Below are 72,089 nucleotides of genomic sequence, written 5' to 3' on the forward strand. Positions count from 1 at the left end.
GCGTGTAGATGAATTAACCTATTACGCTGCTGGTCAAAATTTGCATCACATATTTCATGCCCAATGGGGAAAAGTATAAGGTGGCCTCGCGAAGTACAACATTTTCCTAAAAGCAAAAACGGAGATTCACTACATGCTCATGTCAGCAGGAGTGCAGCTTAAGCACAAGCAGGCAGACACAGACAGTGCCTATTTGATTTTACGTTATTTTTCCGAATACAAATAAATGGCAAAAAATTTCTACAAAATAAATATTTGTAAAAATACACTATTTGTGCTTATCTGAATACCGTGTTGAGATTCGGCTCCACCCCTACATTACAGGGTAAGGCAAAATGTTTAATCTGGACCTAAACCAGATCCAGAATGTCACATAAAACTGAACTAGCTCACATTCAAGTTCTTCACTTGCAAATACGTTACGTTAAGTTCACCGTCCTTGAAAAATGAGCTTGTTCAATGAATGTGCTCTTTTGAACTTTTTGAACATGCACAACACTGTGTACAGGAGAGATCACATTTAAGAGGCAGATAGGGAAAACTCACCTCCAGAATGAAGGGGAATCTCTCCTGTCCCTAAAGTGGATAGTCTCAAAGCCTTGATAGTGTCTTGATACTCTTTAAATTAAAACTCGGAATAGAAAAGGAGATGCCTAGACTGGAAGCCCATGCCCTTTCAACAACCTTCACTGGATACCATAAAGTACAAAACCATTAGCCTTTTTCAAGTTATAGACAGCATCTGAAAACTCCTATGATTCTATCAACTATAGGAAGCTGCAGAGACAACAACTAATTGACCTCTTCTTTAATGCATAAAATTCAGTTTAAATAAATTTTTAAACCCCCATATGACTGTAACTCCTAGATATATGCATTACTGTGAGAAAATCAATGGAAAATGTTCTAATTTATCATGACAGGTAGGACTGTTACATGGAGAAAGTATGCTCTTATTGAAATGAATGTATAACCCAAACATCCGTTAAAATTCCATCAAGAAGATTAAGTACAAATAGTAATAAAAGGTTTTAAGTCACTAATGAACAGTTTGTATTACTAGGATTGACATATATTCCTTGCTCAATACTTACTCTTATGGTACTTTTTATTTCTGACTGTTTCTGAAGGCTGATAGCTGTGGGGATCAATAGTAGTTATAAAGAGCAATGGTGGTTACAGGCAGCCCTGATCCCACACTCTAATATGAAATAGTCAGGATTTTGCTTAAATGAACAGCGACCTCTAGGTGAAGCAGAGTAATTTCACTCAAGCACACATATTGGGTCCAAATCCAGATTTGCGCATTACATTAAAAGGATTTAAATTTTTTTGTTATCAAAAGGCTTCCAAAGTTTGTATTTTTCTTTTGGAGCACCTCTTTAATAAAACCCCTGTGTGTGTCCAGTTGTCCGTGTGTGTGTGTGTCTTCTGGTGAAGTGCGCATGCGTGGGGCTGCACTGTGCCCCGTCCATTTGCACGACAGTGAATGCCGTAGCCTCGGCCACGAATGATAAGCAAATAAAGGTGGAACCAGGGCACACAGTTATTGGCGTAGCCTCGGCCGCGCATGATAAGCAACACAGTGAATGGCGTAGCCTCGGCCGCGCATGATAAGCAAATAAAGGTGGAAACCGCGCACATTAAATCCATTGCTAGGGAGACGCAACACATAGTGCCCCGCGCATTTGCTGGGGAGAGTGCTGATTGGGTACTCACGGCTGTGCACATAAAATCCATTGCTGGAGAGACGCCACACATAGTGCCCCGCGCATTTTTACTAACTATCTACTAACAACATGTCACCCAAAAAGAAGGACACGTGGGACAAAAGACACAGACACTCAAACCCTTTTTAAGCAACATCTCCTGGAAGAACGGTCAGCTCAACAAGTAAACATCAACAAAAGAAAGGCTGAAAGACAAAGTAAAATACAAGCACATAGATCGATTGAAGACAAAGAAAATGAGCGTCATAAAAACGCTACAAGAGAAAGACTCAGAAGAGCAGGAAAATGAGTGTAAAAAAAAAATTATCAACTGAGCAAGATATGCAGAACTATCCTATTGAGTTTCTTAATCAGTTAACTTCAACAGGAATGCTGAGACATAAACTGAACCTTAAAAAGGGAGCAATAATTATGCTCCTTAGGAATATAAACACTAAAGGAGTGTTTAGAAACCTCATCATTGCTCAAGTAATAACAGGTTCAGCTGAATGGGACATCGTCTTTATTCCCCGTATTGATTTGGCTCCATCCTCTACTAATTTACCCTCTATTATCATTCGGGGTCATTTTTGCTAAATCGCTTGTAATTCGACCTCTCCAAATTAGAATCATTGCTGTTATTGAACTATCTGGAGTATAAACACATGTTTGGTCTCTTTGTAAAGGTAACATTCTCTAGTTTCACCCTTAGTAGTCAGAATCACTGTAGATGTGACTGATCAAAAGTTATACACATTAGAACTCACAAAAAAAACGAATTTTTTTGTTCTCGCCTAAGTTTTTTTATGAAAATAAAGGAAAATAAAGCTGCAGTAGGTAGGTGGGGACAGAAACACACTATGTACCAACAGAATAACTTGTTGACTACTCAAATTTCAAATTTGAAAAGAATACCTGTAAAAATGACATTTTTACACCAGTTTTATGTGGGCATGCCCAGGGGCTTTTTAGAGGGACCATTATCCACATTTTGGAACATATGGAAAAAGTGTAATAACTTTTGAATGCTTCAACCCACATATATCAATAAGGGCTCTACTGAAAGCTTACACCTAAAGGAATCTATATCTACACACAGATATTACACACACTATATTAGTTATGGAAATTCATGTTCCATAATAAAAACAATCAAAAATACACATTTCTATGTAAAAATAGTCAATACAAGTTATGGGCCAAAAATATATTTATTTTTTTTATTTTTTACTTTTTTTTTTTATAAAATGCACACAAACTATATATATTTCTTTTACAAACTGTTACTTCACAGCTCAGCGTTTTTCCATGTGCCACTTGATGGCAGCAATCACTAGCAAGCAGAAAGCACAAGGGCGGCACGCCGCTCTCTCCCATTATACGCCCGTGTGCGGTTGAATACTTTTGCAACGCGTACATGCATCTATTATTTAATCGAGCGTTTATTTACGTTTAAACTTCTACTTTTATTCATATTTAAACTGCGAAAAAACTTGGCGAAATCACAATAAACAACCACGCACCAACTCTGCAGACTGGCACAAATGCCACCTTCACGCAGCTCCGATCGTTTTGTTTACAAGTTAGCATGGCAAGTTACATATCAAAATGCTCGGCTGCTCATTGGCTGTAAGTTTTGAGTGTCAGTCACAGTGTCCAATCAAACTGGTAGATTCTACCAGAGTTTGAAGCAGACGTCATCATCTAAAGCTTTCTGTGACACTGGTTGGCTATACGAGGTGCCAGTCAACCCCAGACCCGTCGTAATTGGCCAACTTAGGTGTCTTTCAAAGCTAACACTTCCGTGTTTCATGCGGTAGCATGGTTATCGCCGACAGAAACAAATTACGTCTAATATGAGCAATATAAGTGAAAAAAAATTACTTAGGTGGTCTCAAGTTATGAAACGTTTTCTGGAGTTTTTGTCCCTTTGAGAATATATCGTGTGTTTTGGACCTAATCGTTTTACAGGATTATATTCGCTGGAGCCTTATGGACACAATGGGATCAATACTGCTCGGAAATATTGATGTTTGACTTGCAGGGGGTCTTCAAAGGTAGGCACAGTCAACTCTTAAAAGTATGTACTTCTCTGTAAAAAAGGCTTTAGTGTCAGTGCTGTGGTTGTTGTGTGTCAAAAGACGAGACTTTGAAGTTTCATTTGATGGGTAGGGTGTCGAGATGCATGGCAGATGGGCATGCACACATTACTGCAATGTTTTTGAACCGCTGTTATGTCCCGGGACCGGTACGTGTGCACGTTAAGAGGTTAAAAAGGCGACAATTTTCAGTTACATTAGACTTTGCCATAACAATTAATAAAGCTCAGGGGCAAACCTTAGAAAAAGTTGCCATTTACTTGCCAGAACCAGTATTCAGCCACGGTCAGTTATATGTTGCATTATCAAGAGTTAGAAGTTTTTCAGATGTTGTTGTCAAGGTTGTAGATGGTCCTGAACAAGGCAAACTGTTGACAAACTCAGAGTATTTACAAAGAATGTTGTCTATAATGAAATTTTATAGAAATTTTATAGATTTTATAAAATCTATAATGAAATTTTATAAAATTTTATAGATTTTATAGAAAAATTTCATGAGGTAAAAAAATAAAAACTTTTTCCTAAATATCTTCTTCAGATATTGTGTATTACATATTGTTACAAAGTTTTACACTAAGGCAATATTAATTATACTTACTGTATTATCATATACTGTATGTTTCTTATTTTATTTTTTATTATTATTTTACTTTAGGCTTCTTGCAAAAATATTTTTGAAAAAAAAAAAAATTATGACAAGAAGCAGAATGAGGTCGAGGACCCTTGCCATTTAATATAGACTGTTCCTACTAATGTTTATGCAATACTGTTCTAGCACCCGTTATTGTAACGGGCTTAATGTCTAGTTCTAATATATTTTAATAAATCCCTATTTTAAAAAAATTACATTCAATTAAAAGTTCATTGAATGGAACAAGCTCATAGTAAGAAAATGATGGTACAAAGATCTAAAGCTCAGGGTGGAATGGCATAACTAACTTTCACTTTCTTTTACTTGTACTTTGAGTTCATGGAAGTAATCAGAAGTTAACAGAAATATACTGACTTGGTGGGCTTTGGAAAAAACGTCTTTCTCAAATTCCCCTCTATATGCTTTGTGTTGGACTCTAGTCATCAGCAATAATTATTATTATAACCAATTTAATGAAAATCCAGTTGTGTGCCACTGTACACCAAAAATGACAATCTTAAATTTAGCCTTCAGTTAATCTAGCAGTATGCACCTTTACAAAATGTTAGGCATAGAAAAATATGTATTTTATACAGTATATTACTTAACCCATGTAATTTGTAGTGAGGAGCAAAAAACAAAATGTAATTTTATGTTTTCATGCAGAATGGAAAAAACAAAAGTTCTAAAAGAATAGGCGTCTCTGGTGACCAATGCTCATTGGCTAACATTGCACTTCATGTTATAACAACAAAAAGTGTGCACTGAGGGACATGTAAAACTAAAAAGACTACAAGTTAAAGAGTGAGAGAAAATATTATCAAGAAGAGATATGTCTCAGACGTGAATACATCCAAAATACTTAAATAAGCAGGTCAATTTACCCATGCAGTTTCATAGCCTGCCAGTAATAATTTCAAGGTACTGCACTTTTGAATACGAATGTAAATGTAACAAAGGGAGGAAGTTCTATGATTCAAATGCTTGTCTGTGTCTGAGTGTGTTCCATTTTTGTTCACGATAGTGTCTGGACGTGGTTTATCTTCTATTTATATAATAAAACATGACATAATGTCAATGTGTGTGTGTGCGTGCGTGTGTGCGTGTGTGTGTGTGTGTGTGTCCGGTCCATCTGAGCAATCCGATTGGTTGATTTGGCTTTGGTCTGACTGATCAGTTTCTCTGCGGTTGCTCAGTCAAACACAATTCAAACATGAAGTGCTGAGTCGACTTCAAACATGGGAAGTGTTCTCAAAAGTACTCACGGTGTTTTTATAGTGGGTAGCTGGAGCTCATCTATTATTAGTGGTAGTCAAAAAGCAGAGAGGAGGTGAGCAACCGACCTTGAGATGACACAGTCTGACAGACAGGCTTCATGGAAACGCGATCAAGAGAGAAAGCACCAGTCACCACAGATTGAGACAAGACAATACTGAAGAAATGAACCCTAGGATAAATGCTGAGGGTTTACATAAGATATTAACAGATATTAAATATTTTTAAAAGTATTCTATTCTTTATGAGAAAATGTAGCTAGTTTAACAATATTTTAGTTAACTGTGTTTGGAACATTGTGAGCATACAACTGGATGGCTTAATATGTACATTATGTCATGTGAGTAATGAATTTTTGTGATCTAATTTTTTGCTGCTGTCCTTTATTTATCTGCATGAAAATACAAGATAATCCATCCATCCATCCATTTTCCAACCCGTTGAATCCGAACACAGGGTCATGGGGGTCTGCTGGAGCCAATCCCAGCCAACACAGGGTGCAAGGCAGGAACCAATCCCGGGCAGGGCGCCAACCCACCGCAGGACGCACACACTAGGGACAATTTAGAATCACCAATCCACCTAACCTGCATGTCTTTGGACCGTGGGAGGAAACAATAGAAGATAATTGTTTTGAAAAATCACTACTAACAAAAGTAATGCATAAAAATATTTTTGGTTAAAGTTTTCATTTGCCAAACACCAATCAACAATTTGTACAAAACATGGAGTAATTCCTTTTAAAGTTGTGGATTGTACACAGCCTTCAAAATTATCCAGGGTAGTATTATGTTTGAGAACGAAGTCAACAAGTGCCAGCCTCATGAGGTCATATGTTTTTTTTTGGGGGGGGGGGCTGAATATTCATTTATTTGCCGAAAGTTACTATTGGTTCTGTTTGCATTAGTATCAGATGCCATGATTATGCCACAATGATCTTCTATGCCACTTTGCTTTTGGGTTGACTTATCTTGCTCAACTGGAAAAAATCCTAATCTACACCCTATAACTTGATGGGACAATGATGTCTTATATTATCTAAAATTTGAATAAATGTAATTCTCCCTGTGAGATATGGAGCAAAGTTTTTTGAACTTGGCAAGAATTGTATATAAAAAGTCTTTTAGGCCCCTGCCTTTGTTCTGTTTTCTTTTGATTTTTTAAATACATGATTTTAAATATTGTTTCATAATGGACCCTTTGTTCTTATGCCTTCAGAACTGTAGGGTTTGTGTGCTGGTTATAAATTATGATTTTTTTTTTTTGCAATTCCCAATATTAATGGTTAGGGATGATTGTAGTGTTTTTTTTTTCATAGAAGATCTTTTTTTGTACTTTTTCTGATTTGATCCCTATGCTCAAGAAATTTCTGAATCTTAAAAACAAAACAAAAAAAAAAAATCATTCCTATGACCTCTTAAATATCTTTTCAAGGATTCAGGAACATAGCGTTGGTCTTCTACTCCACAGCCTGGCCAGACTGTTCTTCCTGGTTTCGAAGTTTGGGTGTTGGCAGGAATCTCTGTTCCAAGACCCCAGCCTATGCTTTCCCAGAGAGGCTGAGGCGTGTGATCCTTGGTAACTGGGGCACATGCTGTTAAAAAAGATCCAGTGACTCCAATCTCACGGTACTGTTCCTGCTATTCATATAGCACTGAGGAGTTATGCTATGTACATTAACAAAGACAAGGGTTTTGCATGAGAAAAGAAGTGAAACCATTTAGTGAACTCAGCCAAAACATGCACCAAATCCCAACCAATGCTTTTGGCGCTGCCTTTTTTCCAAAGGTATGTATTAATTTATTCTTTCCCCATCTTGATGATATCTCAAATCAAGGTTAGTGTTTGCCACCCTCACTGAGGGCAGCTTTTCTGACCTTTGATATACATTGAATGGTTTTCCGTCATTGAGGGCACTGGAAAGTCATTATTCATGGCCTCGCTAAACACCTGTCAACCACATGCTTTTGATTTAGCCACTGTCACAGATGGTGTCTTTTTGGTGTGCCAGTACATCTCAGTCAAATCCAGAGGCCTTTCCGATAACATTGCACGGTGGAACACTTTCTTCAACACAATAGTTTACATCACAGATGGTGTCCAGCAACAAACAGATCCTAAGGTTGCTACCATTAAAAGAGATGATCAGGCTTTTGTCACAACTATATCCCCTACTGAGTTCTTGAGGATTTTTTTATTCCAACTTCCTGACCTTCCCTGAGATGAGGGTTGAACTCATTCAGGGCAGAAGCATATTTTGGACCCTATCATTACGCCCTCTTGAAGGTGTGTCCATCAAATGCTTCCATTAAGTCAATTAAATAAAATTATCATTAGCTATGATAGTGTAGTACTTTACTCAACAGCGCCTCAGTACTAGCTCCCTTCACAATTACCACAAGTCGAATAATACAGCAAGAAAACACTAGCATTAGAAACTACTTCATGAAATCAACAGCATTTAGCAAAAGATTCAACTGCACAGGTACCCAGGATGTCCCAGTGGCATAGGCCTTTCAAATTGATCTCTTTCTCTCTATACTGAATCTTGGGTTGGCACCTTGCAGGCTCTAGGCAAGTCATTATAATGGTATCTAATGCGTCTCGGCATAGCATGCCTGTGCACAGCTCTATTAAATAGGTTTATGTAGCTATATAATATGTTAACTTTGTTTATAATTAGTTCAAATAATTGTATTTACATTAACTGATGTCAGATGAAACAAGAGCAGTCCATGCATTGTCTTTTCTTTCAACCACTGTCTTAATATTCACTCCTTTCCATATCTCTAGTTTGTCATCTTTCCATTCCAAGGATAGTACAGTCGACTCTGTCCTTATCAACTCCTTATGAAGACTGTGTTCTCCAGTCACCTCTTGGGCTCTGCAGTTTTTTACGTGCTTTTGCCTCCTCGGTTTCTCATGATTTATGCAAAACAATAATGCCTGACAGCTTTGCTCATTTCCCTGTATATAATCCCCCTGGAGCCTTTCCTTTGAGGAAACACTGGAGTGGAAGTCTTGTTCCAGAGTCAAACCTTTGCACAAGACTACCAACAACATATCATTAAGGAGCTCCGTGGCGTACATGCTATCATCGTAACATTTTAGGAGTGGATTAAGGCTTACAGAAAGAAAGAAAAGAATTAATGGATTATTTTCTTCTGTTAAGCCATTCTCAGGTACAAAATGCTTAATGAGCAAATGCAGCTACAGACAAACTGTGGTTACTTTAGGTCAGGGTCCTCAAATTCCAGTCCTGGAGGGCCGCAGTGGCAGCAGCTTTTCACTCTCACCCTTTTCTTAATTGGTGCATTGTTTTTGCCGCTAATTAACTTCTTTTGAATTAATTGTAATTGACTTGCTCTTCAAGACTCAGACCCCTTAGTTGTTTCTTTTTCCTTAATTAGCTGCCAAACAATAGTGAGATACAAAATGAGCCAGAACATGACCAGCAAACTTTGTCCATCGTCTAATATCTGAAAATAAAGAAACATGAAGGTCTCAGGAATGTTGATGTGCTCAGGTCCACAACACTTTTTAACAGTGCTCTTAGAAAAGAGAAAAATCAACAATTTCAGAAATGTATGATATTACACAATGATAGCAGAAACAAGCCATGGAGTTAAAGAACGGGTTTAATTAACAGCAAGACTTGGCGCCTAATTAAGTCAGAGTTTCAGGCCATGACTTAGTTGGTCTTCTGTTGACTTACTCACTTCACATTTCATTTCTGTTTGGGTGCTGTTTAAGGAAACAATGAAGCAATTCAGAGGAATGATGAAGAAATTCAGGGAAACAAATCTTTAAAAACAAGTCAGTTAAAATTAATTCAAAAGAAGTTCATTAGCCGCAAAAACAGGTCACTAATTAAGAAAACAGTTAGACTGAAAACCTGCAGCCACTGTGGCACTACTGGCCCAGAGTTTGAGAACCCTGCTTTAGGTGATAGGTGCTGGCTAAAAAATTATTCTAGTTTTATTTTAAAACGAACTTTAGAATAAATATTCTAAGACAGAGGGAAATGCAGATACGTTTTAATTGAACATGTCTGGTGGTATTTTTTAAAAATAGCTTTTTTATCTAGATGCGTAACATTAGTCACAAAACACAGCCACACACAGCTCAAAACAGGTAGGAGAGGTCAAAATACTTGAACATTAGAGAAAAAAAAGCTTTCAGCTTGACGTTTAATGCTTTTTTAACTTCTTAAACATACATCTGTGTAAGGAGCTCCCCAAAATCATCCAACAAGGCCCTCTGGTACAACAAAAACATGGGTTATGGCTCAGGATTTAACTCTCCAGCTGTGTCTAAATGGTTTGGTTAGAAGATAAGGTCCAAAGGCTGGAAGACTTTATGACTTCCAATGAGGCAGCACGGAGATGTTGAAAGCCTTGTGATGGACGGTCTTGGAGCAAGAGAGTGAATGAGTAGCAGCAAGCTGTGCAATGATCTTATTGAAAAGTTGTTCACAAACTTAGTCCAACAAAAATTTCCCAGATATATGAATTGTTTTCTCTCTCTGTAACCAGAATAATCCTGCAAGTTTGTGGCTCTGTGAAAATTCAGACCTTCGGTTTTAGCTTGTTTTCTAGTTTCTCTTTAGATGTTTACTGTACTGTATACTTTATTACCTTATATCCCAAGCACAGGCTAAAATACTTTGTATGTTAGCAAGCTAAATCCATGTGCAAACAGAGCCAAGAAGTGACATATACGTTTAATGATCAATTAAAAGCATACTCCTAGTTTTTTATCATGTTATTATATCAACTGTGACATGGACCTAATATAAAAGTTCCCAACTAACTTCTTATTTTCTTTTAAAATTGGGTATATGAAAAGATATGTAGTTGTTCTTGGTCCTTTCTTACATGTCTCAATATTCATTCTGTCCCCTACATGTTTGACTCTTGGGACCTCTATGGTAGGCTACACTCCTGGGGTTATCTTTATATAAGAAAGGGCTGGGCAGGCTCTTTCTCCTTAGGAGACTGCGTTCCTTTAATGTGGGGAATGGCATCCTTCACATCTCATGTATCAGTGTGATGGTCAGCACAGTTTTCTATGCTGTGTGTTGTGCTGGTAACATCACTTCAAGAGAGGGCAACAAGAAAATTTAAAGAGCAAACTTAGTTATAGGATGCACTCTGGACCCACTGGAGGTCATAGCAAAGTAGAGAATTAAAACAAAACTGAGTGTCATTATGAACAATGCTGCACACCCTCTCTCTGACACACTAACACTGAGGACTTTCAGCCAATGGATCATTCAGTAGACATGCGTCAAGAAACATTACTGGGGCTCCTTTATTCCAACAGCAACACATCTGCATAATGCCTCACTGGGAATGGGACAGCCAAGTAAGAACTTTTCTTTCTTTTGAAGTTTCTTGCTTTGTAGTCATTCCAGTGTGTGTTCATACCTAATTGTATATAATTATTTAAATAAGTTCTATAAAAAGCTACATTTCCCTCTGGGGACTAGTAAAGTTCTATCTATCTATCTATCTATCTATCTATCTATCTATCTATCTATCTATCTATCTATCTATCTATCTATCTATCTATCTATCTATCTATCTATATTTAAACCTTTACTTCATCACAGTTTACCACCAGCATCACACTTCATTAAAGTGTCTATTTGTGCCCAGTTAGACAAGGAATGAACAATCTAACCTTCCATGCTAGACAAAGAGACTGACTTTAAGCTTGCACTTACAAACTATATTTATTTGCATCAAAAACAATAGCATCAAGTATAAAATTATATATAGATTCATGCAACCTGGGTGGGTTATATTTTTAAACAGTTCTATTAGCAACATTAAAACACTGGCTCACAGTTGGTTCTTTAACATAGTTGCAAAATATGTGTTCTCAATCAAAACACAAAAAAGACAGATTACATTCCATGAAAGACAGAGAGAGATAAGGCTCTTTAAAAATGTCAGATTTTTAAAAGACTGAAGCTCCTCCTCTCTTCTTCCCCAAATAGCATGTAAAGCAAGTGTACAGTCGTGGCAAAAAAGTTTTGAGAATGACACAAATATTACTTTACACAAAGTTTGCTGCCTCAGTTTTTATGATGGCAATTTGCATATACTCCAGAATGTTATGAAGAGTGATCAGATGAATTGCAATGAATTAATTAAATATTTGCCAATTAATTAATTAATCTTTGCCATGGAAATGAACTTAATCCCAAAAAAAACATTTCCACTGCATTTCAGCTCTACCACGAAAGGATCTGCTGACATCATTTCAGTGATCCTCTTGTTAACACAGGTGAGAGTGTTGATGAGGACAAGGCTGGAGATCGCTCTGTCATGCTGATCGAGTTAGAATAGAGAGGTTCAATTATTGTGAAGGTGGCTTCAGGGCACCCAATAAAGTCCAGCAAGCACCAGGACTGTCTCTTAAAGTTGATTCAGCTGTGGGATTGGGGCACCACCAGTACAAAGCTTGCTCAGGAATGGCAGCAGGCAGGTGTTAGTGCATCTGCACGTATGGTGAGGCAAAGACTTTTGGAGGATGGCCTGGTGTCAAGAAGGGCAGCAAAGAAGCCACTTTTCTCCAAGAAAAACATCAGGGACAGACTAATATTCTGCAAAAGGTAAAGGGATTGGACTACTGAGGTATGGGGTAAAGTCACTTTCTCTGATGAATCCCCTTTCCGAATGTTTGGGGGCATCCGAGCACTACCATCAGTCCTGTGTCATGCCAACAGTAAAACATCCTGAGACTATTCATGTGTGGTGTTGCTTCTCAGCCAAGGGAGTGGACTCACTCACAATTTTGCCTAAGAACACAGCCATGAATAAAGAATGGTACCAAAACATCCTGCAAGAGCAACTTCTCCCAATCATCCAAGAACAGTTTGGTGACAAACAATGCCTTTTCCAGCATGATGAAGAACCGTGCCATAAATAAGGCAAAGTGATAACTAATCAATAAGCATCGGGGAACAAAACATTGTACTTTGGGTCCATGGCCAGGAAACTCCCCAGACCTTAATCCCATTTAGAACTTGTGATCAATCCTCAAGAAGGGGGTGGACAAACAAAAACCTACAAATTCTAACAAACTCCAAGCATTGATTGTGCAAGAATGGTTTGCCATCAGTCAGAATTTGGACCAGCATGCCAGGGAGAATTATAGAGGTCTTGTAAAAGAAGGGTCAACACTGCAAATATTGACTCTGCATAAACTTAATTTAATTGTCAATAAAAGCCCTTGAAACTTATGAAATTCTTGTAATTATATTTCAGTATACCATAGAAATATCTGACAAAAAGTTCTAAAAACACTGAAGCAGCAAACTTTGTGAAAACCAATACTTTTATCATTCTTCAAACATTTGGCCACGACTGTACACCAGGTGACATGCTAATTGTGATCAAATTTCCTGCCCCCTAAATTGATACTTTAAGACTTTATGCTGAATCCACATTTTTGATTTTCAAGACAAAATTAGTTCCATTTTTGGAATTTTTGTATATTTGATTCAGATGTTTGCTTCATTCTGATGATTTGTATGGTTGCTGCCACATTGTTATTATCTTTGCATGGCTCTCGCCAAATAGTTTACAGGTTGGCACACCCTTTGCAGGTGACATGATGCATTAGGTCTTATTTGTCTACGAAAAATGACTGCACTCAGTCTCAGCCAACCTAGTAACACTAAAAACAAAAGAAGAGATGACAAATATTAATGTGAAATAGGCAATACTCATGGTAGAATTAGAAATTTCAGACTACAACTTTGGTTTTGATTTGATTTCATATATTTTGTTATTCCCTGAGGGAAAATAGTTTTTTTGTTGTGGCTTTGATGATATTCTTCTTTTGTATTTTTTTTCTTTGGGTTTATTTTCTTAACCATACCCTTTAATGTACTTAAAATTTCCTGGCCAACTTTTCAATAGCTTCTAATTATTTTTGGTGGTCATAAAATATATAAAGATACACTTGCAGTCCCTGTACAGCTGTATTCAACATTTAGTAAAAAAGAGGTTCCTTTATTTTTTGGATATTGCAGCAGTAGACAATGCTATTGGTTAAAGATCGAGGAATCTCTTGAGTAATGTAGTATTGTGTGCCTTACCACATCTGATAACATTTTAATGGGACCATGACATACTGAAAGTATATCGTTCATAATGATTAAATCTTCAGTGCAACAGGTAATCTTGGAGTATGTACAGTTTGTTTATTTGTCAGAATTGTCTGAGTAGCTGGTGCAGAAAAGATATTACCAAATGGAGAAAAGCATGCATGAGCTCCTTAAAACATGCTTGAACTGAGCTCCAAAACAATCTTTCAAAACAACTAATTGCTTGATTCTTCCATTATGAAAATGCTAAGCTGTGTGTAATATAGGTCATTGCTCTCTGCCTGTTGCCCTTATGTTCCTGTGCTACTTGCTTGACATCCTGAAATGTATTGTTAGGCATCATCTATCATCTCGTATATATATATATATATATTGTGAACGCTGGCCCCGGCACAGACAGACGGACAACATTGTTTCACCACAGACCATTTATTTTCTCCAATATTATTTACAAAATGGCTCACGTGCACCCCCAGTGCCTTCTCGCACCGAGTTCCCCAAAGTCCAGGCCCACAGTCTTTTGTGCCTTCCTGGCCGCCTCCAGTCCTTCCTCTTGCTCAGTCCACTTCCACCCGACTTCCACACCATGACTGGAGGAGGCGGCCCCTTAAATAATGCCCCGGATGAGCCCCAGGTGCTTCCGCCATCTGTTCCTTGGCCACGCCCAGCGTGGCGGAAGTGTCGGCTGCCTTCCTGGCAGCTCTCCGGGCGCCACATAAAGTCTTCCCCCCGGCACTTCCTGGTGTGGCGGAAGTGTCGGGTTCCCGGGATAATTAGGCACTGGGGCGCCGCCTGGCGGTGGCCACGGGTCCCTGCAGGGCTGGGCTTCCATGCCCTGTACCCGAGGCCCCCTGCCTAACCAGGACGGACGCCCCACTCTGTCTGGATGAGGCACTCGCCCTCCTCACGTCCTCCAAGGTGTCCCGGCCGGGCTCCAGCCCCAGCCGCGGACCGTACGGGATAAACCGGCATCGGAGCGCCGCTTGGCGGTGACCACGGGCCCCTACAGGGCTGGGCTTCCATGCCCTGTACCCGTGGTCCCCCACAGAACCAGGACGGACGCCCCCTCGCGGTGTGGAGGAGGCACAAGCCCTCCTCTCGTCCTCCTGGGCGTCCCGGCCGGGCCCCAGCCCCGGCCGGGGACCACAATATATATATACAGTATCTTGTCACGCTTGGGTCACAGATTTGCACAGAGACACAGGAGGTCATAGAAACAAGAAGGATTTTTATTCAAACACTGCAAACACATGAGCTTAAACGTGCTCCATGACAAGTCAGAGATGACAGTTCCGCTAGGAGTAGAGAGAGAGATAAAGGCAAACAATCCATTCCAAATCTGACAGGCGCTGCGGACAGCTTTTAAGTCGGTGGAGTACCACGCGAGGCTTGTATTACGCGTTATAGTGCAAGGATATGGAGCAATGTGAGGGTAGTCAGTGTTTCAGGCTTTGTGGTTTTCCCAGGGGCATTTGTCTCTATTTGGGGTGCGATCAGCCCTCCAGCTCACACCCTCCCCCTCAGCTTTATTCACATTCGTGTGAATCAAGCGACTCTCTGTGCCAAGTTCATGTTCACGTAGTCGTGATAATACATCTGCGTTGACGTGTTCAGAACCTGGTCGGTGCTTTACTGTGAAACTATAAGGTTGTAAACCCAGAAACCATCTCATTAGACGGGAGTTTGTATCTTTCTGTCAGTACAACCACTGGAGTGGAGCATGATCAGTTACCAAAGTGAAGTTTCGTCCCCACAAGTAATATCGAAGTGCTTCCACAGCCCACCTGATTGCCAAGCATTCTTTCTTAATTGTAGAATAATTACACTCCCTAGGTAATAATTTCCTACTTAAATATGTGATTGGATGTTCCTCTCCATCAAAAATCTGAGACAACACTGCACCCACACCACACGCGCTTGCGTCTGTTTGCAAGATAAAATCTTTTGTGAAATCCAGGTTTCTTAGAACCGGGTAAGAAGACAATGCTTTTTTTAAATCGCTGAAAGAACGTTCACAATTTTCTGTCCACAAGATAGGTCGGTTTTTCTTGCTTCTAGTAACTTCTGTAAGGGGAGCAGCTCTATGATGAGGAGGGAGAAATGTCAGTGGCCTCCACCTGTTAAACCATTCCTGTTTTGGGGGTCATCTCATTGTTGCCCCTCTAGTGCATCTGTTGTTAATTTCATTAACACCACAGCAGCTGAAACTGATTAACAACCCCCTCTGCTACTTAACTGACCAGATTAATATCCCATAAGTTTCATTGACTTTATGCTATACTCTGATTAAAAAATGTTCCTTTAATTCTTTTGAGCAGTATATATATATATATATATATATATATATATATATATATATATATATATATATATATATATATAAAACGTCTGTCTAACTGTATGTCTGGTCGCTTTTCATGAGAGAACTTCTTAATGGATTTAGATCGCTTTTTTTTTTTCTATGATTTTGCGACTTCTCTCATTGTGCTAAGAATCATAGTTCGCTTGCGGTACTGAATTATTTGTGCAAATCCGAGAGAGATGCAGCAGGCCAAGGACAGGGGGGGTGAGGCCCTCCTCACTCACGTGCCAGCCTTGGGGCATATCTTACACCCGCTTAGCTAGTGAACAAGAGAACTATATAACGGATTTAGATCAGGCTTTTTTCTAGAATTTGCTTGAACATTCCGGGTGATTTTGTGACTCCTCTCATCAAGCTAAGAATCATAGTTTGCTTGCAGGAGCAATATATTCACGCTAATCCAAGACAGATGCTGCCGGCCGAGGGGAGCAGGAAGTGTGACATCAGGAGTAGGGAGCCAGGCAGGTCCCTCCTCGCTTTCCTGTTTCACTTCTACACGGGTGAAGCCGTGGGGGGAGGCTAGTTAACAATATGGTAGTCATGTGCTGTGGATGGTGACAAACAAGACAGTGTGATGGACAACTGGGTCACATGCCCGGCCGGGACGCCCCTACTGCATCTGTTCCGGGGGAGCAACCATGGACAGCTCAATACCTCCCCCGGGACACTTTGTGGCAGCCTCCCTGGTCGACAGTAATCCCCCAACCGGTCGCATGGCTCCATGGGAGATGGAGTCTTCCACAGCCTGGTTGGAAGCTCGGATGGCCGCTAGGGGGAGCTCCATGGAATCAACAGCCCGGCTGGACGAGTTTGCAGCCCCAACCGGAAGTGCAATCAGGACCAGGTGGTCAAGCACCTGGAATGCTTCTGGGTGGGCTATATAAAGGGCCAGCCACCACCACTCGGAAGCCAGAGTCGGGAGGAGGAGGACTAAGCTTGAGGAGGAGTGGTGGTAAAGGAGAGTGTTTTGGTGGTGTATTTGTGCTTTTGGGACTGTGTTGGGCTGTGTGGCATGGGGAAGACGTGTCCCATGGCTGAATTAAATAAAGGTTTATCATTTTGTACGTGCCTCTGCATCAGTCTGTGCTGGGTTGGGCACTTATATAGCGCCTTATTACAACAGGAACATGCATGTTTAGGGAGAGGTCAAACATTGCATTTTTAATATTTATTAAATATTCACCTTTGCAAATGATGTCTACAGTCTTTTATGTTTATTTTAAGTGCTTTGATCTTTGTTTACATTTTCTTTCAGACTTGGAGTTATGTCTTGGCTTTTACAGACCTTTGCCTCCTTGTATTTTTCTATTCTAACATCTGATATTTTTTTGATTTTGACTGTAGCCAATGGACATAAAAATATTTTTTAGTTCAATTGATTTTCAGCTTGAGACCACTGGTTCAGCCAAGGCTGTTGCTGCTATATTTTGCTTGACCACTTATCTAAACCCACCTTCTCCAGATCTCTTGGCTGTACTACCCAAAAACCTGACACTCACATATTACTGAAAAAGCATCTTCTGATGGAAGGATAATTTACTTCTCAGGTAGAAACCAAAGTGATTCTTCACCATGTTAGTCTGTTTTCTTGTTTCTTGATTGATTTATCAGAGATAGATAGATAGATAGATAGATAGATAGATAGATAGATAGATAGATAGATAGATAGATAGATAGATAGATAGATAGATAGATAGATAGATAGATAGATAGATAGATAGATAGTGTGATGGATGGCTGGCAACTCAACCTGGCGGCACCCAGGAACTCTATTTTACTGATATCCAAATACCTTCCGCCCTTTCGAGACCCAACGGAGCATGCGCCAGAAATGGGTATGCTCATTGTCTCACAGCCGGAAGGTGGGGCTGATGATGGCTCGAACCCACCTCTGGCCGATTCAAGTAATAATATTGATGTACTGGAGCTGGAAAAGCTGATCCAGCCCATACAAAGTTTCTTCCAGGTTCTGTCTTCAATGAAGGAACTAATCAAGGAACTAGGAACAATGGCTGAAGCGCCTTTGAAACGGGTGGAGGAATACCTGCGGAGATTTTGGTGAGGAGCTTCTCGAGATGGTTAATTTGGTGGTACAGGTAAGTGTTACCGGTACTGTACAAGAAAGAGGAACGCAGAGTGAAACGACCCCACGATTAATTAGTAGCGGGTGTCAAGTAACCTTGAGCACTACAATTGAGGCCGAATGATGACCAAGTGTCCGGTGGAAGGATCGAACGAGCCGGAGTAGTGGGATAGTGTTGCCTCCCGGATGGATTCGGTCCTTAAGACATCGGCCCCGGTCATTCATAAATCAAAAGGGGTCCAAACAGCAAAGGGTCTCTCTCTTACGCATAGAGAGACCCAGACTGCGAGAAAGCTCCATATTAAAAAGGAGATCCCGGAAGAGAAACGGGGGTCTCCTGTATAATCAATCAATCAATCAATCAACATTTATTTATATAGCACATTTTCATACAAAAAAATGTAGCTCAAAGTGCTTTACAAAATGAAGAATAGAAAAATAGAAGACACAATGAAAAATAAACATAAGTCAACATTAATTAACATAGAATAAGTAAGGTCCGATGGCCAGGGTGGACAGAAAAAAAAAAAAAAACTCCAAAGGCTGGAGAAAAAAAAAAAAATCCGTAGGGGTTCCAGACCAAGAGACCGCCCAGTCCCCTCTGGGCCCTATTTCTGCAACATGATTGTGGCTTCATGATTTTTACTTCAAACTCAATATATGAATTTTACTCTTACAATTCAAACGACGACAAAAGGGATTTTAGGGGAGTTTTAAGTGTTAACCAGTTCATTTTTAAAATGTTTTACCAGGATCCTCAAGTGACCAAATATTGCTATAATCGGTTACTGAACTATTTTGCTACAGTTACACCTTACCAATGGTAGCAGTGTATATGCAAAACAGGATTTTTACTAAAATAAAGGCAGTAAACCCTGCTCAGGTTACCATACCAATTATTTTAGTATCGCTTGCCATTTCCATTTATATCCTTGTAATGTTTTTTCCCCTAATGTTCCCAATTATCTTAGTAACCCTACTCCCAATCCAAACTTTCTCCAGTGGTAGGGCTTATTTGAGAGAACCTCTGATGGTTCTGGTAAAGTTTCAACCACAGCAGCAATCTTGGGCCCTTCTTTGTGCAGAGGGATTCGATGGTGTAGAGCAGCCTTGACAGCTTGATTTATCTTGATTTTGCTGTTCACAAATTCTTTATAGAGGTCCTTTTCCTCTACACATGCAACAATTCCTTTCCCAAGTGTTGAATTACAATGTGGTTCTTTCTGCAAAATATTGGCTTCTTTAATATTCCTAGAAGACGACGACTGATCTTTTTTCACATTCAAACTGGTTCTCAGCTTCTCTTTTGCTATCACTTATTCCTTGCTGCATAAGACCTCTTCTAGAGACCATCCAGGAAATAGCTGGGAGATCAGAGGCAGTGCCTGCTTATTTCTGGAGTCCAGATTCAATGAGATAATAATCATAATAATAATAATAGATCGGGGAGCTGTGAGCTCATGTGCGGCTGACAGCTCATCCTTAGCTGTTAGTGGGGCGGAGTAAGCATTTCCAACTTGTTTTCATTCTCAAAGGACGAGACTATCAGGAGGAAGGCTGTGCTATGAATGCCACCGGCCATGCCATGTGTTGAGAAATTGTCCATGGAGAAAAGCGGGGGGAAGTTAAATGAAGGCATATGTACAGTGTCTCCCCACGGTTCTCTTGTGATTGCTTTTCAGGGAAAAGCCACGATCCGGTCACAGTAAGTAGCTCCTCCTGGAAAAGGACAACCCTCACGTGACTGGATGCTTCACCCCACTGTGCTCAACTAAGGGTGGGGAATTGTGATGGACGGCCAGGATGCTAGATGGCGTCTTCCCTGTAGTCTAGAGATGCCCTGGATTCCCACAGGGCATCATGGATAATGTAGTTCAGCTACACAGCCCTAATTGGGTGCCATGGGTGCCGCTATGTGATGCTGCAGGGAGACACGGGGATTTTTATTTCCCATATAGCCCAGAAGTACTCCCTAGACACAGGAATGGAAGAACAGAAGTACTTCTGGGCTGAAGAAAAGTGTTATTCTCCATCTGACTCGGAAGTGCTGACAAGTCATGTGAACAGAAGAGGAGAAGCACTTCTGGGTCAATGACTATATAAAGAAATATGGGGACCCAGCAAGCGGAGCCAGAGTTGGGATGGAGTGTGACGGAGCTGCTGGGAAGAGAGAATTGTAGTGTTGATTTGTTTATTGTGGTGGTTGTGGTGCTTTGCGCACTTTATTTAAGAAAATAATTAAAAATCAACTTCTTGGAGCTTTTACCCCGTGTCCTGCGTACTGTCTGTTGGGAAAAAGGTGGGCAATAGCGCCACCAAGCATCCATCTACTTACAATAGATAGACAGATAGATCTTTATTTGAAATTTGTGTTTTTAAATAATCTTAAGAAATGTGGTAACAAATGACAACAACCCCTCAAATACACACCAGAACTATTAAAATTCAAGAAAAGTCAAAACTCAGAGGTCAAAATGAACTTCTTCTTCTACTTGTATGTGGGGTTGGTGTGCTTGATCAAACTTCTTCAAACAGCTCGGTCCTGCACCTCCTTGCCAGTCAAGCCCTTTTCCTTCAGATCTTCTTTCCTTTTATCCATCCACCTTTGATTTGGCCTCCCATGCTTTCTCTTTCTCAGTACATCCATTCCCATCATTCTTTTCTCCACATATTCATTGTATCTCCTTCTCACATATCCATACATTTTGTTGTGTGTGCTTTATGTTTAATTTATATCTGTATATATTTTATACTGTATTGCTTTTGCCCTGCAGTTACCAAATATACTCAGAGACTTTTAAAGACACTTTAAAACAATTAGTGGGGATGACATAAGAGAAATGTAAAACATGGAAATACTGAGATATAAGAGAATCATCAAAAAGCAAATATTTTAAGACAGTTTCAAAGTTACAGGGTAACTGCCAAAGTTGCTCTGTCATTGGTAGTAAATGAGGCGGTAGCATGAAAGTGTGTTATTGTACTGCTGGATGAGTAGAAGCAGTCTTTTTATTGTCAATGATTTAAATCAATTTATAAACTGAAAGAAAAGGCAAGGTTATTTGCCGGTAGTATATGGTAGATGTAATAAAACTCCCAAAGTACACACAAATCCATATTATATCAGAATTGTCAAATAGGTTACATTTAAAATATCTCATCATATATTAAATGGGAATACTTCATTTCATTTTAATATTGATGTAGGGTACCACATCTTCAGAATCCTGGTTCAAATCAAAGCAGTTTCCTTGTGAAGTTTGCATGTTCTCCTTTTTTTTTTTTTTATTAATTTTATTACAATCCATACATAGCTACGGTGGCCGAGAAGGGCAAAGCAAATTTACATTTCACGAAACAAATTTATAACCATTAAGACAAATTTACAAAGGAAATTCAAATTAACATTTCAGAAAACAATTTTACAATACTGAGAACAATTTACAACTCCCGAGACAAATTTACAAGCGGTAAAACAAATTAACAGATCAGAAAATAACTTTACAAGTGGCCCGAAACAAATTTACAAGCGGCAAATCAAACGGAAAGGGTAGGTACAATACACAGGAAGTGCTTGTTGCTGACCTTGTGTGTCATTCAAACTGTTTTGCGAGGGAACATTGAACAGAGTTTGTGACGGTAAATCAAGCGACAATGTTTTGTCCATTTTGTGGAAACCATTTTAGCCAGTTAGCCCGCTTTTGTTATTCTTGTGGGACATGTTTAGACTTTCTAAAAGAGGCTCCCCGCACGGAAGAACCAGATGCACAGCCGACGTCTAAACCACCTGGAAATGTTAATCAAAGTACCGGTAAGTGGACTCTTTACGCTTTCTAAAGCCAGCTATCCTAGGCTTTTTTTTATTATTAGTATTATTATTATTATTGCTCAGTTGACGTTGTACGAGTCATTCAGAATTCCGTTCAAATAAACAACTTCTGTGCAAGTTGGGATATACAGTATATATGTGTGTTGTACTTAATGCAGTCATTTACGTTTTTTTAATTATTTCCGTAACATACACTGGGACTGTTAACTTTCGTAACGGTTGTAACCTAATAAAATAAAACATGATTTGGTCTCGTATTATTTTCAACATTCAGAAATTGCCAGCACATTTCAAAGTACACATATAGCTGCGTCTTTTCGTTTCCAAAGGTTGAGCATCAGTTGGCAAGGTAGGATCCAGCATGAGTCAAACACGTACAAAAAGAAATTTCTCAGTCCAATAAAGTTCGTTTCAACAATGTTTATTGAAAATTTGAAAGAAAAAAATCACAACATTTTAGAAAAAAGTTATTACACAGAATAAAAGGCAAAAACAGAAAAAAGGTGTATTCTCGGTCTAATTACAGTCTTAGCTTTTTCTGGTTAAAAATTAGTTACTTTCTATATTTGTTACGTTTCTATTGCAAACTTACATAGACTTCATTTTAGTATGTCGGTACAGTTTGAAGCTGTTTGCCCTCCATGCCTTACCAACTGCAAGGCAGATCATAAAATGAAATAATGTGTAGTCAGAATGACAAGAAATAATTAGAATATTCCATTTACAATTTAGCTTGTAGGGATTATAATAGAACCTCCCATTGACTATGCACTAATATATACACAAACATTTTAACAACAAAATACTAATATCAACTAATTATAATCTAACTAACAAATGGCTTTTACAACAGGAAATGGAATGGATTTTCCTAGTGTACTGTATATTTATGCCGTTTAAGAGTATTGTGAAGAAAATGTAAAGAGATTCATGATGTTTTTTTTTTTTGTTTTTTTTGGTTAAAAAAACTTCTAGAAGCACACCTTTGCATCTCATCTTTTAACAAGCTGTAGTGGTCATAAACTAAAGGTCACATATTACGAGTAATTATACTAAACAATATTGTGGAAGTAGTTGAACTAAATACACATCAATACATTTTATGGTTCATAAATGATTACAATTATTCTGTCCTTAATGTGTTGATATTCAATTCTGTTCATTCCAGAAGAACAACCGTGCCCATCATATAAACAGTTCATGGACTACAGAAACTTCAAATCAAAAGAAAGACAGTCCTTTAGCTGTGGGTCAAAGAGACGACTAAAACAAGAACAGAGACAAGTTCAGGTTAGGTGGCTTAACTGTTTGTGTCATGTATACAAGACAATGGTTGCAGGGACAGTTATTGTTTAATCAGTGGACCCATTTGGTGTTTAACTTTCTATGCAACAAACTTATAAATGTATAATTTACAGAAAACTCATTCTGTTTACTTTTATTTATCTAGATAAACATAGGATTGATGGTGCCAAATGGAAGTGATTTAAAACCTGTAAGAGGGAAAACACTCCCATTATTTACAAACCCTCTGGTAGCAGCGCCTGATCTGCTGAAACTAGCTGTTCAGAAAATGAGAACATTTAACAAGGACATGGATGACGGGCCATATATACTTTTGTATCCAGATTGCTCAGAGGTGGTCAATGTGCCTGGGACAGAAAGGCCATTCATATTGGCAGAATATAAAAGGAAATAGGAAAGGCATATTGCAGGATCTCTTTTTATATGCCTTGAAAAAGACTTTAGAAGAGGTTAGTGGATCTGATGATTTAGCACTTTTACATATTTCACAGTGCTGTGACATACTGTACATAATAATGCATAATAATGTGTTGATTTTGTTTCCTTTAACTGCAGTGGATGTTAGCTCAGAATCAGACTCAGATTCTGAAATTTTTGTTACAAGTAGGAGCACAATTGAATTCAATCAGGCTGACACTATGGTGAGTTAACATGAAACAAATAATTTAGGAAAGCTATATACTGAATGGCCGTATTAATTATCTTAACCAGAGCTGTTCTGTGCATAATGCTTGCCAATATTTTGGTTCAACAGAGGCTAGCTACTTAGTAATGTCTGTAATTGAGTTTGAAAATACATTCCTGCATTGTACTTGAACAAACAGTAGGATTTACATTTTAAATGGCATTTGGTGTAACACATATGAATCATTTTGATTATTGTTCAGCCAGTTTATCTGTCAGAAATACTAACAACTTGCCATGTTTCAGCAGGCAACATTGATAAGTATTTATGTAGTAAGAGAAGAATAATATAGGCAGTATTTTCCCCTCAGGTTTTTGAAGACTGTAACCAAAGTACACCCAAACAAAAACTAGAAGATGTAGTGTAAGTACCAATTTGCAAATGTAAGTAATCTGTAAGCTGGTAATGTGATCTAATCACATGTTTGGGACAGACCCTTGAGTTTATGTTGAGTTTTTGCTCTAAATATATGAAGTTGTAAATAATGTAAGAATATTGTGAAATTTAGCAAAATTATCTAGATTATTATAATTTACCATAATTTTAAATTTCTTTTTTAACTCCATGATACTTTGTTGTACTAAAGTGGTAATTTTACCATGTTTCAGAGATGCATCCAGACATTCATCAACGATTCAAGCTGGACAGGTAAGTATTGAACCAAATATTACCTCATAATATTTTTTTCTTTTAGTTTTGTTTTATGTTGTGTTGGACATTTAAGTTCCCCATGTCACTTTATTTTTCAGATAGTAATATCTGATACTGAGGATACTCTGGATCTACCTGAATACAATGTGACTAAGTCCACTTACTACAGGTAAGCAAAAACAATTGACAAAATGTGACTATTCCCTTGGTAGACGTTTTTAGATTAGATGAAAAATAAACTGCCATATTGTTTCTAAAATATCTGTAGAATGGTTAACTTACAAAAAATACTTCAGGGATTTACTTAGGTTGGAAATTACTTAAGAAGAATGTTTTAGTGTAAAATGGGTGGAGTTGCCTTTTAACATAGGAATGGTAATTTCTTTACAGTAAATATACAAACCTTTATGCACCATGTGTTGAAGAAGAGGATGAAGAGCCAGTTCCTGTAAATTTGGGGAATTTATCAGACGCAACCATGTAAGCTGGCAGTTATTGACAATAGCAATAGGTTTTCTCTGTGCACTTAATGGTAAAAGATTGAATTACTTCTGTGATAATATGTGAAAGAAGCTCTTTACTGCTCATCAGTGTTGTGCAAAAAATAGAAAACTGTGTACTGTCTGACATTTCACAAATGTAACTCAGTCTTGTGTAATTCTAGAGAGGAGGTAAACATTACACTACCTGATATCATTGCAAAGCTGTCACATCATATTGATCATGGAAGAGTTAGCCGGTTCAACATTACAAGGTCAAATGTCTGGGATGGAGCAGTCCGAGGCTTCAAGCGTGCAACATATTCAGAAACCTGTGATATGCTAGTCAGATTTACTGATGATGCTGGTGTCTTTGAGGATGGAATTGATACAGGTGGTCCAAGACGAGAGTTTCTAACTCTACTAATGAACCATCTTAAAGACCGACCAATTTTTGATGGACCAACAGGACAACGTTACTTAGTCTACAATGCAAATGGTATGTCTACATAGTGTTAAGATGTGTGACTTGTAATTATATATCACATCACTGATACACTTTGTTACTTGAACTGCTCCAGAGGTATTTAGCAACAACATGCTTAGGGTTGTCTTGATTTTAATGCATTATGGAATATATTTGTATGTTTCCAAAAGTAGTTGCTAAATATGTGTGGAACAGTAGAAATAACATTAAAAGCAATTTGGAATTGTGGTTCAAATTGTAAATCACCCAAAATTCTAAAATAGGAATGATTTTCATTCATAGCTCTCAGGGAGGATGAGTACTTCTTGGCAGGAAAGATGATTGCGGTATCAGTTGTGCATGGAGGCCCAGGTCCGCATTTCCTCTCAGAAGATCTTGTACTGTATCTTGCAGGCCAGCCGTCATTCAAAGCAACAGTGAATGATGTAACTGAAGAAGAAATAAAGAAAGCTTTGCGAGAGGTAGGAAAAGCATAATGCTATAGTAGGGAAGGGTTTATTTATTAGGCAGTGCTTTGAGAAAATCATTACTTCCTTGATAACATACACAGAGTAATGCATTTATTGTTCTGTGATTGTACAAGATATAGAGTTAAACTAGATAAGTAATGGAACAGAAATTTATGAGAACTATATATACTGTATATGCCCCTTTTTTGTGTTTTAGATTGACTGCTGCTTCTGTCGAAGCTTTGAGAATGTACTTTAAAATATAGCACAATGTTACAGACAGCCGGTTGTCTGAGATATGTGGCTACTCTTGAAGAAAAGGAACGATTGTATCAGACTACCTCCGATGGTATATTATCGACCGTAACTCATGTGTAATTGACAGGTACCATCATATCCTAGTCTTACAATTTTTGTAAGTTACATTGCCATGTTCAAAGCAAACATGTCAGTCTGCAATTCAGTTGTTAACAAGCAACTTGCAACTACTGCATTATTAGTGAAGGACAGTTCCAATAATTTTCAACATATATGATTTCAAAAAGGGTTTCTGGTGATGAGTCAGGGTCAAAAATGTTTTAGTTGATTCCTGTCTCATTTCAACAGTAGTACATGGGGGCAGGCATGCTGTTCGAGCCTTTAAACCATCTAAAATAAGTGATCTAAAACCAGAAACTCAGAAAGGCTTTAAGAACATACCCCATTGACTCCTGTTTAAAGGGAAAATGCAGAAGCAACACGAAGTTTCTCTAATATGACTCAATACAATAAAACACATTTTACCTTAGATGCTGAAAATTACTGGAGTAATCATGTTTTTAACATACTGTCCATACACATACACTATGTGATTAGCACTTTATAGCAGTGTAACGATGTATTTTGTACTTTTTAGATTTAAAAATGGACTTTCAGCTCTTCAGTTTTTGACTGCACTGCAGCAGCATCCTTCTTTGATGATCCCTGTCCTGTGCCACTCGGAAAAGAAGGTCACTGCCCTTGAACTTGAGGGACTTTTCAAACCTGACCTCAGTCCATCAGGAGCCTAAGTTTGAGACTCAGAGAGCTCATGTTGCTCCCTGATGGACTATCTCCTTGATTGTGAAGGTTTGCAAAATAGATTGCATAATTATTTATTTTACAAGTAGTTAAAAATAATACTTAATATGCCAAGATGTGAATGAACAATTCTGTTTCTTTACAGAAGGTCAGGCTGCTGTTTGCGTGGAAGATGTTTTCATGTTTGCAACTGGGCTAACTTCACTTCCCCCGTCTGGATTGGAACCGCTGCCGAGGATTGAGTTCCTGGATGATTCACCATTCCCAATGGCAAACACATGTTCAAACACAATGAAATTACCACTGCTGGATTCATACAGTGTGTTTAAATCACATATGGATTTTGGAATTCAGAATTCGCCAGGATTTGGCTGTTTTTAAATCAGGTGTGATTGGGTCCACTAGATGTGGATAAATCACTACAGCTAGAGAACTCGCATCCATCTGCACTGGTGGACACACTTTAGCACTGTTATTATTTAATTTTGTAATATAACTCTGCTGCATTTTTTATATTTGAGATTTTGAAGAAACCATGTTTGATTATTGTTTAAGTTACAACTGAAGATGTTTTAATGTGTTCTTGTTTATATTATGTTACATTTGGACTGTTTCATCAAATCCTGAGCTCTGAAAGAGAGATTTCCTGGTAATAAAGCCAAATCAAGAGTACTTAAAATTAAACATTTATTTATTTTATACTTTGCCTTACTTTTACTTCACTTTATTTCATTTCACCCTTTATTTACAATTTAGGGCAGATGTGGAAGTTTTTCCAGTAAAAATTAAAATTCATGGACAGCACAAGTTACTCTTCGCATGCTTGACACACTGTTTCATTAATGTGTACATTATTACATCTGAATTATATTATATTATTACAAAGAATTATAATTGAGCAATTTCTTTAAGATGTATGTACAGTTCTGAAGCAGACTCCCAGTTCTCTGGCTTCTGTAGGTAACTGTGCTCCATAACAAAGTCCAAGTACTCCTGCATGTTCAGGTCACCACATGAATGCATTGGCTGATTTGATTCAGGGAAAGTATCCAGTTCTGTACATTCAATCCTAAATCCACACTCTCTGGAGCCAAATCTAGATTGAGAAATGGATCGGAGTAATAACATTTATTTACATTTAAGCTACAAAGAAAACAAAGTTACTGGGAAATGATAATCCATTACCTGTGTGGTAAGTAGTACAGTTCATTGGGCACTCCTCCAGGACATGACGCGTTGTAGAAGGGCGAATCCGTGACTGTTCCACAGAGTCATGCATTCATCCAGGTCCTTCTGTATGACATCCTTGAAGCAAAATCTTAGCAAGCACTGATGTTCACGACTTCCATTAAAGTGTCCTGCATCTCTGAGGTCTGCAAATAACTCCATCCAGAACTGAGACCTATATGAATAACTGGGTTAAACTTCATATTAATTCTGCCATTTGCTTAGGCATACCAGTTTATTTACACTTGTAGATCAAGAGATGATATCAAGATAAAGAAAAAAAATGGGACCAGTATTGGTGTTGTGTTACTTTTAAAATTAACTTAGTCACATTCCTCATTACTTACAAAAAAAAGTAACCAAATATGTTATATAGTTACTTAAAAAATTTAATGCATTACAAATCGTGCTTTTCTTTGCACTTTTTTTCTTAAAGTAAGAGATACAAAAACCATACTTATAATAAAAATAAATCTATTTTCATGAACTCCATTATTCCTGAGCAAGATATTAACAAACAGAATTCCATTTATTTATAATGCAGCTCACCAAACGACCTGAAGAACCGCAGGCACTATGTGACAACTTCAGAAGGCAACGACTTTGAGAAAAGGTCAGTACTTATAGGAAATAAAACCGTACTAATCCTAATAATAAAAACAGTAATTATCATTTTTGAGCGGCTTGACTATGTAACGCAGGGGTGCCCACACTTTTTCGGCTTTGAGCTCCTTTTAAAATGATCAGGTCGAAATGATCTCCTACATTAAAAATTATATAGAGTGAGAGAGAGTATACGTTATACATAAAATATATGTTGTCGTACCTTGCATAACTGAATAACCTTTATGGCACAATAACAATTCAATACATTTATGGTCACTACAGTATTTGGATTTAATAATCGTCATGTGGAAAAGGCTGACTCGCATAAATAAGTAGAGCCGAATAATGCAGTCAAGGAGCTTTTGAATTCAGCCGAGTGAAAAATGACGGCTGTCCGATTAACTGCGATTTTAGTTCCCTCTCCTTTTTCTTTCTCAGATCACTGAAGGAAGCCAGTTTCAGTAGTTTTTATGAACAGTTCGAAGAGCCTTTCCACATTTTCCTTCTTTGGAATAGCAATGATAGATTGACAGATCAGACAAACGCACTTCGATTGGGACATTGTGAGAAAAAAAAATCCTCTTCCAATTCCACATAAAGCCCGCACCTCCCCAAACATTTTTTTAAATCCCTTCTTTAGTCGATATAAATTGGAAGATCTAAGAACTAGATCACAGCCGGAGTTTTGCAGTAGCTCGCGCTTGATGGCGAGTACAGGATGACCAGTGTGTTAGAAGAAACTAACAGATACTGGCCGCCCTGTATGTCAATCAAGTGGCAAATGCCATAGGGAGGATATACGATAGACTAACGCTTACAAAATTTTTTTTTTGAATGCAACGCTTTCTACCTGCACTACCTTTGCGATCTACCGGTCGATCGCGATCGACGTCTTGGGCACCCCTAATGTAACGTAACCTTTACCGTTGCCCCAACACTACAGAAGACAGTAAGTGGCCAGGGATCCTAAATAACGCATTTAGGAGATACGTTTAAAAAGTTAATCCCATACATTTTTAACACGCTTATGGTGATTAATCAGCAGCCTTAACGTAACTTAATATTTTGTTTTTCCTTAACATGCATCACAGTTGTAAAATGTGTAGGCTAACAGTAATGATGAAGAGCGATACTTCATTTAGGTCACGTACCTTCCCTTTCTGAATATGGACCACCACGACTCAATGCGTTGATTGTTTGTGGATGAGCCATACATGTGGCTAGACATTCCCGAGTAGTAGTCGGCGTGCTGGTGACGTAGGGTACATTGAATTGCAGCCATAATGCCATTCTCCGTGCCGCAATCGGTCCTCAGTCTCATGGGCACAACACCAAGGCGTCGCACACAAGTTAGGAAATTGTGAGCGATCACTGATGGATTGTTATTTGTTGGTCCACTTACAAGCCACAATACTTTACGTGAAAATCCATCAATGCATCCGGAATAGCAAATCCGAATGGCTTTAGTTTGTCGTAACCATCAGCATGCCACATATAATTCGCCCCATTGAGTGGTAGGTTCTTCTTATAAACCTTCTATGCTCTCCTCTCGCATCCTCGAGGATTTAGCTCCCGGAGTAAAACCATAACATCATCTCTCTTTACTCGCAAATTGTACTTTTGCCTAAGTACTTGCCACATCGTTCGGTAGCCAAAAAGTTGTCCAGGTCCACGAAGCTCCAACCTGATGGCATTCCTGGCAGCGTTTGTGGAGGAATACTCCTTTCTACGATATAGCCCGGCTTCTCTAAATTTAGTTTTAAGACACCGCAAGCTAATGTTAACACCATGTAAAAAGGACATCATGTCAACGATTACATTGTAGGAGTGGCCTTCATTGGCATAGCCTATACAACAACGTTTCACATCTTCCATCTGGAGAGCCTCTTTAGAAAGTCTAAACATTTCCCACAAGAATAACAAAAGCGAGCCAGCTGGCTAAAATGGTTACCACAAAATGGACAAAACATCGTCGCCTGGCAGTGCTTAATCGCTACAAACTCTATTCATTTTTCCCTCGCAAAACAGTTTGAATGACACACAAGGTCAGCAACAAGCACTTCCTGTGTATTGTACCTACCCTTTCCGTTTGATTTGCCGCTTGTAAATTTGTTTCGGGCCACTTGTAAAGTTATTTTCTGATCTGTTAATTTGTTTTACCGCTTGTAAATTTGTCTCGGGAGTTGTAAATTGTTCTCAGTATTGTAAAATTGTTTTCTGAAATGTTAATTTGAATTTCCTTTGTAAATTTGTCTTAATGGTTATAAATTTGTTTCGTGAAATGTAAATTTGTTTTGCCCTTCTCGGCCACCGTACATAGCAATCAAGTTTTTACAAAAAAAAAAGAATTATGTTAAGAACAGATCGATCTCCACCCCTGAGAGAGAGAGCAAGCCAAACGGCGTAAAATTTAAGGCTTGTAAACATACCTAAATTAATAAATTCTCTGTGCTTTATAAACTTATTTTAAAATATTACTGATTAGATCCTGCCATGTTTTGAAAAAAGTCTGTACGGATCCTCTAACTGAGTATTTGATTTTTTCCAATTTTAAATAATATAACACATCGGTTTCCCACTGACTTAAAAGAGGAGAGTTTGGGTTCTTCCAGTTTATCAGAATGAGTCTGCGTGCCAAAAGTGTAGTGAATGCAATCACAATTTGTTTGTCCTTCTCCACTTTAAGACCCTCTGGAAGAACCCCAAACACAGCTGTTAATGGTTTAGGAGGGATTGTGAGTCCAAGGCTGTCTGAAAGGTAATTAAAAATTTTTGTCCAGAATAATGTTAATTTGGTGCAGGCCCAGAACATGTGACCCAGTGAGGCTGGGACTTGGTTGCAACATTCGCAGGTTGGATCATGCCCTGGAAACATTTTGGAGAGTTTTAGTCGAGACAGATGTGCTTGATATATAATTTTGAGTTGTATAATTGTATGCTTTGCGCATATGGAGCTCGAGTGAATTCTCTGCATTGCTACTTTCCACTCCTTTTCTGATATATTAATTGAGAGATCTTTTTCCCAGTGTCCTCTTGGATCTTTGAAAGGAAGGGATTGTAAAATGATTTTATATATTGTAGAGATGGAGTCTAAGTCCTTGAGATTGAGCAATATTTTTTCCGGCGTGGATGAGGGTGCAAGATGAGGGGATGTTCTTCTTTTTCCTCTGCGTATGCCAATTTACCTCTGGCATCCCAAAAATGAATATTAGGTAAACTGGCAGTTCTAAGGCCATGTGAATGTGTGTGTGACGTGACACTGTGATGGACTGTTACCAATTTCAGGCTTGGTTCCTCCTCTCATTTACCTCAGCCCTCCTATGGTTGTATGGGATTAATTGTATTTAAGAATGTGATGGTACATTTTAATGTAACTTTTTAATACACCTACAGTATAGATAAATATGCTAAGGTAAGTGTTCTCTTCCCCTCTGAAATCTATTTTCTTTTTCACATTTAAAAAAGAATATGTAAAATATGCAAAATTAACTTATCCAGACAAATGTAAATTATACTGATTGCTGTATTAGATAAATTACCTCTCACTAATAAATATAAAAATATATTAAAATTCTGCATAAATTATGTTGGAACTAATCTGACATAAACCACTAGAATTACTTATGTAAAGTCTTATTTTTGAATATATTTCAAAAAAAGCCTTTCCAAATAATTAATAATATGTTTATATGTCTTGAAGTTAAAAATCTTTCTACAATAAATTGTGTAGCAGCTGCAGTCCATTACATTTGAAAAGTACCCAAAACTCTTGCAGCTCCTCCAAATCTTATATTTTTCAGGACATCGGCAGTTAATGCTAGTGCTGTGCAAAGTCTGAAATGTGGTATGTCATGTATGGCCAGGACCCTTGCCTGGTTGGGATGCGTTTATGGTGGAAGGACCGGGGGATAGAGCGTGGTCTGGGCATTACCTCCCTCTGGATGCTAGAGGGCAGTCCCCTGGCCTGCTGTGGCTCCACGGAGGGTACACTGGGAGTTGGAGATCACTGCAGCCCTGTTGAGTTCAGTGGATGCTGCCAGGGGGAGCTGTGGAAATGGCAGAGCCCTTCATGGCAGGAATACCACCACACCCGGAAGTGCTGCCAAAATGAGATCACGGGACACCCACCTGGAGCACTACCGGGTACTCTATAAAATAAGCCAGCTGCCACTGCACTGGGAGTTAGAGTCAAAACTTGCTGGAGGAGGAGTGGAGGCAAAGAGGAACGAGAGAGATAGAGAGAGAGAGAGAAAGAAGAGGACAAAGTATTGTGCTATAATTGATGCTTTGTACTGTGCGACTGTGGGGAGAGATGGAGAAGCACTTCCCCACAAAATAAATGTGTGGTGTGCTGAAACTTGTGTCCTCGTGTCTGTCTGTGTCGGGGTTGGGTGGCTGATGTGCCCCCTGTAGGCCACAGGTATCATAGAGTTAAGAAAAAAAAATGCATGTTTACTAATTTGGGTTTTAGGTACATTTTACTCATCCTGTGGAATTCTATTAATTGCAGAAAATCCGATAAATATATTAGTCCAGACAGAATCTCTTTTTATCATTTTGAGCTAGAAACAAAACTATATGTAACATATGTTAATTTCACAAATGCTAATGCCCTTTCAAATAGTGGGACAAACTGAAAATGTTCAGTAGTTAGTATTCTTCATGCAATATGGTTAGTGCCAGCCAAACTGCTGTAGGTCTGCAGACTACTATATCCAATCTGAGGGTTTTATTACAGGAAAGCTCATTAAAACTATGCATATGCTAAATCCAAATACCAGAATGTCCAGCTTCAAGATTTATCCATGTAATTGTAGTATAATCTCATGGTATTAGCCAGTTAACTCTGTAATGGATTTCAAAGTTTATCAAAAAAACACATCTAATCTAATTTGATGTGGCACAGAAAACCATATGTCAACAATAGGTGCTGAACAAACAAGCTGTTTCTGCAAACATTTTTTACACAGAAAAGCAGAATACAAGTCGCCCAAGGCTGACCCTTTCTTTACTAATTATGCTAATACACCTGAGTAGATAAATGACCTCTATCTGAGTGCATAAGAACTTCTAATAATAATAATAATAATAATAATAATAATAACAAATGTGAAACAGACACAAACAGAATGGCTTGTGGGACTCCTAATGCATTCAAATCCACATAATGCATATATCCATATGTGAGCAATGAATACACAAACAAAATACATATTATTATTTTGGAAATAAACCATTTTTAACTTTGGACTTTAAAAATATTATTTCTGCTCCAGGAATTTTGTGCACAAGGACTACAACCAAAGCTTTCCATCCAAGGTTGTCCATTTTGCATTTTTGTTAATTTTATTCCCAGTTGGAGTTTCTGTTACATATAGAAATTGATACAATTTAGAATTAGCTGAGAACATTCTTTAAAATTTTATCAAAATGTATTCTGGTGGCACACAACTTGTAATTTTAATTTTTATGGTGTAATACAGTAGATGTCATATTATTTAAAAATAACTGAGTTTTCAAATTGTTGAATACCCAAATTGAGTAACATTTGAATGAAATATAACAGCATCTTTGCTGTATTAATCAATCCTTAAATCAATCAATCACTCTGCATTTTATGTGGCACATTTAAAGAAGCACACCATCAGTAAGGCATTTTGCAACGTAAAACAAAAAAGAATTTCAATGCAACACAAAACCTTAACGATATAATAAATCAAATATCAAAGAAGTAAAAAATTAAATGCATATATGAGTAGGCTGATAATACAAGTTACACAACATTCTGCCGCCGTAAGTGTCGGGGAGTCAGCTATAAAACACAGTAAATGTAGAAACAGCTTAATTTAGACTGCCAAACAAAAAGGGAGAATTTTAAGCATAACTTACCTGTTCTACCTGACAGTCCTCAGCAAAAAATGAAAAATATATTTACAAATGTAGATGCCTATTCTAAAAAGTAAAAATAAAAATTAGTTGGAGTTTTGCATTCGTGAAAAGTCTGAAATGTTATTTAAGATAATGTGAGGGGATATAATTTGCAGACCACCTGTGGTCCTCAATGTGACTGTAATCATGTCAGAGCAAAGTGACTTTAAAATTGCCCAGATACATCAGTCCATTATATACTTACTTAGGTATTTATTCATAATAGCCAGACTGCTTCCTGACATCCACGCTATGAAATGAACTTAGGTCAGGGAGGAAGGATTCTAAAATTGCCACCATGAAGCATACCATCCGAGTTTCTTGCAGGTGGAAATAACTTTTACTTCAGTGTTGTTCCTCCCCCTCCACTCCTGTTTGTGATCACCCCCTGCAAACTCTTTTCCACCTTTATTCACCCAAAATCGCTCAATGCAATATGAAATCATATTGATGTCAGCTTGGAGAGCTCTCTTTGGTCATTGTAATCCTTTTATTCCAGTGGATGGTGATGTTCATCACTTCGGCTGCTGACGGTTATACTATTATTATGGATTACTGGCTGAAATCCAGGGCTTTGAAAGTTAAATCCAGCAACCTCGGATTGAATTTTAGTGCTTTCACAAAAATCTATTAAGTAAAATAAAAGTGGTAATCGTAATGTAGAATTAAACTAACGGGTGACTGATAGCAGTAGAAGGTCTGCTATGCCTATACTTTTAACCCAAGGTTCCTCAATCCAATCTACTTTGACTGCCTTACATAAAACATGATGTCTTTTGGTTGTATCAATATATTGCTCAATGCTTTGACATTTTTTTAATACAAAATAAAGTACATTGATTCTATGCCCTGTTTAATTTGTTATTTTCTCTGCAATTGATGAAGCTAAATGAGCCGCTTTCATTGTTATGACAGGTCAAAAATTATTTTGTGTATTTTGAAAATTGCTTGTATTTATTTATAAAATGGCCTTGGATTACATTCCAAAATTGCCTCAAAATAAACAGTGTTTCCTCTCCTGCCTTACAGTAAAAAAAATAAGTATTTGATGTTAGTCTACTAGGGGGAGCAACATGAAGCAACGGTACAGAACAGTGTAGAAGAGCACACTGGAGAAATAAATTGCTACTGTGATCAATAAAAAATAAAATAAACGTATAAATATGTAGCCATTCCAAATTGCAACTACATAAAAATTTAAAATGAATACATACTGTACATACATTTTTCTGCGGTGGGTTGGCACCCTGCCCAGGATTGGTTCCTGCCTTGTGCCCTGTGTTGGCTGGGTTTGGCTCCAGCAGACCCCCGTGACCCTATTCGGATTCAGCGGGTTAGAAAATGGATGGATGGATGGATGGACATACATTTTTCTTCTGTTTATTTGCACTTTGCATTTTCTTTTGTGTGCATTATGGTAAAACACAATTTTTACATACTTTTGGCCTCTACATTCTTCTGGATGTGGAAGAAGGTTACAATCGCTCCCTCTCCAATTTTGCATTTGTGCTAATCAGTGCCAAATGTTAAGCACAACACAAAGCCAGCACCAAGATTGGATAATATATTGACAGTTCATGAAGAATTTCTGCTGGTGGGAGATGCATGCTGTTATGCAGAAATATCTATGATGAAAATTATGATGAGAGATAGAGGTTTGATGTCAGAAAAATAAATTAAACAATGTAAATTCCATTAAACAAAGGCAGGACAAAAGTATTCAACACAGAACAGGCAAATGCAAAATGGAAAAACACAAGTCAACAATTAACTAAACTCGACTAAATTATAGAAGACATGATGGTTTTAGTAAGGACTAAATAGCACAATGGCTCATGGTTCAGCAAAGACTGATGTGGTAACTGCTTTTTAATTACTCACTCATCGTATAATGTGTTATACTGCATAAGAGTTAACCAGCAACATATATAATGAGTAGTTTCTGAGGTAAACTGTCAAGATTTGGATGTTCTTCCACCCCTAACTATTCCTCTTTCCCCTTTCTTCCCCTGTCTTTTCTGGTGTAGGGCTCTGAGAGCCAGAGAAAGTTAAATGGATGATGCCGTTACTCTAATATTGCGACTTTTCTTCAGTCACTGCTTTAAACCCACTACAGTTAATGTGTTTCAAAGATGTAGCACTTTTGATTTTTGCGTTTTGACCTGGCTTTTGTGTTGTGCTTCATGAAAATGTGTGCCCAATTATTAAGCCCACATGTATAGTATATGACCCTATATTCTTTTTGAATTATGGATTTTGAATAAAACATTGTTATGTCTAAAAAGACAATGTACCAGACAGTGTAAAAGAAAACTGTCACCCACTGGTGTAGCGGACGCTCCATAGCCCCCAAAGAGTAGGGGATCTCCAGACCTAAAAGGCCCCCTCACCAGTCTCCCAGAAAGCCAGCCACAAAAATATATAGTTAACTTTTAAAAGATGAAAAAAAAAAGATTTTGTGCATTTTAGGCTAAATATAGTAAAACAGTGAGAAACTAGTTTGTCGCTTTAAATGATGTTACAGGCAACAGTTGAGTGGGAGCAATAATACTTGAAATCTGCATAATTTAGCTATTAGACAATGAAGAAGTATTATAATAATAAAAAAAAAATATTTACATGCTGCTCAAAGATGGCAATTGGCACCACAAACCATGGCCAAACTACCAAAGATAACAGCTGTGCTTAGAGCATCAAAGGAAAAGGGAGTTGATGAAATCCTACCAGTGCCATCATCGGAGCAGATTACTGTACTCTGTGTTAGGTAATAGAAAACATTTCTTCTCCTTGTCCTCGTTGCCCATCTCTTCCCATTACAGATGACCATGAGCTTATTTACAAAGATGTGCCAAGCAACCTGACAGCCCCAGATTCAAGTAGAAATAAGGATATCTAGTATTGGAATAGAAATAAGTACCTAATATCATTGGCGTGTCAAAATGTGTCAGAATTGTGACTGCAGTTTTCCTCAGAATTACAACAACCTAAACAGGCACAGCACAGGTTTAATTTAATTTAATCTCTGAAAAAAAAAGTTTTTTGAATAGTTTCTGGCTTCATCAAAAAGACAGACAAATTTCCCATACAGTGGAACACCCATGTAGTGTTTTTCTAGAGACCACTGGGAAAAATAGTGTTAAATCCTGGAAATTGTCATGGATTCCTTAGGATACCATTAGTACACTGGGTTTAGTTTTTTTTTTAGATATATTTTTACTGCAGTTATTTTTAAGATTACTAGTTATGATCCAGTTTGGTCTTCATCTCACACTAGCTGGAAGAAATAACACTGTTAAGATGAATATTCTTCCTAAGCTCCTTTTTGTATTTCAAAACATTCCACTATACATTAATAAATCATTCTTTAAGCAATTAGATTCAACAATAACCTAATTTATTTGGAATTCAAAACATCCACGCATCCAAAGAGCGACCCTACAAAGACAAAATGCAGAAGGCGGCATGGCTCTACCTAACTTCCAGTTTTATTACTGGGCAGCAAATTTACAGGCGATAAGAACCTGGACACAAATAGAAGAACATACACAGGCTTGGTCCGCAATAGAAGTAAAATCCTGCAGTATTTCTTTGTATTCCCTGCTCTGTGCTCCAATAAACACACGTTATCGGCAATACACTAATAACCCAATTGTGCTCCACTCACTTAGAATCTGGAACCAATGTAGAAAGCATTTTAAGACGGAGAAGCTTCTATCTGTGGCACCTCTGCAAGAGAACCACCTCTTTCAGCCTTCACAAACATATGCAGTTTTAATATCTGGAAAAAATTTGGAATTAACTTGCTTAGAGATCTTTATATAGACAACGTCTTTGCATCCTATGAACAATTACATTCCAAATTTAACATTCCAGCTACACATTTCTTTCACTATCTTCAAATCAGGAACTTTGTTAAACAGAACCTTCCCGATTTTCCTCATCTTGCACCCTCATCCATGCTGGAAAAAATATTGCTCAATCTCAAGGACTTAGACACCATTTCTACAATATATAAAATCATCTTACAATCCCTCCCTTTCAAAGATCCAAGAGGACACTGGGAAAAAAGATCTCTCAATTAATATATCAGAAAAGAAATGGAAAGTAGCAATGCAGAGAATTCACTCGAGCTCCATATGCGCAAAGCATACAATTATACAACTCAAAATTATATATCGAGCACATCTGTCTCGTCTAAAACTCTCCAAAATGTTTCCAGGGCAGGATCCAACCTGCGAACGCTGCAACCAAGTCCCAGCCTCACTGGGTCACATGTTCTGAGCCTGCACCAAATTAACATTATTCTGGACCAAAATTTTTAGAACATTAGAACAATCTAGACGAGAACAGGTCATTCAGCCCAGCAAAGCTCGCCAGTCCTATCCACTTGTTTCCTCCAAGAAAACATCAAGTCGAGTTTTGAAAGTCCCTAACGTCTTACTGTCTACCACACTACTTGGTAGCTTATTCCAAGTGTCTATCGCTCTTTGTGTAAAGAAAAACTTCCTAATGCTTGTGCGAAATTTACCCTTAACAACTTTCCAACTGTGTCCCCGTGTTCTTGATGAACTCATTTTAAAATACAAGTCTCGATCCACTGTACTTATTCCCTTCATAATTTTAAACACTTCAATCATGTCACCTCTTAATCTTCTTTTGCTTAAACTGTAAAGGCTCAGCTCTTTTAATCTTTCCTCATAATTCAACCCCTGTAGACCTGGAATCAGCCTAGTCGCTCTTCTCTGGACCTTTTCTAGTGCTGCTATGCCCTTTTTGTAGCCTGGAGACCCAAACTGCACACAGTACTCAAGATGGGGCTTCACCAGTGCATTATAAAGGTTGAGCATAACCTCCTTGGACTTGTACTCCACAGATCGTGCTATATAACCTAACATTCTGTTAGCCTTCTTAATGGCTTCTGAACACTGTTGGGAAGTTGATAGCTTAGAGTCCACTATGACTTCTAAATCCTTCTCATAAGGTGTACTCTCTATTTTCCGACCACCCATTGTGTATTCAAACCTAATATTTTTACTTCCTATGTGTAATACTTTACATTTACTGACATTAAATTTCATCTGCCACAAATCTGCCCAAGCCTGTATGCTATCCAAGTCCTTCTGTAATGATATAACGGATTCCAAATTATCTGCTAATCCACCTATCTTGGTATCATCTGCAAACTTAACCAGCTTGTTACTTATATTCCTATCTAAATCATTTATATATATTAAAAATAGCAGCGGCCCTAGCACTGACCCCTGTGGAACACCACTCTTAACATCGGCCAGTTCTGATGAGGTTCCTCGCACCATCACCCTCTGCTTCCTCTGTCTGAGCCAATTCTGCACCCATCTAAAAACATCACCCTGAACTCCCACTTCTTTTAACTTGATGCCCAACCTCTCATGTGGCACCTTATCATATGCTTTCTGAAAGTCTAGATAAATAATATCATAAGCTCCACTTTGATCATATGCTTTTGTTGCAACCTCATAGAATTCCAACATGTTAGTAAAACATGACCTCCCTCTTCTGAACCCATGCTGACCGTTCAGAATAACTCCTGTCCTTGCCATGTGTTACTCAATCTTATGTTTAATAATTCCTTCCATTAATTTTTCTGTGATACATGTTAAGCTTACTGGCCTATAGTTGCTTAGATCTGCCCTGTCACCCTTTTCATATAATGGGATGATATTTGCCATTTTCCAGTCCTTTGGAATCTCTCCAGTGCACAGTGACTTCCTAAAAATATGTGTCAAGGGTTTATATATGTACTCACTAGCCTCCTTAAGAACATAATCTTTCAGACAGCCTTGGTCTCATAATCCCTCCTAACCCATTAACAGCTGTGTTTGGGGTTCTTCCAGATGAGTTTAAAGTGGAGAATGACAAACAAATTGTGATTGCATTTACTACACTTTTGGCACGCAGACTTATTCTGATAAACTGGAAGAACCGAAACTCTCCTCTTTTAAGTCAGTGGGAAACTGATATGTTATACTATTTGAAATTGGAAAAAATCAAATACTCAGTTAGAGGATCTGTACAGACTTCTTTCAAAACATGTCAGAATCTAATCAGTAATATTTTAAAATAAGCTCATAAAGCACAGAGAATTTATTAATTTAGGTATGTTTACAAACCTTAAATTTCACGTCGTTTGCCTTGCTCTCCCTCTCAGGGGTGGGGATCGATTTGTCCTTAACTCAATTTTTCTTTTTGTAAAAACTTGATTGATTTGTATGGATTGTAATAAAATTAATAAAAATATAATAAAAAAAATGATCCAGTTTGGTCAATTTAATCTGTTGAATTACTAATTGCTATTGTTATGAAATAATTAAGTTATAATTATTGTCATTCTTGTTGTTTTAAATTATTATTTTCATAAATGGCACCATGTTGTTGGTAGAAACTGGGCCTTTGTTAAATCACCACATACAACCTTACATCTTTTTTCTGAAACCAAAGAAGACAACCTTTACACTGCAGCTGAATTTACACTGTTTATATATATATATACTGTATATATATACACTCACCTAAAGGATTATTAGGAACACCTGTTCAATTTCTCATTAATGCAATTATCTAATCAACCAATCACATGGCAGTTGCTTCAATGCATTTAGGGGTGTGGTCCTGGTCAAGACAATCTCCTGAACTCCAAACTGAATGTCAGAATGGGAAAGAAAGGTGATTTAAGCAATTTTGAGCGTGGCATGGTTGTTGGTGCCGGTCTGAGTATTTCACAATCTGCTCAGTTACTGGGATTTAATTTCACACACAACCATTTCTAGGGTTTACAAAGAATGGTGTGAAAAGGGAAAAACATCCAGTATGCGGCAGTCCTGTGGACGAAAATGCCTTGTTGATGCTAGAGGTGAGAGGAGAATGGGCCGACTGATTCAAGCTGATAGAAGAGCAACTTTGACTGAAATAACCACTCGTTACAACCGAGGTATGCAGCAAAGCATTTGTGAAGCCACAACGCACACAACCTTGAGGCGGATGGGCTACAACAGCAGAAGACCCCACTGGGTACCACTCATCTCCACTACAAATAGGAAAAAGAGGCTACAATTTGCACGAGCTCACCAAAATTGGACAGTTGAAGACTGGAAAAATGTTGCCTGGTCTGATGAGTCTCGATTTCTGTTGAGACATTCAAATGGTAGAGTCAGAATTTGGCGTAAACAGAATGAGAACATGGATCCATCATGCCTTGTTACCACTGTGCAGGCTGGTGGTGGTGGTGTAATGGTGTGGGGATGTTTTCTTGGCACACTTTAGGCCCCTTAGTGCCAATTGGGCATCGTTTAAATGCCACGGGCTACCTGAGCATTGTTTCTGACCATGTCCATACCTTCATGACCACCATGTACCCATCCTCTGATGGCTACTTCCAGCAGGATAATGCACCATGTCACAAAGCTCGAATCATTTCAAATTGGTTTCTTGAACATGACAATGAGTTCACTGTACTAAAATGGCCCCCACAGTCACCAGATCTCAACCCAATAGAGCATATTTGGGATGTGGTGGAACGGGAGCTTCGTGCCCTGGATGTGCATCTCACAAATCTCCATCAACTGCAAGATGCTATCCTATCAATATGGGCCAACATTTCTAAAGAATGCTTTCAGCACCTTGTTGAATCAATGCCACGTAGAATTAAGGCAGTTCTGAAGGCGAAAGGGGGTCAAACACCGTATTAGTATGGTGTTCCTAATAATCCTTTAGGTGAGTGTATATACTGTATATATTGTCACAGATGAGTGGGGACACTGCCCAGCCGGGACGCCTGGATAGTCCCCGACCTGGACAATGTTACTCCTCGGCCAAGAGAGGGCAACTGCCCGGGGCTATTTGGGGGCCACAGGGACAGAGCTGGGATGCTCTTTATGAGAGGACGTGGCCACCGCCAGGGGGCACCCGGACAGTTGGGGAATCCTGGATGGCAGCACTTCCGCCACACCAGGAAGTGCTGCCGGAAGTAATTCCAAGAAGACCGGGAGTGCTTCCAGGTGCTTTTCTGACACTTCCGCCACACCAGGAAGTGACGTCAGGGGGAGCACCTGGGGCTCATCCGGGTCATAATAAAAGGGGCCGCCTCCTTCCAGTAGACGAGCCAGAGTTGGGAGGAAGGAGTCGAAGCTTGTGAGGAGGAGAGAGGAGGTCAAGAGAGAGAGAGAGAAAGAGAAAGAGAAAGATGAAGAAGAAGACGACAGTGGAGAGAGTTGGTGTGAGGACATTGTGGTGCAGAAACATTTAAAATAAAAAGAAGTGTGTTTTGGACATCCTGGTGTCGGTCTGTCTGTGTCTGGGGTACACTTTCCATATATATATATATATATATATATATATATATATATATATATATATATATATATATATATATATATATATATAAAAAAAACAGTAATCTGATTTTTAAACAAGTATTAGTAAGAAAAAAACAACATGGAATCAAAACTTTTCAGAAAGTATTTACAATTACAGTGTTTTGCATCCAAGCCATCTGCATCACTCTGACCAGGCCTGTCTTTTGTCCTGTGGGTCACTTGTTTCTGTATACGGAACACTGGCAGTGATAAATGCGCTCAGACCATCTGCTATGATCTTTCGTTTCTTGATTCTTGTCCTTGCTATCCTGAACTTACAAACTTGCAGTAGTTCTGCACTTAAATAATATGAAGTGGACTAGCACCAGTATATTTTGGTTCTGATAAAATTGTTTTATAGCTGTATGGAGGAGGTTGATCAAGCACATCAACCCAAATGAAGAGGAAGAAGAAAGAAGAAGAGCATGCAGGTCACATTTATGATGAGTTATTAGAGTTAGATCCATCTGAGAAATCAATCTGACCAGTCCAAAAAAATTAGGATAGAGTCAATAACAGCATCCAAAAATGTAAATATGGGACCATTAAATTGAGGATCCACTATAAATACCTTTTTCAGGAGGGGCCCATAGGTAGGGCCTGTGAATTCTGCTCTATGTCAGAGTCCTCATTCCATGACCTTCAGAATCTATCAAGTGTTTGGTACTAAGTCACCTAAAATGAATACAGCTATAAAGGTCCTGCATAATCTAACTAAGGGCTGTAGAAATTCGGAGCCTATCCCAGCAGTACCTAGCACAACGTGGAAACAAATCCTGGACTTGACATAGAAAAGTCTCCTGACACCAAAATCAATGTAAACTTCATCCTTTTTCCCATCTCTAAAGCAATTTACTATCTCTTATGTTTTTTCATATTTAACCTTTCAAAAATACAACTGTGATGTACATTAGAGTATAGTACATTTCCTGGGATTAAAACCCTGTGTAACAAGCAGCATTTTATTATTTGTGCAGAGTCCAAATTAAATTTCTAGTTATCTTGATTTCATCCACATCTAGGTTTACAGTTGCAAAAAAAAATTGATTTACCAGGATATCTGCATTTATTACTCTTATATGTTCTGATCTTCGACAAGGTCACAATAACAAAAAAAATCTCCTTAAACTAATAAGAAACAAATGAGTATACTTCTCGTTGCCATTGATTGCCAGTAGATTGTTTAATATATAATTTAAACATTTAGAGTACAGGCTGGAAAAAGGACATGAACTCTTGAGACTAATGATTTCTCAAAAGCTATTTGAGATTGGAGGAATACCTTGAAGGGACATTACCCTACATAAAGGCACACAAAGTTTGAATACTGATAGCATTTGCTCTTGTCAAAAAAGATCTGATCATGTGAACAATGAAATATCAGAGACATTAGAGTAATAAGAAACAAACAAGTATACTTCTCGTTGCCATTGAGTAGATTATTTAATATATAATTTAAACATTTAGAGTATAGGCTGAAAAAAGGACATGAACTCTTGAGACTAATGATTTCTCAAAAGCTATTTGAGATTGGAGGTATACCTTGAAGGGACATTACCCTACATAAAGGCACACAAAGTTTGAATACTGACAGCATTTCCTCTTGTCAAAAAAGATCTCATCATGTGAAAAATGAAATATCAGAGACATTAGATGAAGAAGAATTGTGGAGATGTATAAAGTGAGAAAAGGTTACAAAAACATTTGCGGAAGACCTGCAAATGCATCATTTCACAGTAAGGCAAACTGTCTACATGTGGAAGAAACTGAGTACTGTTCCTATTTTCCCTAGGAGTTAATGTCTCCCTAAGATCATGGCTAAAGTACAGTGTTTAATGCAAAAGGAGGTAAGAGTGACAGGAAAAGACATGCAAAACTATGTCCATGTGTTGACTATAAGAAAAACCTTAAATAAGAATAGTTTTCATAGTAGAACATATTAAACTCTCTGCCAGGCAACATTGAAGGGAAAAAGGCACTGCACACTAATATCAAAACCCAACATGGAGAGGAAATCGTGGTTTTGCTGCCCCAGTATATGGACAAATTGTTATTATAGAGGAAAGTATGAATTCAAAATTTCATCACCAAAATTTTACTGGATAAGATCAAGGTACTGGTTCATTACCTGAAGTTTAATATAATTTGGATGATCTAACTAAACAATGACCTGGAACTTAGGGGTAAATCAACATCAGAATGGGTTAAACTTAAGACATTTTATCGTGTGGAATGGCGAAGTTAGAGTCCAGGCCTCAACTCAGTTAAATTGCTATGGTATAACCTAAAAAGAACTGTTCACACAAAGAATCCCAGAAATGTCAATGAGCCAAAACAGTTTTGTAAAAAAGAATGGTCTAAAATTCCTCTTAATGGTTTTGTGAAGTCTGATGAGCAGCTTTAGGAAACATTTGAAGGAAGTTAGTGCTGGAAAAAGGTCTAACAGTGCCATCATTATGGGGGAATTCTAGGGCTTTAGCTCCCAATTTCAGGTGTGTTCTCACCTGTTCAATGCATGTATGCCTGTAGAGCCTAATCTTCAATGGGATCGGTCCTGGTTTCTTTTGTGTAGTGCCTTGAAAATGTCCACCAACAGTGTGAATACTCCAAGGTCTCCCCCAGAAGCGATGAGAGCACAAAAACTCAGTTATAATGAGTACTAAAGCTAGTGATGTCCCAGAGGTCTACCAGTAACTAAATACAATGGTTTCCATACTATTTTTTAGCCTGGACTAGAAATGTTTAAACAGTATGTTCAGTAATCATAAGAAAAAGCACATCTATTTGTGAATCATTAGTTTAAATGGATTTGTTTATTTCAGTTATTGTGACTTATAGATGAGGACCAGATCACATTTTTATGAGTAATGAAGGGCTCACAAACTTTTTCTTACTGTTGTACTTGTCCTAGACTGTTTCTTCATGTGACATCTTAAACTTTCCCCTTTGAAAACATCCATATAAATAGTTTGATTATTGTTTTAACACTTTGAACGTAAGGCATGAGTTAAGTCATATCTCATTGAGTCTTCCAAAACGTGACATACGAGAGAACTTGTGTCTCAGTATACAACCACTATAGATGCAGCCAGCTTGCTGGTGAGCTTTGCTGCCTCATTTCATTTACCTACTATTGTGTTGCCATCTAGTGGACAGCCTTAGATATTTTTGTTTTTGGGTGGCAACAGCTTTCAGAAAATAGTCCTATAAATAGACAATCCATAGTTATATTGTTTCAAATAAGGTGTAAAGGTTGAACCAAATACATTATTTGCAAGATTAATATTTTAATGATAATTACAGTGATCAGGATAGTGACAGTCAATTGGATGATATGGAACCTGTAGGCTCTGGTACCGAGGTTGACTGTTGCCCCAAAGACGTTCCTCATCACATGGTGTCTGACCTGTCACGACCATTATGACAGCAGCATATGGACATTCTGTTGCCCACTGACTGCAATCAGTCACCAACTACCAAAAGTGCTGTGTGCAACAAGTGTGGATGGTGCAAAGAAACCTGGTATATTTGAGACACACATGCTTATAAGCCTGTACTCTGCATTGTGCCATCCTTCAAGGAATCTCATTTAAATTGATACTTTTAGTCAAGTTACTGGTGAAAGTAAAGTAATAAACAGTTTCTTTACATTTTTGACAGAGTTGCTGTTGATAATAAAGCCACTGTTTTCTATTACATTCCTTTAGAGTTTTTACAAGTATTGTTAAGAGTTCTTTATTTATCATATACAGTACGCATTGACCTATACTGCAGTGTCCTGGTAATAAATGGTCCAGCAGTTGATGTGTTAAATAAATAATGCATGTATGAAAGAAGTGTCATTAATGCATGAATGGCAAGCCTAATATTCAAATCATATAATGCTTTGCTTTCAAAACAGATCTGAAGCTACATGATGATAAAATCCATGCAGGCTACATCATATTCATAGCTAGTTTCAAGTTATGCTAGTTTTGCATTTTTGCTATTGTCTTTTTGTCAATTCTTTGCAGTACAAATACAGTAAATTAAATTTGTCGAGGGCAAATATCTGCATAATTAAACCATCACAAAGGCATTATTCCATGTTCTGTGTTTTTTTTCAGTATCACAATTACTTTGTATAAATTTCTTAAAAGAGCACTCAGTTATTTATGAAGTGCATTGTAACCTGAATTACTCCTCATTCCCTTTTCTTGTTGGATAATTTCATTAGCTGATTATATCATGATTGATAAGTCCGAAAGGAATCATTGCAAACACGTTCTGCATTAATCATTGTTTGTTTTAATTCATGTGTTTGCCACCAATTGTTTAACAGGCAGTTTTTTTTTTTTGCATTGCCTTCTTTAATATACTTTTAATGGAAAAGATAACTCAAACCAGCTGGGGGTTTTACGTAGCACTATAGCACTGCATACTTACCTAATATATTATTTTATTTGTTTTGTTAGGTTGTGCAAGTTTTTTTTTTTGCAAAGCACTCACTCAAAGTGCTCACCAACATCAGAGACTACATACAATAAGTGTATGATTAATGGTGTGTAACAGATCCCTATTATTTATAACTAGATGATTAATGAAATAACCTATGATTATAAAATTTATTGAAATTTTAAAGGATGTAACATTCTCAGTGATTCAGACTTTTATTGCTCCCACAGATATTTCATGTCAAAGTAATACAGTGTGCATGATGTGAATCTCTTGTTAAAACGACCTAGTCTGATAAGAGTAAGATATGAAAATATTCATAGATACGGAGATATACAGCGCTAGGGTTTAATAAAAGTCACAGACCCCAATCTCAAAATGACAACATCACTTTTCGCTGTATGAGTTAAAGGCCTCTTCAGAAAGGAATCAAACAAACCCCACTGATATTTCCCTAATGAGTTCAGCTGAACAAGGATAATGTTTAGCTGAAGTTTTGCTATTGGTAACTTTTACCTAAAATGTCAGATCACAATTCCATGCTTAATAAGCAATTTATTGTAACCAGCATCTGTTACCTTTTATTTGTCACCCTTTGAAAAATGTGAAATACTTCGAGTAAAACTGGCTACTTTGTCTTCGTATTTCTTGACAAAAATAGTGTTCAGTATCACCAAATTAAAAAGACTAATTTTAAAAGAAGGACCATTGGATTTTTTGATGCTGCTTTACACAGAACACTGGCATCTTTGAAAACTTTTGGAATTTGATTGCAAGGTGGCGATTGGGTAGAAATCATGAGTACAAATACGTGAAAGGAGAATTTTCTCCATGTACTAAGGTCACCAGTGGAGCCTCCCAATGTTAGGAATGCTATTTTGCAAAATTGATGTAGCAGCAAAATTTAGATATAAATAACAAACCTTGAGAATGACAACAAAATTGGTGGGCACCGATGAATTGTAAAGAGCAGATGACCAGCTCTGTCATCAGACGCGTATCAGCAAGAGTGAAAGGGAAGGTCTACAGGACGGTAGTGAGACCAGCTATGTTATATGGGTTAGAGACGGTGGCACTGACCAGAAAGCAGGAGACAGAGGTGGAGGTACCAGAGTTAAAGCTCAACACAAGCCTGAAGGTGGAGACTGGAGCAATGAAATGATAGATAGATAGATAGATAGATAGATAGATAGATAGATAGATAGATAGATAGATAGATAGATAGATAGATAGATAGATAGATAGATAGATAGATAGATAGATAGATAGATAGATAGATAGATAGATAGATAGATAGATAGATAGATAGATACTTTATTATTCCCAAGGGGAAATTCACATACCCTAGCAGCAGCATACTGATAAAAACAATATTAAATTAAAGAGTGATAACAATGAAGGTATAACAGACAGACAATAACTTTGTATAATGTTAACGTTTACCCCCCAGGGTGGAACTGAGGAGTCGCATAGTGTGGGGGAGGAACGAAATCCTCAGTCTGTCACTGAAGCTGCTCCTCTGCCTGGAGATGATCCTGTTCAGTGAATGCAGTGGATTCTCCATGATTGACAGGAGCCTGCTAAGTGCCTGTCGCTCTGCCACGGATGTCAAACTGTCCAGCTCCGTGCCTACAATAGAGCCTGCCTTCCTCACCAGTTTGTCCAGGCGTGAGGCATCCCTCTTCTTTATGCTGCCTCCCCAGCACACCACTGCGTAGAAGAGGGTGCTTGCCACAACAGTCTGATAAAACATCTGCAACATCTTATTGCAGATGTAGAAAAATGCCAGCCTTCTAATTACAGGGTCCACGAGGAGCCTGGTCCTCCTAAAATTCATCACCAGCTCCTTGGTTTTGCTGGTGTTTAGGTGTAGGTGGTTTGAGTCGCACCATTTAACAAAGTCCTTGATTTACTTGATTTATACTCCTCCTCCTGCCCACTCCTGTTGCAGCCCACAATAGCAGTGTCATCTGCGAACTTTTGCACGTGGCAGGACTCCGAGTTGTATTGGAAGTCCGATGTATATAGGCTGAATAGGACTGGAGAATGTACAGTCCCCTGCAGCGCTCCTCTGTTGCTGATCACAATGTCAGACCTGCAGTTACCGAGATGCACATACTGAGGTCTGTCTGTAAGATAGTCCACGATCCATGCCACCAGGTATGAATATAATCCCATCTCTGTCAGTTTTTCCCTAAGGAGTAGAGGTTGGATGGTGTTGAAGGCACTAAACAAGTCCAGAAACATAATTCTTACTACACCACTGCCTCGGTCCAAGTGGGAGAGGGATCGGTGTAGCATATAGATGATGGCATCCTCCGCTCCCACCTTCTCCTGGTATGCGAACTGCAGAGGATCAAGGGCGTAGTGGACCTGTGGCCTCGGGTGGTGAAGCAGCAGCCGCTCTATGGTCTTCATCACATTTGACATCAGAGCGACAGGCCGAAAGTCATTCAGCTCACTAGGAGGTGATACCTTTGGGACTGGGGTGATGCAAGATGTTTTCCAAAGCCTCGGGACTCTCCCCTGTTCCAGGCTCAGGTTGAAGATGCGTGGTAGAGGACTCCCCAGCTCCAATGCACAGGCCTTCAGCAGTCGTTATGATACTCCATCTGGACCCACTACTTTGCTGGCACAAAGTCTCCTCAGCTCTCTGCTTACCTAGGCTGCTGTAACTGTGGGTTGGGGGAAACTCTCTCCTATGCTGGTATCAGCAGAAAGATGGGTGGAGGGTGCAGTACTCCGAGGTGAGTGTGGGTTAGGGTGGTCAAACCTGTTAAAGAAGTTGTTCATCTGGTTTGCTCTCTCCACGTCTTTCTTGATGGTGGCACCCGTTAAGAGCTGCAGCCAGTGATGATCTTCATCCCATCTCAAACTTCCTTCATGCTGTTATTCTGCAACTTCTGCTCCAACTTTCTCCTGTACTGCTCCTTCACCTCCCTGAGCTGGACTCAGAGTTCCTTCTGCATGCACTTGAGCTCATGCTGATCACCGCCTTTAAAAGCCCTTTTTTTCTGGTTCAAAAGGCCCTTGATGTCACTTGTTATCCATGGCTTGTTGTTAGAATGGCAGCGTACTGTTCTTACTGGAACTACAATGTCCATACAGAAGTTGATGTAGTCAGTGGCGCAGTCAACAACCTCCTCAATGTTTTAACTATGTGACCCCTGCAGTATATCCCAGTCTGTAGTTCCAAAGCAGTCTCTCAGAGCCTGCTCTGCCTCAGGGGACCACTTCCTGAATGAGCGCGTGGTTGTAGGTAGCTCCCTCACTCTTGGTTTGTAGTGAGGCTGAAGCAGAACCAGGTTATGATCTGCTTTCCCAAGCGCAGGCAGTGGGGTGGCGCTGTATGCATCTTTCACGTTTGCATACAGTAGGTCAATAGTTCTATTTCCCTGGATGTTACAATCCACATACTGGTGAGAAGGCAGGTAATGTTTTGTCCATCGTCACATGGTTAAAGTCTCCAGCTTTTAGCACAAGTGCCTCGGGGTGCTGCGTTTGTAGTTTAGCAATAGCGGAATGGATGATGTCACCTGCTATCTCCACGTCCGCGTGAGGATGGATGTAAGCAATAACAACAATGACGTGTCCAAACTCTCTGGGCAAGTAGTAGGGATGCAGACTTACGGCCAACAGTTCGATGGCCCTGCAGAAATTGGAGATTTTAACGTTTACATGTCTTGAGTTGCACCACTTTGTATTGACACAGAGAGCGAGTCCTCCTCCTTTCCACTTCCCACAGGTATTTCTATCTGCTCTAACTGTGCTAAACCCAGGTAGCTCCACGTTAGCATCTGGGATGTTAGTTGTTAGCCGCGTTTCACAAAAACACAACAAACTGCATTCTCTGTAGGTCCTGACATTTTTCACCAGCGCAGGCAGTTTGTCGATCTTATATGGTATTGAGTTCACATTTCCCAGGATCACGAGGCACCGAAGGCTTATATCAATAGCTTATTATAGCTTAGCTCCAGCTCTGCTGCCACGATACCGCCTTCTTACCTCATTGGGTAAATAGGCAACCACACTGGCACAGGCCTTTGTTCTCAGCGCTTGAAGTTGACTACCTGAATAGACGAGTCTCGGCGTGTAAAAATCCATGTCCTAGGGAACGAGTCCACATAAAAGAAAGTGGTAGGAGTGATCAGAGAGATAAAGAAAAATAGAGAAAAAGGTAGAAAGATAAAGTCAAACACGGAGCTGCTGGAAAGGCTGCCACTCGCGGCAGCGCCTGAGTCATAAATGAACTGACAGGCATGGCTGGAACACATTTCAATACGCCAGACTGTGACTTTGGACACTGGCACTTGAACATAACCTTGAACAGGACCTTATGCAGAAGGTTAAAAATTATAATTCATCTTCAATGTCTTGTCACTTTCATGCTCTGGAGTTCGCCCACTGGTGAAGTCATGGGCAGCTGTAGAGAAAATAACAAGCTATACAATCTGAGTTTATATGAAACAAGAAGGACCCTCCTCAAAGCAAATTTCAGTTTTGGAGAAGGAAAATTAAAGTGTTGTTTGGCTGAATTCTGTATTCAAACACAAGTTCATCCAGGAGTTCTACCTTATAGCAAAAAATCCTGTATCAAATGTGAAAGTTTGATTTTGTAGTTGTGTCATCTTATCCAACGCTATACGTTTTGAACAGATGAGTAAAGAGTGGCTCTGATGTGTCTGCTAATCACTAACAGACTCAAGAGTTAAAGGGTGGACACACCTAAATGGTTAGTGTGGGTGGACTGTTTTAGACAAATTCAATTTACACCTCTGAATGTGCTTCTCCTACAACGTTTGAAAAGTCAGTGACATGGAGTTTGCATGGACCTTGTCCAAGACATCAGTAGTGATGACAGCTAAAAGAAGCTGTGGGTGGGAAACGCTCAGTGCCTGTCATAATAGTGATTCCTAACACCATTTAGTGGATGCAAAGCAGAAGGAAGTCTTTGAGTTAAAGCAATAGGCCAACTAATAGACAGGAAAGCCAAGAAGGCAGCAGCTGTGGCAGCACCCTAAGCAAAGCATAAAGTGTACAAGGAAATTAGCAAGGCCATTAAGAAAAACTTTCCAATAGACTGAAAGAATAGACTGATAGAGAACCTGTCAAGCCATTCATTGACATAAGAAAGGGCAGAAGAGGCATTGCCCTAGCCATTCTTAGGGCATTTTGAGAAATATTAACCTATGGATATGAAACCTATACTCTGAAAAACTCCTATACACAGGAGATATGCCCTGCTTTCAGAGACAACAACAGAAGCAATGGATGGGACTGAGCTTATTTCTATAGCTGAAGGCACTGCAGTAGTTAAAATGTCCATAGTGGTACAGCAAGAGAGGCAGATAAGATCCTGTCAGGAATACTGAAAAAGCTAAACATTATATGGCATTGTAATGCCCTCTCCTGAACAGACTGTTGGTTGTAATAGTTGTAAAAGTTTTCAAGGACTACAATAATTAGATTTAGATCTATTACTTGCTTTATACACTTTTACATACATCTTAGTATCTGTCTGAGGCGATGGCCACCAAAAATACCTAGTATATATTCCTTAACTCTCACAACTCATGGATGGCTGACCATAGCAGACCTGAAAACAATACTTTGCTGTCCTGTATAGCAGACTTTCAAATGGAAACTATTTCACTGAACCTTCTTTTTTGATGATATTTCATCTCTACAGTCATCAGTATTTATTGCTGCTACAATTTGTTTTGTTTTTGACTTTGAGCTTAGTGTTGCCCCTGAACTACATTGCTGCTCTCAGCTATTGTGTAACAATTCTTTTAGAAGACCCTTAAAAGAAAACCAAAAAAAGTTGTCTGTTAGTCTTCTAAACAATCACATAAGGATTTTTTTATGTAAAGTTTTTGACGTGCATGTCTCACTTTGTGACAGGCTGAACATTTCAACAATATGGGAGGACAAAGGAATAGAACTACTGTTGTTAGGAATAATGCATGTAGAATTAAAGTCACTTTCATTAAACATCTTTGCTAGGGTTGGCTCTGTGTTCAAAAGAGTGACTCACGGCTGCCATAAACAAATTTTACTGTGGACTATGGAAAGTAACTCAAGCATCCGCTTACCATAAGCATCATGTCTGTGATTCCAAATTTTCTTTAAAATTCAAGAAAGGTGGAAAGACCAGCTTTGAATGCCTAAATCCTTAAGTGCATATAATCATCTGAAGCAAGCAGGGAAAAGTGCCTGCTGCCAAACTATAACAAAAACCATCTCCTCCACTGGATAAGAACACCCTTGCTCCAATTAAAACAAAATCTGTGTGAGAAAAAATAGTTCTCTATAGACACCTTCACCTTATTTAAGGAGACTCACAAAGCAGCCTCAACCAGTAAACAGCCCAGGGCAAAACACTATTTGACTTTGACAGATTCCCAATGAAATCACACATAAGAGAGATGTCTAAAACAATGGCAATTTAATTAAATTCAATCTATGATAAACAGAAACAAACAAGCGATAACCTAAAGTTCTCAAAAGAATAGTCCCCATTTACTGTAGAGGTTGTAGGTTTATGATGATGCTTATTCACACCACTGGCAATGAATATTGAACTCTGCAATAGTTCATATAGAGGAATTGTTGGAATCCATACTAAAGAGTAATGAAATGAACTGGAAGAGCTTTATAGAGACAGAGCAGTGGGCAGAGTTAGGTTGGCAGTCATTGATCTTCTCCTTGGTTGGAATCCTCCCAACTTTGGTAAGAACAGATATGCTATTACAGTCTCCATAAGCTCTGATGATGATCACATTCACAATACCCATTTTTTTATCCTGCTTTGCCCAATACATTAGATGCAAACAGTCTGAGCTTAGTCCGATAGCATGACAAAACCAACCCTGAATGGGAGGTCTATCAGTGGCAATGGGCACATGACACACACACCAACAGTCTCTCTCACACACTAGGATAGAGCTGGCCTGTTGGACCCCTTCGGTTTTCCTACTGAGCAAACAGGTCAGTGTATGATGCAGTTAAAATGGGTCTGCACTACATCCTGCAACATATTAACAACCCAGGGACATATGCAAGGATTCTGTTTGTGGACTTCAGCTCAGTATTTAATGCAATCATTCCTAAATTCCTCCACTCTAAACTCACCCAACTTTTTGCACCTGCTTTTACCTGGCAGTGGATTACTAATTTCCTGACAAAGAGAAACCAGCAAGTGAAACTGGGCTCCTGTACAATCAGAAATGGTGAGACAGCACAGGGTTTTGTGTTCACCCCACTGCTCTTTCACCTCTATACTAATGACTGCACCACTAAGGACCTCTGTCAAAATCCTAAAATATTGGGATAACATGACCATCATTGGATTCATCAAAAACGGTCAAGAGTCTGAATACAGTCAGAAGGCTGAGCAGCTGGCCCATTGGTGTGGTCAGAACAATCTGCAGCTAAACATGCTCTAAACTGTGAAGATGGCTGTGGACTTCAGGAGGGCCCCACTGATATTATCTCTTCTCACTATACTTAATAATAATGTGTTATTTGTGGAAACCTGCACATTTCTGTGTTCTGCAATCACACGGGACCTGACACACAAGTGCAAAATACAGGAAGTCATCAACTTATGACTTATGCATCTTACTACCATTAGACTTACGTCCACTACCGTGTGTCACTTGCAAACAACAGTTTTCACCATGCCAGCTCTGTATGCCGTGACTCATTCATCTCAATCTCAGTTTATTACCTGCAGCGGTTTCAACTACGTTCAGTACATTTTTCTTACAATTGCAGGAAAAAAAGGCAATTGATCTCGACACAAAAATGAAGGTGATCAAGAAGTATGAGGAAGGAAAGAAAGTAAATGCGATCACATGTGACTTTATGTCATCCCATTGTAACCGGTGTTTGCTGTTTGTGCTATACTGTTGTGCTTTGGCTTTGAATCAGGTTAATCTCTTAACACTAGAATTACCAGAGCATACGAAAAAACTTGTAGATCCCACATTAAATTGCTTTGCACCTCTCCATCAGCGTCTTTTGTCCTGTAAATGTGTCGATAAGCAACAAACAGCAAGCAGTCTGCTATTCCATTCCTCACCCCGCAGTTTTCTCAGCTGAAGTCTGTTTACCTGTGTGTCAGTTGCTTAGAGTTGTATAGTGTGAGAAGTCAAGCAAAATGACACCTTTTATAAATACTATATCGTTATTTGGAACACAAGCATTTCATGTGTGTTCCGTGTCTGCAACGATCTATGTAAACACATATTTAAAACAGAAACGTTTTTCATGTTTTAGTAATAATTGACAAAATGTAGACATGAAGTATATAATGTGTGAAATCTGAATTCCAAATTTTCAAAGAAACACTTTCACAAAAGGTACAAATATAACAGAACAAGTGCGCTTATATTCAAGAATATAACTGCAGAAAAAGAACCTGCTTTAGGGTGCGACATTGATATGTATTTGCTACGACCGCTTCGGTTTACCTATTTACCTTAATTTATTTACTTACTTCCTACGGTGAAAGTCACAAGTAGAGTGCAGAGCTTTCCATGTATATATACAAAGTACAGCGATGGCAAAAGTGCATTCTTGCTCCGTTGTAGAACTGTCGTGATGATCTGAGTTCACCTCTGTTATAGAGTGTCTTTATCTGAAAATAGCAGTGTCAAATGCAAAGGGGGGTGGTACTGTGAACGCGACTGAGAGAATAAAACTGAATAAAAAAAACAAAGCTAACCTTTACAAGTATCATAATTACACCGGCTGTTACAGACTGGAATCAAATGTATGTTTTTATTCTAAAATAGTAAGAATAAGAGCAGTTCACTTCTCAAAATGGACTCGTCCAGGATCGAACCCATGAAATTTTGATTACCAGTGAACAATTGATACTGTTGCGCCACCAAAGCGGTCATAGCAAATGCGTGTCAATGTCGTACCCTAACACGGGTTCTTTTTCTGCAGTTATATTCTTGAATAGAAGTGCACTTGTTCTGTTATATTTGTACCTTTTGTGGAAGTGTTTCTTTGATATTTGGACTTCAGGTTTCACACATTATACACTTTGTCTACAATTTGTCAATTATTACTAAAACATGAAGAACGTTTAAGTTTTAACGATGTGTTTACATAGATCATTGCAGACACAGAACACGCATGAAATGCATGTGTTCCAAGTAACGATATAGTATTTATAAAAGGTGTCATTTTGCTTGACTTCTCACTCTATACAACTCTAAGCAACTGACATGCAGGTAAACAGACTTTAGCTGAGAAAACTGTGCGGCGGTGGCGGGATGTGATAGTAGGCTGCTTGCTGCTTATCGACACATTTACAGGACAAAAGGCGTTGATGGAGAGGTGTGAAGCGATTTAAGGTGGGATGGATCTACAAGTTTTTTCGTAGGCTCTTGTATTTCTAGTGTTAAGCTTCTGCATTGTGACTCAAAATGTGCCACTTTGTGCAAACCAACACAAAGGCTAAATGAAACCGCACTGAACTCCGTTAACTGTTAATGTTTATTATTCACAGGCTGAAATGTTAAGACAGAAAACATTTGAGTGCTCAAACTTTGCAGGTACAATTCCTCCTCTCACAGTTAACACCATTAATACTAGGAGAGGCTATACTGATAACATAACATAACACAGACAAAGAAAGGATTCATGAAGCAGTTTTGGCGGTTCCACACATATGAGAGCAATAGTAATAGCGAAACAAAATAATAATGTAAAAAAAAATTACAAAATAAGATAGAAAATCTACACAATGTGCTAAGAATGATGATAAAAAAAATATGTAAAACAAAAAATATGACTTAAGAGACTTATGATACAGAACTATACATATAGTCAGGTTTGAATACATAAATCGGTCTTTCTTAAATCCAGATGGTCCGTTGGATTCGAACATGGTCGTAAGTCAAAGACTACCTGTAAATTACATCATAAAAGAGTCACAGCATTGGATGTACAGTACACCCCCAAAATTTGTGGGGGTTACGTTCCTAGGACACCCACGAATTGTGAAAAACCGCAAATTTTGGATGTGGTTAAAAAAATGCCTATTTTCATAGTTTAAACCCTAAATATGCACTGAAAACACTTTAATTTAATGTCAGACTCAGCTTAATACATTACCTAAAAATAAAGAATGTAAAGGTAAACCTGTATACTGTACTGGTATGTCTCCCACAGTGCTAGAATGTAAAATACTGATGTTACCGCCATATGTACTTTAATTCATGCAAGCACATTTTCATTGCCAGAAGCCTTAGACAGTGCTGCTTGTTTCGGCGGCATCTTGGGGCTTTAACCCTTAAACTGCCACATACTTGGGGGTTAATGCATCCCTGGACACCAAATACTTTTTTGCTGCACTGTAAGTAAACGTCACAATTAAGAAAGAAAAAGTGAAATTTTAATGAAACATGCAAATTTTTCTTGCAAAGAGCATCACAATTACTACAACACTGATCATTTTACACACTGCTAATGAACTTTAAAATCTATTTTAAAAACTGCTGGAACAATATGTACAAAGTGCAACTGACGCTAGTCTTAGTGCAGCTTGGGTCACAAAATTACACAGAACCACAGGAGATTGTAGAGACAGGAACTTTATTCAACCACTGTAAACAAACTTGTCTCTTTCAGAAGTAAAAGGAGCTCAGTATGCAGTTAGTTATCGATTAAACAATAGACACACATCATAGGGGAGTTCAACCCCCAACAGGAGCAGAGAATGTCTATGGGAGGAGAGAGAAACAAAGCAACCAGCCAAAAAGGACAGGTACCACTCAGGCTTTTAAGTAAGCATAGCATCACGCGAAAAGACGGTGATTTATTTATTTTTATGGTGGGACACACCCAGCCTTGAGAGACAAAAACAAAGCACACCGGTAATCAAACAGCAAATAAAGAATGTAATGAAAACAAATAAAATAAGAAAACAGTTCCCCATACAGCGATTACACATTAAATACAGAATAGCAGAAGACCAATCAGAGCCACTGCAGAGACTGCTGGGAGTTGCAGTTTCAAACTCTATTGGCTACTTTCACCATCCCAAGTCGCAGTTTTCTCTACAGCTGCTTCTGTTCTCTCTACAGTACAGTATTGCCACGAAAAAAACCATAACAATTGCAGAGGATATTTGCGGTTTCTGCTAACAATTATTAGTTAGGTTCTAAGGAAAAATCTGCAAATGACTGAGACTGTGAACTCCGAACTGTGATTTTGCAGGGGTCTACTGTACTTCCTGCATCAGCTAATGATTCAGTTCTATACAGCAATAATCTTGTTCATTCTACCCACATGATAATGGAGTTTTGATCAGCAAATAAACATGTCTGCTGAAAAGATTGCTTTCTAATTTGCAGGAACTGTACTGTTCCAGAGTCAGTAAGCGAGCAGGGAAAATCATCACCAATGTCTCACATCTAGTCCACAAACTCTTTGATCTTTTCCCATCTGCCAGAGATAACAGATTAAACTTCGCCAAAAATGTGTAGATGTAAGAACAATTTCTTTCCAGTGGCCATCAAGCACACAAATGGTTAACTCCGCTGTGCTTTCTAAGTATGGGCTCCGCTCCAGAGTACACATAGCTAATGCCTAATTCAGTATTTATTTCATTATTTCTTGCACTGACTTGCACCTTGTAGCCATATGTTTACATTCTTTGTAATATTCTTCTATATATATCTCATGTGTGTACTTATCCATTGTGTTTATTTGTTACGCAACTATACTTAGAGAGTCACCAAAAAGGCCAGAGTCAGATTCCTTGTATGCGAGCATACTTTGCCAATAAATGTGATTCTCATTCTGATTAAGTGAGTTCAGAGATTTTTTTTTTTACTGAAACATACACTCAATGTCTTTGAGAAAAGCAAATATTTTCAAACTTTTCTACTTACTTCTGTTTTTATATGAAGAAATCATTTGCACAACTTTGAAATATATTTTTATCTTAAGTAAATAAGGTTTTTCTTTTGGGGTTTTGTTTTGAATATGGCTGACCCCTTTTTGTGTGGTGCTTTCAAGGACGCAGCCTTTCAAGTGCTATAGTCATTGTCAGTCACCTGATGCAGTGATGCAACATTGTGATGTCACTTCCTGTTTTCTTGTAGAGGATGACATCTCCCAACTCAGTGTGTGCTAGTTTTGACTAAAAACTTTCTACAAATATCAAGACAATTTTCCTACAATGGCTACTACCTACAAAATCTAAGTTAGTGTTAAGACTTTTTGCAGCATTCGACTTCGTTCCTGGGTTTGTACTTCGGCCCTTCCTGCACGAACCTCGCGTTTCAGAAATAGTTTCATCCCAAGAGATATAAACGCACTCAAATCAGTCCATCAAGTGCTCCTGGTAGAACTGTTTGTACTTATAAATACAATTACCTCACTGTAAACTTGCACTACATTTGTAATATTGCACAACCTGAGCCACTATATGAACCATTTGCACTATATACTGTATGTACATGTGTATTTCAATTATTCTTTCATATTGTGTATTTTTCATTATTTTTATACATACTATTATTATTGTTATTTTATCATTTTATAGGAAAATAAGTTTATGGAGGCTGTTCAATTTGCATATTGAATCTCATTATACCATACACTAACAATAAAGGAATTCAATTCAATTCAATAGAATAGAGTGTGTATTTACAGATTAAGACGACTTATATGTGACTTATGTGAATTTCCCCTTGGGATTAATAAAGTATCTATCTATCTATCTATCTATCTATCTATCTATCTATCTATCTATCTATCTATCTATCTATATTTTCCAAGAGCTATCTTCTTGGAGCTCTTGATATCATTTTTAAGATGAAATGTTTTAAATTATGTATATTACATTATAGAGATATTTTTTAAATTTTATTTACATAATGTAAGCTGTTAGTAATTAAATGTGTGGGCACAGTGGCACCATGGTAGCAATGAGCTGATGCCTCATTCTGGGAATGTTCCTGCCTCATGCTGTATGCTTGCAGGGACTGGCGTGACCCTGGATGGACAGATGGATGGAATAATCAAACATGTACTACGATGATATTTTAATGTTCCTTAAAGGTTTTGAAGTATTGGCATTCTAAGCTTACAGATGGCTTGACATTTATTACTGAACTTATTGTGTGGGGATTGGTTACTTGCAGAAAGAAAAGGAAGGACAGGAATTGGGGGTTAGTATGTTTGAAAGAGACAGTATTGATGCAATAATTTATTTCATTATGGGTCGCGCACATCCCAGCAAGCATCTTGCGGGAGCCGGGAATAATCTCTGGACGGGTGTTGGCTGTTTAATACATGCTTTAATTAATTTCCCATGAACATGATATCAGGTATACATCTTAGTATTTAAATTGTTCAGAGAGTTGTAATATCATGAATGTAATGTATTCTATGTCCTGTCGGTGTAAGAGAAGCACGTACTGATTCACACAAATTTATCACATAGAAGAACACATACAATACGAAGCATTTAACGTGCTGCTTTAGTTACAATGAGATCTGAGAAACTCTTTAAAAATTAAGTTTACAACGTTCTACTTTAAAGACAAAGTCAACTAAGAGATTAAAGTGGACATTTTGACTTTTTTTTAACTGTGTCCCTATTTTTTTTTTCCTTTTCTCTGTATCCTAATATGCTTCCGTATGACACTCAGACGGTGGGCAACGACTTGCCTTTTTACAGCGAATTTGATTTGTGACCACTTCTTTTTTGTTTTGGGCACTGTATGACTTTCTGAACTTGAACTTTCGAGTTTCTCTGCACACTGTATCACCCGATCGACTTCCTTTTGTTGTTTATACCACTGTTTAAGCCAACAAATTGTACATTTTTTCTTGCCTCAACTTTGCATTCGCTGAAATTCTTTTTTTCCCGTGCTTTTCTCATTGCCTTTTAACCAAACACTGAATGGAAAGGGTTATTTATATTGAATTGTATATTACAGTATGCAAAATTCTGGGAGGAGTCAGAGTAGGGCAGCAGGTGCTTGCACAAGTGTTACTTTTCACACTGACCGGGATTTATGTAGCGGAAGTGCGTGGAAGCTGGCTTACGGATGGTTTTATGCGCCTGAATTTTTTTATGTGTATGCACATTTCCACTTTTGTCTGGACGCCATGTTTTAGTGTGAATTTGACGCACGGCGTTATGCATGAGGCCCCAGGTGTGCAAAGCTAAAAGAGACTTATGCAAGAAAACTCAAAGCTGTGATTGCTGCCAAAGGAGTTCTACAAATTACTGAATTAAGGGTCTGAATACTTTTACAAATGAGAAATTAAATTTTTAATAAATTTGCAAATCTTCCTGAAAAATATATTCACTTGGTCATTATGGATTATTGAGTGCAGATTGATGGGGAAAATGGCAAATTATCCATTGAAAATTAAATCTGCAACACAATAAACATCAAAAAGTGAAGATATTTGAATAATTTCATATCAAATTTGAAAGTATGCTGAAGAATCATCTCCATCAGTGTTAATGATGCACACTGATAATCTTTTGTATATCAGTGTCTTGTCAACATTCTGCAAGACTTGCCCACTTAACTGTACTGCAGTCATCTATTCATTTTGTTATTTCTCAAGATGGCAAAAGCCGGTATGTCCTAGGAGAAAAGTTTAGAAAAATAAAGGACACAAGATTAAAATGACAATCTTTTCTTCCTTTGTCCTTTTCTTCACTGTATTATTAGAGCTCTTCAGCAGTATGTGTCAGATGAAGCCTCATGAAGCCTATTACACTCACTAGAATATGCCATCAGATTCCATTGCTCAGTTCCCTTGCAGGACAGAACTTTGAAAGAAGAGCACTTTTTCGGGATGATAGCATATTATAATTAGAGAAGGAATTCTGCCACATCTATCAGAGCAGGTTTGACAAGACCAGCTTTAAAGAGCTTTCACAAGCTACTGGCTCCATGTAGTTTGGATTTGCAAAAATATAATCTTTCTCCATCTGCTCATGTCTTCTTTTGGATGAGCACCCTGCACAGAAAGAGCATTGTTTCTTTTATTAATTTTTTTAAACACTTTACTCATGGAGGGAATGGTTCCCATTAAATGTATTAATTTTAGACAGTTTGTTTACTGTACAGATGTAGATTTTCATTATGGCTTACATTTAAAAATGGTGTTCAACAAAGCATGTAAATATTCAATAAGAATAAAAAATGAAATATAAATAGTGACAGTGTCATGTGCCACTATTAAAAGAGTAAAAGTCACTTCAGATTCATAATAAGACATAAATCTCATTCCCAAAAAGATTCTGTATATGTGTTTCTAAGGTGTTCCTAAGGCATTTGATCCCACTCTTTCTGTTTTTTTCCTTTCATCTAATCTTAAATTTACTGAAACCTGCATATCCAGTGTCATGAGGAGTTGGAGCTAGTCCATTACTGGGCACACATACATACACATTCTTAGTCATATAGTGGTTCATTTACAGATACCAATAATATAAAATTTGTGGGTTCACCAGCATTTAGTAGAGCTCATGAGCTATCCCAACTCACTATTAGCTGTAAGCAAATTGTGTTCAGGCAGAGATTGGCACCCACAACTCAGGAATTCTGGGTAAGAAAGAATATGCTGACTATCGTGTGCCCCAGCCAAGATTCCAAATCACAAAAAAAAAAAAAACACTATTGTACCAAGTGTCTTTTGACGCTCCATATAGACAAACATAAAAGCCTACCTTCTGCATGTATTTTTGGACTGTTTTTTGGAAGGCAGCTAAAATTCTGAGTGGTAACTTTCAGAGCCAGAAGAGAATATCGGGCAGACCAGTGGTGTCTGCATATTATAAAAACAGGCCGCCAGACTGTAGTTTAGCACAAAATAAATGTTATCACAGCTATCACACCTAGTGACAGAGGTTACCAGAAACAAAGGGGTAATAAGTCAATTGGCTGATTACAATGATTAGGACTGCAAGCATCAGGAACAATTTTCACAAAAGAATTTCCTGATAGCAATGACTTTTCCCACTTAGAAACAGACACACAATGAAGGAGAAAAAGACAGGTCTGGCCATCGACCTTTAAGATTGTTGATTCAAGTAAATGGAGAACTCATCCACTAGCTAATGATGAGAAACTGAGGGTACAAGAGTGTATTCCCTAGATCAGGGTTCTCAAACTCCGGTCCTGGAGGGCCACAGTGGCTGCAGGTTTTCATTCTAACCTTTTCCTTAATTAGTGACCTTTTTTTGTTGCTAATAACGTTCTTTTGAATTCATTTCATTTGACTTACTCTTGAAGACTCAGACCCCTTAATTGTTTCTTTTTCCTTTATTATCTGTCAATCAATAGTGAGATATACAATGAGCCAAAACATAACATAAAGCAAACTGAGTCCATCATATAATATCTGAAAATAAAGAAAAATTAAGTTCACAAAAATACTGGTCTGCTCAGGTGCATAAAACATTTTAAAAGAGCTCTTAGAAAAGACAAAATCAACAATTTCAGAAATGTCTAATATTACACAATGAGAGCAGCAACAAGCCATGGAATTAAAGAATGGGTTTAATTTACATCAAGACTCGGCGCCTAATTAAGCAACTGGTTGGAGTGAAATTGGTTGGAGTTTGAGGCCCTGACTTAGTTGGTCTTCTGTTGGCTCACTCACTTTACATTTCATTTCTGTTTAAGGAAAGAAATGAAGTAATTCAGAAGAGCGACCAAGAAATTCCGGGAAACAAATCTTAAAAAACAAGTCGATTAAAATTAATTCAAAAAAAGTTAATTAGCAGCAAAAACAGATCGCTTATTAAGCAAAGGGTTAGAATGAAAACCTGCAGCCACTGCAGCCCTCCAGGACCAGAGTTTGAGAACTCTGCCCTAGATGGTGACATGCTCAGCTTTCAACACACATGATATTCCACTTACTGTACACAATTAAGGCCTAAGCCACAATTACCTGCATCTAGGGGCTCCAGTAAAACTTGAAACCCTTATGAACCCAAATAGCAGTAGAAGATGGACAGAATCATCAGAGAAACAGAAATACAGTTTAAATATGGCTGTATGCACTCTAACGATGGCCAAATCGAGGTGAACCGGCTACATGAAAACTCATCGGTTGCAACACAGTCAATGTGTTTTTGATTTTTAAAGGAACATTTCCATGGAGAAGAAATAATCCATCAAATCATCTAGCCATTGTGTTTTGGTCGCTTGTTTCATATTTGAAGAATCTCAAAATATTTTTAGGTGAGATAGGGTGTCACAGGTCACACTGTCACTTTAAAGAACTTGAGGGGCATTAGCTCTTTTCTCCATCTCCAGTTCCATTTCCTTCATAAACTCTGACTTACATCCACAGTATAGGGGTGTGCTGGTAGGTCAATCTGATGATTCTAAGCATTCCCTGCATGAGTGCGTGAAGATTTACGAATCAGTTTGGTCTAAACTGGCCCGGCCTCTTATTAAAAAGGTGGCTGATTAGTGTACCCTAGACCAGTACAGATATGGACTGTGTAAATCTGGATTGTGCTAAAGGCATTGCATGACAGGATACCAATTTGTCTTTGCATCATACACAAGGCTAACTAAACTCAGAAGACAGAAGTCTACAGGATGAACAGGATAGGAGCTGTAATGGTGTACCAGTAAAATTAGCAGTCAATTCTGATTTGGCAAGTATTCATTCCTAGCTACAGTTGTGTTTTTAGCTGCATTTCATTAGGCTTTGGGTTATCAAGTCTTTTAAGAGACCTAATTTTTTCACACAGATTTCTTGATTGATAAAGTTCATTCTTGGCTAAATATTCTAAATGTTTGAATCAGCAGTGGGAAATAAATTGTCTGATTATAGATACATTTTAAACTAAACTAAAAGCTTTAACTATTGTAAAACAAAGAGATAGTCATAACATATAAAAAAGTTTGTGCGACCAAAGAAATTCCAATTTATAAGCCAGTTCTTTAGGATATTCATGCTCAAAACAAGCCAAAAATGTGGTCATTGGATACGCTTTCAAGCTTGGTTGTGTGGAGGACTGCCGGCTTCCAATGCTGGTCCTCACCCCCAGGCTGCCAGGAGGAGCTCTCCTGACAGCAGGATCGTGCCACGAGGTCCAGCAGGGCCTTATGGACTTTGTAATGTTTATACACAGCCCTGCTGGATACCTTGGGGACCACCAGGAGTCGCTGTGGGGGGGGTGCTTATGGGCTCTGTGGTGCCGTACGACCCGGGAGTGCGTCACGGTCACGTGACGGGAAGAAATGTCGTGCTCCTGGGTTGAAGTGGTGGATTGATTGCCCTGACCCGGAAGGAATAAGGAACTGTGGACTGCTGGGACAGGAACACCTCCGGGTCAGGGGCTATAAATGGACGAAGGCTCAGTCCAGACGCTGAGCTGAGCTGGGAGGTAGAGGAGCAAATGTCTGGCCGAGGAGGAGAGTATTGTGTTTATTGTAGTTAGTAGCGAGTTTATGAGTAGTGTGGAAAGTGCTTGGTGCACTGTGCAAAATAATAAAGAGTCTTGGACTTTTACCTGGTGTCTGGAGTTGTACCTGAGGGTTCAAGGGAGCACTAGCGCCCCCTACTGCCACAGTTGGTTTAAAAAAGGGTTCCTGTTTTGGCAAGTTGTTTATCACAGCGGACTATAAGAGGCTAGAGGCATAGCTTCTTCCAGGCATTGGCTTTAAATCTGGGAAGAGAAGAAAAAGAAGACACATAAATGGTGTCACTTATACATATTTAAGGGTCACCTACATGATTCCAAGTTAGGAGATTCCACCCTGAGATGAAAGGGGGGCACTGCCAACACTAAGTACCTTTTCATTTCTATCCGCAGTTCAGAGGGGCAAAGCCAGGATGACGCATGATGTCACTAAGGCCCCACTGTGGAGGACCCACCATCAAGGGAATAACCACTATAAAAATCCATCATGCAAACCACATGGTGTTCACTGTTGAATCTTATATAAGGAAATGGACCTCCCAAGTTATAACAGAGAAAGACAACTGCAGGGATTTACGTTTACCACTGATTTACATTTATTTTTATTTTCCATTATTAAACTGGGTCATCATGGAGGTACCCCAACATATGAACCTATATTCCTGTCATCATTTATAGTTGCTATGATTAAACTAACTCCTTCCCCAAGGTACACCTAAAACGAGTTTCTTTTTAATACATACTACATTCTTGTATATGACACTACACACAAATTTAAACAGTATACTAGAAACGCTAAATGTTAATGGTTTTCCAGTGTTGAAATAAATATAACAGTTTAACAACATCTTCATACAAATGGTTAAACTATGATCTTCAGGAGTTTTATTTAGGCAGTATGCATTTAATGGGTGGATCTTACCAAAATAAGTGAACTAAAATTCTGGTTTATTTTAATTACTACTGGCATACATTCAACATGTGGGGAGTATCATTTATCCTGACACCACTGGAACCTACTTTGGATGAGCACCAGTGCATCACAGGGGTCAGTCACACATGTACTCACACACCCTTGCAACAACACAATTCAAAGTTACCATTTGATTTAACTTGCATGTGGGGCTCAAGGTTGAACCTAACCCTGGAAGACATGTCAGTCCTTCATAGGGCAAATTTTCAGGCACTCTGCTCATCCAACATAACACAGAAAGAATGTGCAAGCTCCACACAAGGCTCGATTGAAATCAAACAGAAATTTCTAGAGTAGCAACTTTTCAAAAAAACTACTTCCTCTAACTACCTCTAACTAGATTTATCTAAAAAGTACTGACTGCATACTGTATATATATATATCTATACTAATAAAAGGCAAAGCCCTTACTGACTGACTGACTCACTCACTCACTCACTCATCACTAATTCTCCAACTTCCCGTGTAGGTAGAAGGCTGAAATTTGGCAGGCTCATTCCTTACAGCTTACTTGCAAAAGTTAAGCAGGTTTAATTTTCGAAATTCTACGCGTAGCGGTCATAACTGGAACCTACTTACGTACATATATACGGCCATAGCCTGCAGCTCAGTCACCGTGTGAGGCGGAGTTGCATCCCCCATCATTACGCCTCCAACGTAATTGAGTGCCTGCCCATATAAGGCCGTCCGTCAGCAGCAATCCAATTGACACCCTACCTCTAAATATTCGCTAGTGAAGGACTGTGCTTATGCAAACAAAGATGAGATGTTCAGGGATAGACTAGTGTTTGGCACAAACTCAGCGAAAGTGCAAGAGAAACTTTTAAGTGCCAGATCTTAGCTAACATTAAATAAAGCCGTGGATATCGAATGAGATAACACAAGCACAGCTGAGAACCTTCGATGCATGTACTCCAAGTGGCTCACGTGAACTGACTGTGAATGCAGTACGCAGAGAACAAGCAAGAGCTCCAAATAGCGCTGAACAAAAAACGCATTACACAATTGAGAAGGCAGCAAAAGAATATGAAGCGAGTGACGCATACAAGCATATTCATAAGTGCAGCTACTGCGGAAACAAAGCACGGTGTAAACATTAAGTTTAAATTAAGTTCATAGACATGCTGCGCTGGCGTTTGTCATGCCTACAATGAATACAATGTTCACGAGATAAAAGTTTAATGAGAAGACGCAGGGTATAAACGAGACTTTTGATCACTTTGTAACGGAGTTAAAATTGTTGTAATGGAGTTAAAATTGCTGGTGAAGAACTGTGCTTATGCAAGCGAAGATGAGATGGTCAGGGATAGAATAGTGTTTGACACAAACTCAGCAAAAGTGCGAGAGAAACTTTTAAGTGCCGGGTCTGAGCTAACATTAAATAATTGGTGGTGAAGGACTGTGCTTATGCAAACGAATAGGAAAGCAAAGTGTAAAGCTTAACTTTAAATTAAGTTCATAGACACGCTGCCGCTGGCGTTTGTCATGCCTAAGATGAATACGATATTTGCGAGATACAAGTTTAATGAGAGGACGCAGGGTATAAACAAGACTTTTGATCACTTTGTAACAGAGTTAAAATTGCTGGTGTAGGACTGTGCTTATGCAAATGAAGATGAGATGGTCAGGGATAGAATAGTGTTTGGCACAAACTCAGCAAAAGTGCAAGAGAAACTTTTAAGTGCCGTGTCTGAGCTAACATTAAATAAGGCCGTGGACATTGCAAGATTGCACGTGATAGCACAAGCACAGCTGAGAACCTTCGATGCATGTACTCCAACAATCATGTTACATTATTTTTAAAATGTTTCCTTTTCTTTTTCATAACTTCTTTAACACACTACTCCTCTGCTGTGAAGTGCGAGTATTTTGCTAGTATATATATATATATATATATATATATAATAATATATATATATATAGTTCAAGTTCAGAAAATCGCACAGTGCCCAAAATAAATAAGTACTCTGAAGGCAAGTCATAGCCCACTGTCTGAGTATTATATGGAAGCGTAAGGGTACAAAGAAAAAAAAAATAGGGATGCAGTGGGAAAAAAAGGTTGAAATTTCAACTTAATCTTGAAATCTCCACTTTAATCACATAGTTTATTTTGTCATTAAAGTAGAACATCATAAACTTCACTGCGGTGGACTGGTGCCCTGCCCGGGGTTTGTTTCCTGCCTTGCTCCCTATGTTGGCTGGGATTGGCTCCAGCAGACCCCCCGTGACCTTGTAGTTAGGATATAGCGGGTTGGATAATGGATGGAAAGATCATAAACTTCATCTTAAAATCATTTCATTTACTAGTTTCTCACATCTCATCATAACTAAAGTAGCATGTTAAATGCTTCGTATTCTATATGTTCGTCTATATACTCTATGTGTGTGAATCACTACGTGCTTCTTAAACGGGCTTTCTCTTATGCTGACACGGCACAGAATACATTACATTAATGATAATAGAAGTCTCTGAAAAAATGAAATACTAAGATGTATACTTGATATTTTCTTGTTGATAGGAATTAAAGTGATGCTGTGGTAGAGGCAACCTGGTGCCCCATCAAGAGATTGTTCCTGCCTCCTGCAAGATACTTGCTGCACCGTGCACGACCCTCGATGAAATCATTTATTGCAGCAATACTGTCTATTTAAAACATAAAACCCCCAATTCCTGTCCTTCCTTTTCTTTCTCCAAATAACCTATTGCCGCACAAGCTCTACAATAAATGTAAGCTTAGAATGGCGATTCTTCAAAACTTTTAAGGAAAATTGAAATATCTTCATAGTACATGTTTAATTATTCCATCCATCTGTCCTTCCAAGGTCACGCCAGTTCCAGGAGGCATAGAGCGCAAGGCAGGAACAATCCCTAAATGGGGCTCCAACTCATCGCTACCACTGCACCTTCACATGTTTAATTATTAACAATGTACATTATTTAAATGAAGTTAAACATTTATCTGTATAATGTAATATACATACTTTACTGCATTCATCTTAAAAATTATATCAAGAGCTCCAAGAAGATAGTGATTGGAAATCAAAATCGACTTAGAAACCAGTCATCATCATCTGTATATACACACTTTATTCTTTCGAATTGAATTGCTTAATTGTTATTGTATGGTACAATGAGATTCAATATGCAAATCCTCCTTAAACTTATTTTCCTATAAATGATAAAATAACAGTAATAATAATAATACAATAAAAAACAATGAATAATATACAATATGAAAATGTAAGTACAAATATACATGTATATATAGTGCAGATAGTGAAATGGTTCACAAAGTGGATCATGTTGTGCAATATTACAACTGTAGTGCAAGTGCAAACAGTTCTACTGGAAGCACTTGATGGACTGATTGAATGCATTTAGAGCTCTTGGGATGAAACTGTTTCTGAACCACGAGGTCCTTACTCAGATAGAGTTTGCATAAAAAAGTTGCTTTTGAAAATTTTAGACCTATTTCTAACCTGCCTTTCCTAGAGAAGGCAGTCATTATGCAGGTAAATGACTACCTCAATAAACTTGCTATTCTTGAAAACTTTCAGTTGGATTTCAGAACAAACCACAGTACAGAAAATGCATTTGTTAAAGTAGTAAATGACTTGTGGGTAAATGCAGACAGAGGCTGTTTATCTGTGCTCATCCTCTTAGATCTGAGTGCCACATTTGATACCACTGATCACAATATTCTTAGAAATCACCTTAGTCAATGGGTGGGCCTCTCTGGCAATGTCTTAAATTGGTTGGAGTCCTACCTGACAGGTAGAAAATTCTTTGTTAGTTGTGGTAATTATACTTTAAAGACACATGATATTCTATATGGCATTTCACAAGGCTCTATCCTGGGTCCGCTGGTCTTTTCGATTTACATGCTTCTATTAGGCCAGATTATCTCGGGGCATAATGTAAGCTACCACAGCTATGCTGATAACACACAACCATATTTATCAATAGCACCTGATGACCTCGACGCTCTTGATTCACTGATACAATGTCTTACTTGTGTTTCTGAATGGATGAGTAGTAATTTTCTCAAACTAAATAAGGAGAAAACAAATTTTAGTGATTGGCAAAAATGGATATAATGAGAGTATTAGAAATAAACTTGATGCATTATTATTAAAAGTCAAGACAGAGGTAAAGAAGTTAATGGAATTTTAAATCATATATTAATCAGATTACTAGGAAAGCATTTTTTCCCTTAAAAAATATAACAAAAGTTAGACCTCTTATAACATTGGAAGATGCTGAGAAATTAGTTCACACTTTTGTTTTCAGTCGACTAGATTACTGTAACACACTCCTCTCTGGACTGTCCAAAAAAGACATCAATCGATTGCAACAAGTGCAGAATGCAGCTGCTAGAACTCGGAAAAGAAAATCCGAGCACATCTCTCCAGTTCTGATGTCACTACATAGGTTACCAGTGTCATTTAGAATTGACTTTAAAATACTGCTTATTATTTACAAAGCCTTAAATAATCTTGCTCCATCCTATATTTTAGAATGTCTTTCACCTTAAACTCCTAATCGTAACTTTAGAACTTCAAACAAGTGTCTACTTAGAATTCCAAGAGCTAAACTTAAAAGAAGTGGTGAGGCAGCCTTCTGCTGTTATGCACCTAAAATCTGGAATAGCTTGCCAATAGAAATTTGCCGGGCTAATACAGTGGAGCACTTTAAAAAACTGCTTAAAACACATTACTTTAACATGGCTTTCTCATAGCTTCATTCTAGTTTAATCCTGATGCTCTGTATATTCAATTAATTATTATTATCATTCATGGTGGCTCCGAAATCCATACTAACCCCTACTTTTTCTGCTGTTCTTTTTCCGTTTTTTTGTGGTGG

The 72,089-nt window shown here is 38.3% G+C and overlaps 1 long non-coding RNA gene and 1 pseudogene across 1 annotated transcript; both read left to right on the forward strand.

Annotated features, from left to right (window-relative positions):
• The first annotated feature begins 21,653 nt into the window (after positions 1 to 21,653).
• On the forward strand, positions 21,654 to 27,195 carry LOC120527348 (annotated as a pseudogene).
• Positions 27,196 to 27,223: 28 nt separating this feature from the next.
• Positions 27,224 to 27,924, forward strand: LOC120527352. The gene is made up of 2 exons (XR_005633320.1): positions 27,224 to 27,273; positions 27,371 to 27,924. It is a non-coding gene; the product is annotated as an uncharacterized LOC120527352 (long non-coding RNA).
• Positions 27,925 to 72,089: the final 44,165 nt, after the last annotated feature.

Source organism: Polypterus senegalus, chromosome 1 (genome assembly GCF_016835505.1).
Source record: "Polypterus senegalus isolate Bchr_013 chromosome 1, ASM1683550v1, whole genome shotgun sequence".
Classification (NCBI taxonomy): Eukaryota; Metazoa; Chordata; class Cladistia; order Polypteriformes; family Polypteridae; genus Polypterus; species Polypterus senegalus.